The 71,436-nt window shown below is 47.5% G+C and overlaps 1 protein-coding gene across 1 annotated transcript; it reads left to right on the forward strand.

Moving 5' to 3' along the window:
* Positions 1-43,234: 43,234 nt before the first annotated feature.
* SOX14 (SRY-box transcription factor 14) lies at positions 43,235-45,462 on the forward strand. The gene has a single exon (XM_005019391.6). The coding sequence runs from the start codon at positions 43,728-43,730 to the stop codon at positions 44,448-44,450; it is 723 nt and encodes a 240-aa protein (XP_005019448.1). The 5' UTR covers positions 43,235-43,727; the 3' UTR covers positions 44,451-45,462.
* Positions 45,463-71,436: the final 25,974 nt, after the last annotated feature.

Below are 71,436 nucleotides of genomic sequence, written 5' to 3' on the forward strand. Positions count from 1 at the left end.
GTGGGAACTTATACTGGGAGCTGCAGAAGGGATGGAGAATTTTAATCCCCAAAGAAAACACAAGTTTTTAATTATTCCATGTGGGGAATAACTCCCTCCTGGGCTGATAATGCTCACGAGGATGGAAAAGCTCATGGGTCAAAATGAATGGAACACCACCTTCCTTGAATTTCTGAGTATTCCTTCTATTCTGTCCAGCTCCTTCATACCTCTTTAACATAGGCGAAGAGAAAAGCAGGTCCTGAGTGCCCAGAACACCTACTGACTAGTGTGGGCTGAGCCTTGAGAAGTAAGTGCAGCCCCAGCCCACTGGGGTTCCTCTCCCCATGCAATGGGGGAGACAGCACCAGCATTAGAAAATGGCCGAATCACTTATTTTTTTCTTCCTAGAAGCATCATTTCCATCTTGCCTGGCTTGAGTTTCAGCCAGCTGTTTTTCATCCAGGAGCTTATCTCTCGCATGCATGGTGACATTGTGTGACAGTGCCTGTTGTGTCTGCTGAGAAGACGTAAAGCTGGGGGCCAGCAGCTGACCCATAGCACAAGAGCCCCTGGTCTCCGTTATCTCCTCCCAGTGCTGAATTCTGTGCCTATGCTGCAAGATTAGCTGTTCTCCCATAACATGCTATTGTATGTGTGGGGAGTGCATTATTCCTTTTCTTCTAGAGCAGCTGTTTTCAGTTGCCAGGTAATGTTGCTGTCAGTTTCAAGTGTCTTTGTTTCTCAGAACAGCTGTCTCCTGTAGAGCCATCCACCAGGAAAAACCATCTCTGAACCAATGATGTGTTCAGCTACCTTCCACCATGACTAAAGTCTTCTGCAGGATGAACTTCTTCTCCTTGAAGCCAAGAAGTACCCCTGTCCCTGAGGCGTGGTGGCAGGCTCATTATCCTCTAACACAGATAAGTGTGTATAGAAACACAAAGAGCTCATGGGCCCAGTCGATCAGAGCCAGCAGCACCTGGTCTAGTCTTTTGGCTGCAACGCTGGGACATGTCACGGACCTAATGGATCCCATCATAACAGATCCCCATGTGGACATGCAAAACCACCTTTAGTTTAGCAAGATTCTTGAGCTGTAACATGAAAGTCATTACCATGTTGTTGTGCTCCAGGAAACAAGCAGTGCTCTGAGCAATGTGGGAGTGCTTTGGATGGAGGATCTCTGCTGGGCTTGAAGCCCTGTTAGTCCTTGGGCTCTCTCTGTGCAAGCTGGGCTGGGCTCTTTAGTTTCACAGGTTTTCGTATCCGGACAGAGCTTGTCGTGAGGGACATATCAGAGCTCACATTGGTGTTTTATTGACCTAATTCCTCTTAGTTACAGAAGAACAGCAGCTAGTGGAAAATTAATTTTGTAGCATACATTTACAAGTTAATTGCAGTTTCACTGGAAGGTGGGAAATAAGCACCTCATAAATAAAGCATGGAGGTACTACTACGTGCCTCCCCTGCCTGGCCTTAGCTCAGGGGCTCTTGTCTCACTACAGGTACCCTTCCTGCTAGAAAGTGGGTCAGGGTCTCACGGTGCTGAGCAGGAACATCCTAAGAGATGGGCACTGCCTCTACAAGGGCACAGTCTGGGTGCTGTCTTGACAAGGACAGAGCAGATTAGTTCACTCCTAGATGACTCCAGTTGGGATTTTTATTTTTGCTGGTGTCTTGATAGATTACATTGGTAGATATTTCAGACCGGCTTGAAGCATCCTTGGTGCTGAGAAAGGAAATCCTCAGATACTCTACTCTTCCTCTGAGAAATGCCTTTTCTTCAACGATACCTGCTTGCGCATTCACCTGCCTATTTTTTTTATTATTTTTATTTTTTTTTCCATTGAGTTGCTTCAGTTATGTTTTTCTTGATGGACTTCAATGTGATGGCTTTCAGATGCAATGAGGAATGAATGAGTTGAAAGCAGAAGATGTCATGCAATGGGTAAATGACAAGGGGAAGGAATTTAATACCCAGAATCACAGGAAATGAAAACTACCTCTATTCATCTGCAAACAACAAATAACTTGCACTCCAGCACGCAGTTTGTCTTGTATTCTAGTTCACACCTGCAGCAGGGGCAAGAAGGGAAAGTACTAAACCCCATTATCCTCAGAGTAAGAGATCAGAGGAAGGCAGAAATTAGACAATTTCCATATAGACGAAGCAGCGGAACACAATTTTGGCACGTTTCAACCACCTGCAAGAGACTTCAGAGCTCTGAAAAATGCTGTGAAAGCTGTCAGCTGGGCTATAAAATGCATAATCGAGTTAGCCAGTGAAGGTTATGAACAAAGGGATGGGAAAAAGTGTCAAAGGAGGAAGAAAAGCCCTTTGCTGGACAGGAGCTGCCATCCAACACAGCATGCTCCCAGCAAGGCAGAAACAAGGAGGTGAGAAGGAGCCCCATCAAGGGCATGGGTTCCAGGACAGGCACATGGCAGAGCTGTTCCCTGGTCTTTGGCAGGTTTCAAGGTCATGTCATCAGCAAGGCCTGGCTGAAGGCACTTGATTTATATAATCTGAACTGGTTTAATCTGTATAGGCTGTGTTCTGTTGCTGGCCCAAGCATCTTTCTTTGGGCTTTGGTTTAGATCTGTCTTGGTTTTCATGGAGCATGCATTTAAGCTTACAAACACATAACCTGCCTGACTTTGGGAAGGCCACAAACATAGGAAGTTGCCACCTGAAACCATTGCATGGCCAGGTCAGTGCTGTCTTCTGCTGTGCGCACATCATGTTTCTGAGCTGATTTAGTAACAACAGGAAGAGAAGTGCCAAAAGAATCATTCCAGCCTGATGTGCTGACATCCCAGAAGAGATGGTGTCAATCACTAGATAGTTTTTCAAACCTATTTTAAATGATAAGGAGCAGACCAGCCTCTCCCACAGTTTACATCATTTACCTTGGGCAAACCATTTAAACCTGCTACACCCCAGATCTTCTGTGAAGCAGGGTCTGCTCTCTCTCATCTTGACTATTTAGCACCTCAGGGCACAGTCGTGTTTTGCTTTTTCTATGCAGAGTACCTTCTGCCTCAATTACTGTCACGTAGTCAACAGAGTAAGACAGAGCCAGGCTCTGTGGGCATTTTGGTGTTTTCTCTTGGGGGTCGTGCCTTTTGAGCAGCCCCTCTTAATCCACCCGAGTCAGGTGAAGGCCCTCTGCCATGCACTTCATAACATTGCCCGAGCAAAGATAAAGCAAAAGAGGGAAGCAAAATAAAATAAAAAAAAATGTAACAAAACCCCTTTGACATTTTGCAGCAACGATATTAATATTCTTAGCTATTGTTCCAGATCTGCCAATAATGTAAAGTTTAAAGGCGAAAGGGGTGGGCAGTGGGGGCAGAGAAATCAAAGCAGACCATTAGGCTGAATGGTTATCTAGGCAGTTTGCTCTAGGCAAACAGTTAATCCAGACCTGGGAGAGAGCACTGGTAGTTAAAGCCCTTTAATGGCCTAAGTCCTATGATAATTAGTCCTGCCCTGGAGGTAGCTAAGTGAGCCACTCCAGCCTGAAATGGAGCTCATCCACTGCTGAGGCCGTAATCCTCTGTGCACAATGAAAGCTGAACTAATTCACTGAGTAAACACTTTCTCAGTTACTTACACGCTGTCTTCTTTCAGCCTGACACCAAATAGATTCACTTCCAAGAGCTGGAAAGAAAATCAACTTTTTTTTTTTTTCTTCTTCTTTCTTTTTTCGTTTTCTTTCTTTTTTTTTTCTTTCTTTTTAAAGCAACTGATTCTTTGGTTGAAATGCGTTTGGATTCAGTAGCCAGGGTATAACCTGGACAGATATCATCTCCTTTCTACTGGCATCACACAGCAGCTTCTTTATTTTAGTCTGCAACAATGGCAGAGAGAACAAAGGCATTTCCCCATCTATTTCCTTCTCTTTTCTCTTGTCTGTTTCTCTGAAAAGGCATTTGCCAGAGAAGAGCAGGAAGGGTTGTGGGAAGCTCACACAGAAATTTGTGGCTCTTTAAATCATTGACTTCTGTGCTCTCAGCCCACCGAAGGGCTCTAGGTGGGAAACATGGCATGGAGGAAGAGTAAGTTGAAGTAACAAGGAAGGAAACACCAGATGTCTTTGACTGTTGCTGATGATGTCAGCTTTTGCCACTTTTTCTTCTTCTTCCTTTTTTTTAGTTAAGAAATGGAGATGTATATGTCTTACCACATTGTCCTTTCTGTGTACCCTCTGTAGAGATGTGCCATGGGTGCCTGGTCTTCCCTGGGTGCACTTCACACTCATATCATCTTTCCAGCTTCCCTCAGTGCCATCCTGCTTTCGGACCCACCTGCAAGACCTAGCTCTCAGTGACCTCAGTGTCCCCCCAAAAGCCTGGGAAACGGAACTAGCAGGGAGCAGGGCTGGTGGTGACTCCGCATGCAGGGATGTACATTGTCCCTCCTGGTGAACCTCTCCCCGGGGTCTCCTAACCTGCAAGGACACATGGAGTGCTCCAGTGCTGCTGCCAGTGCTGCAAGTGTCTCAGTAATTGTCATCCCTGATGCCTGTAGCCCCAAGGGTTTGGGAAGAAGAGAGCTGATGACCTACAAGGGTAAGCAACCCCCTGGCTTGCCAAATGGCCATGATACCATGAGGTATGACCTGAGCACATGGGACAAGAGGGAAGGGGATTTCCATGACATGCTGAGCAGGAGTGGGACTCTGAAGTCCCTAGTGTTACTACCTCTTGTTCTTCTCTCAGCTTGCCCTAGCTCCCTTCAAGCCACAGGTCCTGGAGAGCCGTGAATATTCCAGACTCAGCATGATCTGAGAAGACCTGCCTGAAAACCTAAATCCCTACTAGTTTAAAGCCTAGGAGGCAAGTCAATTATATTTCAAATGTGGGGTTATTTCACTGCATGTAGAGGTGAGCTTGTTTACATCTGGATTCTTTGTTCAGGTTTGTGCTAGAGTCTAGGAAGAGAAATGTGGATTTCTGGTCTCTCTGGGCTGCGCTTGGACCCCTCCAGCTCAGCTAATGACACCCTCAGTATTCATAAGTAGGTGAGATAAATCCCACCCCAAAGCAGTGCTATTTAAATGCTCTCATCTCTTTAAAGCAAGTGACGTGGTTTGGGGTTTGATATGTGCCCGGCACCACCTCTCTGCAAGTTTTGGTCAGGACGTGGCTGTGAATGGCAGCCTTTGTTGCTCACTCCCCACCCTTCCAAATCTGCCCTTGGATGCTGTCTGGAGATCTTCCACCCCAGCAACCTGGATTCATCCAGCTCTCAGGAAATGGACTTCTTTTTTTTCTTGGGCCAAGCAAAAGTTCTTTTTTGTGTGCTTTCTCTTTACACAAGGACCTCCATATTTGTGTATGTCAGAGGGGTGTTTTGACCTTCAGGGCTGGAAAGGCTTTGTTCTTTTTTTTTTTTTTTTTTCTCCAGAAATCACTTTCTGCCCAAAAAAAGGGATTTCTTGTGGCCCTGGCTGTGGCATCTTTCTGGCCTTCAGAGGTACAGAGGAAAAGATAAAGGCATCTCTGTCTTGCCTTGATAAAAGAAGAAAGATCAAATCCTGCTCTAATTTAATACTTCCAAAAAGGGAAGACAGACATAAAAGGATCTGCCAAAGAGAAGAGAGTCTCATAATCAAAGGAGAAGAACAATAAGCTTTGTTTGTTTATTGGATATTCAAATGCACCAAAGTCATTATCAGCAAGAATCTGGCTCAGTAAAATAAATATCAGCAAAAATATAGTGAAGGCTTCGTGGGTGCTTTCTGTGGTCTGCCAGCAATACCAGTTTTATCAAGACCAAGTCATGGCCTACAAGGTCTGGTCATTCCCTGGGTGACCTAAGAGCAGCCATGGGGTCCTGCCCAGTGTTAGTAACATGCTGATGGGCAGAGAACAGAAAAATGCTCTTTGAACCTCTTGAATGGAGTGATGTGAGAGACAAGGCATGCAGGCCTGTTTTATGAATGCTCTCTTGGCTTAAAACTTGTTGGTGAGTGCTATTACTAGTGTTGCTTGGAGCTAGGAGAAAAAAAAATCGTTCTGGAGTGTATGTTCAGAGATATTTTTTCTTCTTATGCAGGGAAAATAGAAACAAAACGGGGGAAAAAGGAAAAAAAGAAAAAAGAAAAAAACCCTCTCTGCATCAGCTGCTGCTTCTGTCTCCAGGCTCTATGGCAATGATACCTCAACCCACCCATTCAGCAGTCCATTATCACTTCCCTACTTCCATTATTCCCCTTCAACCTTATCAGACGTAAGCATCGTCTCAGACGCTCCAACTGGAGCCTTGTAATTGTCCCTGGTTAGAGCTCGATAGCACCTTGAACCGCCAGAGTAATCTCTGCTTTAAAAAAAAAAGGTCTCGGCAAGGAGACTACGATGTTTGAATTTGCCTGTGGCTATGCGGGATCTTTAATAGCTAACTCTTTTCTCTCTCCCTCTCTCGTGCACACACATATGCTCATAGATAAATGGAAATTTCTTTTTTTTTATTATTATTATTATTATTTATCCTCAGCCTTTTTTGACTGCCTGTTAGGCAGTGATCACAATATTTATTATGGGGTTTGCAATATTATTATTAGCTCCTGAGGGTACATGGTGGAAGAGGTGGGTGGAGAAAGCATAATAATATTAGACAGATCTCTCGGGGGGGGGGGGGGAGGGAGGAGGGGGATGGAGAATGGAAATGGCATTTTCCTGGGCATCTTGGTATGAGGAAGAAAACCAGACCCCAAGGGATGCATCTGGGCAAGGTTTAGGCCAGGGCAACATAAGTGCCAAGTACTTCTTAATTAGGAAGAGAGCCATTATTTATTTTATGCCAGGAATGGAATGAGAGCAAAACATGCAAAGTCTAGTTCAAAGGGGGGGGGGGGGGGGTGAGAAGGTTCTTGCCATTGCTCTGCTGTTGAAGTCCCACCAGTGTCTGTAAGACAGCCTGAGCTCATTGCACAGACAGCACAAGAAGTGGTAGAAGAGACAAAAATCCACCCTTGAATTAAGCCCTGTCTTCAGGGAAGACCTGTCTCAGGGCGTTGAGAGGTGGAGGGGTTTTATTCCTTAAACCAATTGTTTTTTTTCTAATACACAAGACCAAGCTTTCTGGTGATGTTGGCCTCCTCCACTGACCTCCTCTAGATCCTCACTTTCTTGCCCAAAATTGACTCTCTAGATGCATTTTTCATCTTTCTGTTTATAAAATGTCATCTGAAAATTGCTGCCTGTCATTTAATTGTGGGCCTTACACTTAGGTCACCCATATCTCTGAGTTTCCATTAAATCTTCATTGTTATCTGGTCTTTTATTCCTCATGTTTACACCTGGTAGAAAAGTCTTGCTGCTTTTTCCTTTAAAGGTGATTGCAAAGAGGAAAATAAACTAGTGACAGACATTGCTTTATGATGTATATCTGGAAGACCAAAGAGTTAAAATAAATAAATAAATAAATAAATATATAAAAAGAGAAAGAAAGAAAGAAAGAATAAAAAGGAACAGTTGAATTACAAAGGTTCTTTTGCACGTTTTTACACCAGACATTGTGGACACGTTTTTTCCTCCAAGTCTCTCCAGAAATTAAGAAAGATGGAAGTTTACAGTATTGACAATAATTTGCAAGGGAAACTTAGCTGGTTTACAGGGTGTTGATTTGTTGGTACAGAGGACCACCACCTCAGAGATTTGTCAGGACGTTTTAAAGATGCTAGATAACACATTCCTCACAAGCAGAAATAAAATTTATTTTCTTTCCCCCTGAAGACAGGCCAATACAAGTCAGGCAGCCATGTGAGTTGTGATTTCCTTAGTACTGAGCCCATTCCTGAAGGTGGCATAGAGGAGTGCTGCAGCATGGAGAGGAAAGATGTGAATCACAGTCCTTCTGAGGTGCCACAACTCATCAGAGAGGGAAATGCACATTCCTAAAAAGTCCTCTCCTTGTGTAACCACCTGCATGTTATTTAACATCTTGACTTTACAAAGACTTCCACTGCAGCCTTTGCAATCATGTCCTTGTCTGGTTGGTGGTGTGCTCTCATGGGTAGCAGCAGTGGTCTTCCTGGGGTCATCTCTTGGCTGGAGGAGCTGGTGACCATGGTGGGTTCATGTTGTGTCCTACAGCCCAGCCACAAGTCAGGCTGGGCCAGAAACAGAGAAGCCGACAGAGATTTATAGATCTGAGTTTTGCATTTAAACGTGAAAGCTGGATCTATACAGCTGATCAGAAAGGTGACAGGACCTCGGAGTCTTGTGCCATAAATCATTCTCTTGTATTCCTAATGCAAAGAAAAGATTTGTAAATGAACACCTTATTTTTTTTTTTGGCTTAGAACTCATTGGCATGACTTGTGATTATGTTTTAGGATTTGTAAATCTGTTTTAGGATTTGTAAATCTATTTCCTGACTTCTAAGCCAATCGAATGCTTCAGAAGTCAGTCAGGGAGTTAAATCTGATGTGAAAAGTCATGGTTTGTAAATCAAACTGCGGTTCTTAGGTTAGCTGAGAGGATTTATGAATCCGGATGGAGATATCTAAATCTGCTTTATAAAAGCACTGATTCATAAATAAGAGACCAAAGAGCAGTCGGCTCCCAGCAGGTGACCAGAGGGTGCAAATGGCCATGACAAGGGCTTCCATGAGCAATCCCACTGCTGCTGTGGACTTACCCTTCACTAAAAGGAAAACCTTGAGGCCTTTGTATCACACCCAGTGTGATGGCAAAGCCTTGGGCTGCTGGTGATGGAGGGGAGTTGTTCTCCAGCAATTCTCCAGAGCCACCAGGGGATGATTCCCACCACTCCCCACCCAGCAGAGAACTCTAAAACCTCCTTGCTGGCCCCTTAGCACTGTGATTTCCACCAAGGCCAGGGCTGGCCTTTCCTGAAATGCTGCTTCAAAAGTTTCACCATATAAAAGTCTCTCTTATGTAAAAGAAAGAGAGCAAAAAAAAGGGAAAAAAATCAAATTTCTACAGTTCTAAAACTTTTTTTAAAGCATTTAAATTTTAAGCTGGGGATTTATAAATGGGCTATTAAAGTTTAAGAGTTTCATTATAGTTTTTTTTAAATCATAATTACTTTAGGTAGGGGAGGAGGGATAGATCTACTTTATTCCTAGTGGAAACTATACATATATATGAAGTATCTATATAAAAGCTGGAACTGAGCTTATATTAATACAGTTTAACTGATATTCAATAACTTCACCCTCCCTTTTTCCTATTGTCCATATTTAAATACTTCAAAAAGAATTCTAATCAAGTGGAAATTAATAGGGGAGGAAAGACTGGGGTAGCAGGAGAGGGCTCTAATCCCACTCTCTCTTAATATTTCAAAGTCTCTTTTATTTTCCTAATAAAAAAAAAAGAGAGAGAGAGAGAGAGAGAGGGAGAAAGTGGAATTAATCCAGAGCTCTGAACTGTCCTCTCGCCCGACTGATTTAAATAAGATCCAAGCACGCATCACGCCTGGCCACGTGCCAGGAGAGCCTTTCCCATCCCGGCCTCCCCTCCGGGCCTCCCCCAGGAGGCACTGTCCCTCCTGCTCCCCACTGGCCTGGGGACACCAAAAGCCAGCCTGTGGCAGAGGGATGGGGTCATTCGCCTGCCTGTGCCCCCTGGGGTGGTCCTCCCACCTCTCCTCACCCCCATGAAGGTTTGGGGGGACTCGGTGCACCCAAAGGTGTTATGCCAGTGGACACCTTCCACAGAGGACCTGGTGGTGTTGGTGGGGTCAGCCCAGCTCGAGGGGCAGCTGGAGGAGAGGGAACTCATGGTGGGCTTCGCCACAGGGAAGAAGCTGAACATTCAGCATCAGTTTGCCCTAATTTCTCCATTGCAGATGGAATAAACCTTGCACGGACACCAGCCTTCGTGGCTCCCCTGTGCAGCTCCAGTGCTCTCATGCCAGGCCTCCAGATGTACAACAGGCAGCCAGCCTGCTGTGCCCAGCCCAGGACAGTCACTGAAACATCAGGTACCGTGAAAAAACTGCAGGCAGCCTCTTTAAACCACGCAGAGCAGAATGTCTTAAACCAAGCAGCAAATAACTGCTTTATTAACCAAACAGTGCACACTAGATGGCATACCACTCCTTACCTACTGCTAGCCCTGCTGTGCTATATCACTATTATTATACTCGAGTTAAGACAACATCCAGATTTGCATGGTATTTCTCACACTTCTGTGGGTCCATGCCAGGCAAACACAGATGCAAAATCACCATTCAGCCTGCCAGAGGTGACAAATCTCTGCTGAATCAATGGGAGATGCGGCGTGTTGTCCTGAGCTCTATCTCCCCCCTTCTTGATGTCATGTAAGATGATCAAATCTCATCTGCAGAGAATCATTTTCTCCTTCCCTTGTTGTTTTAAAGGTGCAATTCTTGATGCAAAGCTGCTGGCAAAAAGGAGATGTCAGGACCAAGAGATAGCAGTTGTGGGAAGAGACGACAGGGCCCTGCTGTGGGAAGATGCCTTGCAATACTTTAATTTTAGCCGACCAATCTTGTTAGCTGACAGGCATTTAAACAAAACATTTCCCCAAACAGTTTATAGTGGATTTTTTTTTAATATTTTGGAAGCTTTTTGTTTAAAACAAACAAACAAACAAACAAAAAACAAAAAGCAGTCTTCTAGATTTTCCAATCTAATTATGCTGGAATAAACATGTATTATATACAATATTAAGCTTCATGGCTTAATGTACTATATACGATGATGACCATGCAGCCCTATTTTATTTTTTAAATTGTAGAACAATGAGTAATTTTATAAGAAAAATACAGATCTGGGCAAGTGTTTCATTTGACTGTTCCAGAATTTAACAGACAGGCTGAAGAGAATAAAAAGCTACGGTTTCAAATCATTTCAAGACAAATGAGAGCACCAAGAAACAGCCATATTACAGAGGATATGAATTAAGATGACAAGGATAAAAAATTTTCAGTACATTTCTAAGCCTTTAGTTTCTCAGAAATTCAATGAGCAAAACAAAAAAGAAAATGATACCTACTCCAAACCCACCAAGGTCAGGAAGTTTGAAATAATGTTATATTTCAATCTGTAATATCTTCTCGTGCCTGGCTGCAAATGCATGCTGCCTCTGCCCAGAGCTAATAATCAATTATTACCTACAGTGACCCAGCTGGGCACTCAGGGGAGGGAAATCGTACCCATGACGTTGGTCAGAAATATAAGCACTGGGCTGAAAATAATAGAAGAGATTCCAATTCATAAGGATTTTAGCTAACAGCACAGAAGAAAATTATCCCAGAACCTGTCTATTTTATGAGAGCGAGGAATAGTGGGCCACGATGCCGCAAGACACTGGTGGAGCTGAGGGTGGGCAGCCAATGCAAAGAGAAGTTCATAACTATGCTGAGATATCAGGCTGTGATGGGGACAGCACAGGATGACAAAAGTTTTATTTTATTTTATTTTATTTTATTTTATTTTATTTTATTTTATTTTATTTTATTTTATTTTATTTTATTTTATTTATTTTTATTTATTTTTATTTTATTTTATTTTATTTTATTTATTTATTTATTTTTATTTTATTTTATTTTATTTTATTTTATTTTTGTTTTATTTTTGTTTTATTTTGTGGAAGGCATCAAATTTTGTCTTAAATTCCTTATGGAAGACCTGCAGTTTGTACTTGGTAACCCTACTCTTCCCTGTTTGCCATCCTCCTAACCAGACTTGCAACCCCCAGTTAGGCATCAGGACCTCATCCCTACCTGCAGCAATACATTGTGAGGCAAGAGATCCCAAAGCCAAGAGCTGTTGACAAAACTCTGAAAAAAAAAAAAATAATCAGGAAACTCAGAAAATCCCAGGATTTCCCAAAGAACCAGAATCACAATTTTCAGTCACTTGTCATTGTCCCAAAGAGTTTTTGATGTGAATGAGAAAGAACGTCATCTCTGTTTTACAGGGACAGAGGTTGGGAGGAAATGAAGCAGAACAGAAAGATTCAGATTGCTGTGCGCCCTCTGTCTCACTCCCATCTGGTCTCTGAGCCTGTTTCTGAGCTCTAAAACTGAGGTGTGGGGGGCAGCACTCATTCCCTCTCATCCACACCTGGATGTGGCCAGATGTCCACCCTGGGCCACCTCTCTAGATGACCTGTGCAGCCAGAGGAGCAGTGGCAGCTGATGGTCCATTTGTGCTCACAAAAAAAATGGGTCCCCCTCCTCTTCTGAAGGAATTTGCTCCCCAGCCCAGTACTCAGTGTCAACATTACACAAGTTATGTAAAAGTCAGCCAGGAGAGCACTCCTGAGGCTTTCCTCAGTATGCAGGTAGATGTTAGGGGTGCTGGCTCTTTTGTGGTGATGCTCTTACAGGTAAAATCTGATGCAGCCAGCTACCCACCAGTAAATGAATAAAAGACTTTGTGAACAGAATTTTGACCTGGCACGGTCTATTTGCAGAAAGGCTTTGGATACAGCCTTCCCACGTTTGCATAATTCCTAGTCTCAGCAATTCTAGGACAAGTTTTGCCAGAGTATCTTTGCTCTGTTTAGTTGCTGTTCTGGGTGAAAAGGCTTATCGCCGCCGAAGCCAGAAGGTATAAGCAGTTCTCATACATAGCACTTAGTCAGGGTGGGCTGGGTCCTGTAATTGGAGTTGGAGACGTGCCTTTTCCATTTGCACCTGCACATATATGCACACTCATGCGTGTGCAAATGCCTGGACATCTCACATGCACACAAATATTCGTTTGCTAAAAGACTCGTCTCAACACAAACCAATTTGAACCTGGAGGAGAGGATGCTACATCGCTGTAGGAATGAAAGATAAAGTGGTGTGAATACAATAGCCCATAAAACTCAGCAAATCCTTGAGTTAGAATATAATATTACTGGAGAGAGGGGAAAAATAGCTTTTCTCTCAAAGAAAAGGTGGTTTAAAATTAAAATTCATTAAAGAAGGCTAGCTGACACATTTTTGTATTCTTTGAGGAAGTATATCTGTTTAATTTAATGCACTGTCCAATTAAAAAGAAGTGGTCCCTTATTACAGATATGATTTATTCTCTGATAAACCACTGATTTATGGCTCGCTGGGGTATATTTAATACTGTCAAAAATAATAAAAAAAAGGACACCCAAAACTGTCTGTAGTGCTATAGTGGCTCAGTCTGAAAAGGTTCTGAGGAAGCAAAGACCCCCAGGAGTTAAATGCAATCTTTGCCTGGGATAAAATCACAGAGAACTGATGGTAGTTACAAACAGATCCTTTGCCACCAACCTCACTATGCACACATACACACTCTTCCTCACCTCCTCCTCCTCTTGCATCCCAACCCTGCAGTTGATGAATCTCGCCTGCAGATTTTTAAGTGTTTTTCCAAATTGTTGGTCCCATGTGGCAGGTGGAGACCCAGGTGTCGAGGATAAGGAAAGTGTTTTGCTTCAGTCCCCAGTGTGGCTAGCAATGGCCTTAGGAAGGGGCAGTAGGATTTCTTCATAGGAGGTGACCAAGTTGTGGGCAAGTTTTTTTTTTTGTTTTTTTTTTCTGTCTTTGAGCTGCTTGATCCCATTCTGTGGTCACCAGATGAAGAGGAGATGAAGAGCAGTGTTCATCTCCTCACAGGGAAAGCACCTGAGGGAGTTTGGGAGCTTGCTTCTCTTCATCACTTCTAGGGGGATCCTCAGCTGAATCACCAAGTGGGGCCATCTACACCAGTGATCCATAAATTCCAGCAGATAAATCCCTCTCAAGGTATTTCAAATCTCAGCCCTGTCTCTGCACTCATAGTGGCGATAAAAATGAGTTTTCCACTGCTTTCTCCATTGTACAAGAAGAACACAATGTTGACCACATGCTGTGATTGCACCTCCTTGCTCAATTTGTACAAGTGATGTGTACAACCTTGTATGGGTGATCTGCCTGGATCACCATCACCTCCTCTCAGTGGGAGTGTGCTATGACAGAGTAGCAATAAGCCTAAACTTCCCACAAGCATTAGCTGGGGAACAGATATAAATTGATTGTTATTGAATTGATCAGTATTGGGGCTTTTGCCTCTTCAGGGCAAGCAGAGGCTCTGCTCATATGATATTTTTCCTTATCCCTATGAAAAGCAGCAAAGTGTTTTCAAGCAAAAGACAGCTGAGGTCATTCTAATTTTCCAGCCTCATAATTAATAGTAAACTGTGAACCTCTACCTCAGTAGGGACAAGTGCGGTGTCCATTCTTTGATGTATGTGTAAGGGAGGATTTGAGTGCAAACTCCACCTTTTTTTTTTTTTCTTTTTTTTTTTTTTTGGTGATGAGCAGAGATTGGACTGATGAGAAGTAAGGGAGAGAGCAACGTTTTCCTTTATTTCTCGCTTCTCCCCAGATATACCTATTCTAAACCTGAAAATCTCCAATAGCTCATAAGTAAGGGTCTGTAATATTTTCTTTAGCACAGCAAACCCAAACTCTCTATTTCCTTATAGCACATGAATTTGGATCAAGGATCACAAATGCAAGATAATGAACTGTCTTCTAAATAGAAAGAAAGCCTTAGGAGTGATTTGCCTCTATCTGCCTTTCATATGCTCCTGTAAAATCCAGCTTAAAAAAATAATAATAAAAAAAAGTGATGAAAAAATGATGGCATTTTAATTTTCTGGAAAATGTTTATCTGATGATCGCTTTCTTCACAGGTTGGGGAAAGTGAGGTCAAGACCAGGCAAAAAACCCATGCAGCACGATAATACCATACCTGGAGGCTTTTCTTCACTGAAAGCAGGGATGGGTGCGGATGATACCAGGCCTTGGGGCTGTAGAAACACCACGCAGGTATGGAACTGGTGCCGGCAATGGTGTAGTGGCCTCAGGTTCCTATAAGACAGCTACGTTTGGAGCTGGCTGATAAATACTGGCACATCTGGTGGCCCCTCTCAAGCTGTGGCAGTAAAAGGAGTCTTCTCCGACACATTGTCCCACCACCAGCCCCTCCTGTGATCTCCTGGGAGAACCAAGCTACCCTGAACTTAATCATGGCCTTCTGAAGGGCGATATTTTCAGCTGCCACCCTTCTCTCTCCCTGGAGCATGGAGGACAGGCTGTGGTGGCGTCTCCCAGAGCAATTCTCCGTAGGGAGCGTCCCACGTCCAGCTGGGAAGTGTTAACAGGATTTCCAGATACCATCAAATACATTTAAACAAGCCTGATGCTTGAATGCTTTTCGCATCGGGTGTGTTATACATAAAATATGTTGAGCCAGTGATACTGCCCTTATCTAAAGACAGAAGCCAACAAAATTTCATCCGGCATGCGTCGTCAGATGGTTCCCTGACACAGACGGCTGGCAGCTCGCTGTGATGACCAGGAGATGGCATTGGGCTCTGGGGTGCGGTGGTGTCAGCACCTCTCCTGCTGCTGTGTGTCCTCAGGGCTGGTGAAAGAGGGGGAGGGTGAGGAGTAAGACCACAGGGCAGGGGGCTCCGAGGTTGAGCAGTGTCTTGGCAAGAGGGGGACTCTACCGTTCTGCTCTGGGGACAGGGTGGGATGGAGCTTTGCGTCCCTATGGAGGAATTACAACCCTGGTCTCTTCTGCTCGGCCAGCAGGATGAGATAGCAGTGCATTCAGCTTTATCCACACAATTTAGAGACATTTAGCTCCGGGGATGGCATCCTACTCATTGCTGCAGCGTAGGCTGCATGGAGCTCTTGCACTCCTTCTCTCATGCTGCCTATGTGCATTGCCATGAAGACCTGGTCTTGGTCACCAGAGCTCCTGGCCTTCTCCAACCTCTGCTGGGCAGGAGTTGCTTCCCTTTTCTCCACCAATGTCCCCCACAAACAAACAGCCCCCTTTTTAGATAGGGTCTGCCCTAAATCCTGCCCAAGTGCCAAAAAACACAGTGGCTCCTCCAAAGGCATGGAGCCTTCACTTGCAAATTCACTTCTGGCCCTGCTTTCAGTTCATCCCTAAGGTTTTGCTGGACTTGAGCTGACTACCCCTGAGAGCAGAAGAGGAGATGGGGACATGGTAGACCCACACACTCTGACCTTGCCTTTTTTTATGGAGATGGAGTTTCTTTTTCTCCTCATCTGATCTGAGCATTGAAACAAAGGTTTTAGACATTAGTGTGTACCCTGGGGGTCATTTCCAGTCTACAACCGGTTTTGTGTGTGACCATGGCAAAGTCCTGTCAGCTCCCTGTCCCATCCCTTGGTTTCTCTGTGGTACCTGGGGAATAAGAGCACTGCCTGCCTCGGAGGGCTGCAGGAAAGATAAACACAGTGACGCATCCAGCAACGATGGGAAAGGAAGCAGATAAGCACCTGAGCTGGAGAATATAGGCACAAGAATTATCTGAAGGCAGAAAAGAGATTATCGCTTCGGAATGAGTTCGTCTCTACTGAGCAGGGGAATATTTCACACCATGAAAGACTCTCCTTGCTGCACCCTCGGCCCCACCACCAGCCTGTGCACAGCCCATGCATCCACCTGTCTGCCTGGGAACCTCTCACTGCTGTCTGCACCCCTCTGTTTCCAGACGAGTTTTGGCTAACTTGGGACCTTGGAAAAAAAAAACACCAGGTGAGCCCCCAGACACGCTGAGACTTCCCCAAGAGGAAATCCATCTCTAAGACTTCAGCTGTGGCTCAGTCATCACTCAGAGCTGCATCTGCAGCTTGCGCTTCCAGTGCCATTCACATCTAGCCAGCTGGGCAGCGTCTTCATTTAGTGGATTTCATGTGCACCTCTTAGATCCTGCTCACCTCACGCTGATGTAAAACCCGGGCACTGGAAGGGAGGGCAGCTCCATGTTCCCAGCCACTGCAAAGGTGTGTGTGTGAAACCAGGTACCTGAGCCACTCATCCTGGCAGCACCAAAACGAAGAACATAGAGAATGACCCCCTTGTTCTCCTCACCAGTGCACAGGAGGCTGAGGCTGGTGGTGTGAAGCAGGTAGCTTCCAGCAGCCGGCCACGAAAAGGGCTCACCTGCAGAGCAACACCTGACATAGAGCTCCCTTCCCTTGGGGAACGGGCAAGGTGCCACCCAAAAAAAGCCAACTGCTCTGCTTTTAACACCACGTAAGAAGCCTTGCTAAGAAACTCCATAAAGACCCAAGAACTTCCTCTTCATCTCCTCTCCCTCTCTCCCCCTCTCTCGTCTTCTCCCACCTCAGAAAGTAATCTCATCCTTTCGTCACATATTATTGAAATCCCAGCTCTTAAAAAAAAAACTCTCATTTTTGCCCAGACTGAGAGCATGTCATTCGGAAGTGATGTGCAAGGCAGGAGATAACCAGGTAGAACTCAGCGATTCGCCACAGAAAATGGCTCCATGTATGGTTGTAATGCTATCAGAGTCCGTCCCTCAATAGCTCTTTACCGCTCCCGAGCTCAGAATCTGCTGATTCAAGAACTTTGCCTGCACGGGCAGAGGCGGAGGGAATGGGGCTGGGGGGAGATGGGGAGGTATATAAAAATAGAGCATTTGCAGCCCGGACAGAACACATCATAATGCAAAGGCTCTGCTTTCTTCCTTTTTATTTTTTATTTATTTTTATTTATTTATTTTTGGTGGGGCGGCAGGAGCAGAGCATGGTCTCTCCTGCTCTCTCTCTCGTTCTCTGTTCTCATTTCATGCTTTAGTTGTGCTGATTGGGAGGGCTGAATCCCCTCGGCTAACTGCTTAGTGCCAAACAGTTGCACTCCCGACTGAAATGGAGAGAGGTTAGAGGCTAACTCTGTGCAGACAGGGGATTCTGCAGAGGCAAATGGGGTCTCCGAGGGGGTTCCGCTGCCTGAGCCCTTGGACTGGGAGGTTTCCCATCACTGAGGACTTTGAGCAGAAATGTCCCATAGTTTTCCCTGACAGTTCTCATTTAACCAGAAATATTATGTCTGCATGTGTGAAGCAGGATTTCTTTCAGACGTGGTGGTGCACAAGCCTTTTGGCATACACAGAGAAGAAAATAACCCCCAGCTTAAGGCAGCCAGGCAGGTAAGAGGTGGGGCAGAGATCTACGTGCCCACCCAGTTGTGGCCCCACCAATGTCTCTGACATCTTCCTTATTTAACTTTGGATGTGAGTTAACACCTCCAAAACATTTCAGATGGCTTCATAAATCATCAGAATTTAAATCATTAGATTTTTTTTTTATTTTTTTTTTGTAGTCCTGGGGACTTGTGACACAGGAAACCTGGTGCACTTGCACAGCCCCTGTTTGGCAACAGTAGATGTGATACAGCCACCTTCCTTCCAAGCAGATCATTTTTGCAAGGAGCTATTGCTTTACACCACAAAGCCAAAGAAATACATCACAGGCTTCTCCTGTCCAGTTCCTGTGTGTGGCTCGGTCCGGATGGAGCAGCAACACCGGCCAACCACCTCAGCAGCCTGCCAGCCTCCCATCCCAGCTCCCATGCGTGTTATCAGGCTATTGGTAACTCGTTTCTGACCACCGTGTGAACCAACACAACAATCTCTTGCTTGAAGAGAGATCCGATGATCTTTCTCTGATCAGAGAAACCTTTTCTCCCTCTGACAGATCCTGTGCTGGGTGATTTTTAATGAAGGACATGACTGCAGGGTCAGGCAAATGGTTGCTCCTTCCTTTGCTGCCTTCTGCATCACATCGTCATCTGGGTGTAGCTGGGGGATCTCACCCCCAGTCTTCCTTCTCCTCTGAGGCAAACTGGCAGTCAGACTGGGCCTTAAGTTTCCTGCAAGTTTTCTAGCCCTCATAAATTTAGGAGCCGTCAGCAAAGTAAAGGAGGATCACAATACCATACATGGAGAACTGCATAATCTTGGAGACGAGAGTAAAGGAAATGGGATGAAATTTAAGACTACTAAATGCAAGGTCATGCACTTGGGGATTAACAAGAAATTCTGCTCTAAACTGGGAGCTCATCAGTCAGAAATGAGAGAGGAGCAGAAAGATGTGAGTGTGTAAGTTAACCAGAGGATATCTGTGAGCCACCACTGAGATATACCGTGAAAAAGCCAGGTTCCTACGCCCTGTCAACTGAAGCACTCCCAGTTCAGACCAGTGACACTGCAGGGGTGTCCTATATGGACAAAAGCAAGATTTCACATGGGTCATTGTCCAAACCACAGAGAAGGTGTGGAAAAAGAGGCGGAGGAACAGAGAGGATCTCAGCAGCAGGTTTGTTTAACAGACAGATTTTTGAACTGGCTTTTCCTTAGAGGCAGACAGAAGGACTAAAAGACACTGTTGGCATCAGTGTAAATGTACCTAGCATGAATCAGTGTATTTTGGAAATTACAAGTTTATTTCTAGTATCAAGGCAGGGAAATTGTGGAGCAGGGAAAATAAAGACCAAAGCTCTTTTCCCTTCTGACCTTTTTCAATGCTTTTTCTCCCAATGCACACATCCCTTTTGGTATCTCCCAGGCCAGTTCAAAACCTTACGAGGTCTTTCCTACACTACTGTGATGAGTTTTAACCAGTTTCCTCACTGTGGCGAATGGTGAGCCTTGTTCTGCAACATCTCCACTTATAAGCAAGGAGGCAAGGAAGGAGTCATAGCCTCTTCAGGGAGCCTGAAGAAAAGTCCAGTAAGGACACAGGAAGAGCAATGCTAGACCTGGAACAAGGTCTGTGAAGTCAAAGAAGCCAAGCCATGACTCGTGGGCTGTGTTCCACCAGGATGGAGCAGCAGTGTCCAAGCCCAAACCACACACATGCTCCTTTGTGCCTGCTATAGGGTTCCCCAGGCCAGAACATCCACATCCCAAATTGAGGTCAAAGAGCTGCCCATGATCAATCTGAAGCTCAAAATGAAGGCTTTCTGAGCTCTTTCTCCAGAAACATTTTGGTGCCCTCTTAAGTGACTTCAGTGAGTCCTCTCCCTTATTTCACAGCCAAAAATGTCCTGCCAAGAAGAAAGTCTTCAGGGTCTGCTCACATTCCAGCAACACTCTGGCCTCCAGAAGTCCTTTTCACAGTACACAATATGGCATTGTGATTAGATATAAACTGAAAGTGTATTTCCTGCCCTTCAGTAATTACACTGGCTTATGGGAGCTTTATTCAGCATGAAGCCTTATTATTCTGCAGAATGAAATTCTGTATAATTTTCCTCTCCTCCAATGCGCAGATGAAAAATCATATTTTGGTCCGAGTTGGGAAGAAAGGCTCAGTTATCACTTGAGAGCGTGGTGTTATTTTCCCCCGGAATTAAAAAATCCATCTGGGTGTACGACCCCGTTCACCCTCCTGCCTCTCCATTCAGTCTTTTGTATGCATATGAACCTTATCAATTTCCACTGCTGCAGAAAGGTGAACCAAAACAGTGTGCCTCCCCCAGTCATCCTCACTCTAATGGAAATGTGCAAGCCAGAGCAATAAATGGATGTAAAACCCTCCTGCTCCACTAAGAAGAGGAGGAAGGTACAGATGGAAAGCCTGGTTTATGGTTGTTGCCCATCAGCAAGGGTACCAGCATCAATGCAATCCCATTGTCAGTACAGTCAGAGATGTCAGGACAGCCTTGATTTATACATCACTGTGACTTCAAGCAAGACTTGACTCTGAAAACAACAAAAAACACTTAAAACAGCTTCATACAGCCTTATTTGCTGAGCTCTTGGCTGCTGAAGCTGGGAGACCCTCATGCAGGCACAGCCCAGCTCTCATCTCCTATCAAACTGCAGGACATGGTGGACACTTTCCTCCTGGCACCTCTTCCTTCAAGAGAGGACTTGGAAAGGCAAACTCCTTTCCTTCCTTCCTTCCTTCCTTCCTTCCTTCCTTCCTTCCTTCCTTCCTTCCTTCCTTCCTTCCTTCCTTCCTTCCTTCCTTCCTTCCTTCCTTCCTTCCTTCCTTCCTTCCTTCCTTCCTTCCTTCCTTCCTTCCTTCCTTCCTTCCTTCCTTCCTTCCTTCCTTCCTTCCTTCCTTCCTTCCTTCCTTCCTTCCTTCCTTCCTTCCTTCCTTCCTTCCTTCCTTCCTTCCTTCCTTCCTTCCTTCCTTCCTTCCTTCCTTCCTTCCTTCCTTCCTTCCTTCCTTCCTTCCTTCCTTCCTTCCTTCCTTCCTTCCTTCCTTCCTTCCTTCCTTCCTTCCTTCCTTCCTTCCTTCCTTCCTTCCATGGAGATAGTTTACAAGCAATTGGCTCCACTGCCACAGCTGTCAGTTGATGTTAGCTGCCAGGCTGTGCACATCTATGGGTGGGTTGATCTATGGGGTCCCATGGCCACACACTCCTGTGTCTGCCTTTATGAAACAGGAGTTATTCTCTGTACCCTGGGTGCTCAGCGATGGTGCTGGTACTGCTCCCTTTGTTATTTTTAGCTATAACGATGGGCGATGCTTCCTCCAACAGCAAGAGCTTTAACCATGTTAGCTCCCGTAAAAAAAAACTAAGCAGGGAACAAAATCCTTCTGGCTAAGTTTTGCTGCCTAAATTAGGAATCTACACTAAGCAAGTGATGTGGGATGAATCACTTTGTACTCATCTCAGAATAGCTTAAATCCTTGAGCATTTCCTTGCTGACTTTTCTTTGCCAATTGTTGAGAATTTCCTGCTGCAAATTGCAAGCAAAGACTGGCAAAGACAGTTATGACATTAAAAGGACATTCTGGAGCTGGAAAAGTAATGGCACAATATAAAACATTGGTGGCGTATTAGGAATGCTTGATGGGAGTCCTACGTTGGCACAGTGTTCCCTGGAATCTGGGTTGGCGGTGGGGTCACTCAGAAATCAGGTCTGAAATATCAAGGAAGCTGCTTCCCAGCCCCTGGGTCTATGCTACATGTGCAAGAGCAGTCATGAGATCCTTTGTTCAGGGGTCTTGTGTATCAGTCATGGCCCAAAGAAGAGTAGGAGAAAGTCCCTTCCCTGTATCTTCTCCATGTCCAAATTAAATATTGACTCACAGCTGGCATTAAAGCTCTCCAGCCTCCAACATGCCTACACAGCTGCTCCATCCATTCTGTATGAATCATCTTCATGGTCCCCAATAGCCACCAGCTGTGATCCCAGACAGCCTCCTGTCCCATTCACATTTCTGTTGCTTTTAAATATCTACTTCGCAACTATTTGTAAATGGCTACTCATTCTAGACATCCAGTTGGCGTGCCTCCCTCTGAAGCCAAATGAAAAAGACTTGGAGAAGGCTATGGGTAAACACTTCCAATTTACTACCTTTCTCTGACCCCAATTTACCATGGCAAATTACTCATGACTGTGGGTATGTCTAGTCTTCCTGCATTTTCCCTTGAGAAGTTTAGATATGCGCCCCTTGTACTGGTCTTACTGGTTGCAGCTGTGTTGATGACTGATGTATTTATATGCTGTGATGCTAAGTGCCAAGAAGGCAGGTTCAGTTTGGGAGGTCTTGGAGGCATGCATAAGCTTTGAATTAGATTTACACTGCCTCCAAGAGATAAAGATACTTCCTTTGCTAAGAATTTGATGAACACAAGTCCATCAATACTGAAGGAAGACCTACACAACCAGAGCATCACCAACTGTGCCAAGAAATGCTGGAGTGGGTGTGGGAGGGCAAGCATTTCAAGATAACTACCATGAATATTTATGTATAGGGCCCACAGTTGTCAATGGATATGCATTGATTAAGATGAAAAAAAAAACGAGGAGAGAGGATGGCGCAAAGAGGTCTCCAGTTTTGTTTGCTGCCTTCTGCTCCATTAAATGAGTAGGGGGGAGGGAAGGGCAGCCCATTTAGCAGGTCAGCGGCAAGCACTGCTATCAGATGGCATGCCAAACTAATTCCTAATTGGGGCAGTGTTTGTCAACACTGTCAGAGCCTTAATACACTGTAATCGCTGGAGCCACAAGCTCTGATAGAGATCTTAATCTCTCTGCTCCGTCCCTTTCACACCACAACGAGCATGTCTGCTCCTTCCCCTGGCCCTCAGCACTCAGTAAATGGGCTCTATGCACCCAGAGGTTTTTAAAATAGCCCCATCGTTTTCTTATGAACCAAGTAAAGGTGAGGAGGCAAGAGGAAACTGATGTGGGACTAAAAAAAAAAACAACACAGCATTGTGCTGCTTGGGGAATTCTTCAGACTTGACATCTGAAACAGGCAGCAAGCACTGTCTGCTCACCAGGCTGGATGTCTTCTGCCTACAAAATCAGATACAGGATCACCAGCTGGATCACTTTTGTTCCTTGTAAGATCCTTCCTGCTCTCCAAGACAAACTTCCTGGAAGAGCTTCTGTCCATCTCTCAGGAGCTGTCTTCTTATGAAAACTTAAGGAGACAATTTTACAGAGTGACTCAAGCGTGGAGCAAAAAGGAGCTTTGACATAGGTCAAGGTCTGTGACTGAATCAAGTCTGCCAACTTCAGGAGTCTTTCCTGACTCAGGAGGTGAGCATACCCACCAAAGGCTGCATTTTTACCCACAAACTGTGATGAAGGGTTTTGCCCTCTGTCAGGAGCAAGGAGCAATAAAACAGATACATATCCTGCTTCTGCTGGGGCAAGCCTGAAGTGCCGTCCGCTGTCTCTTGGTTCCCCAGAGTTATTTCATGATGTGTGGAAAGATCTCTCCATTTTATCAGTAAAAATCTGTATGTTTTTCTTCTTAAATAAATGTAAACTGGCCTTTGCAGGGTGTCATTAAGTTGAGTAAGATGCCTACTTTGGACTCAGTAAGAGGAAAATAAACAGCTCTTCAGCTTCATGTTGTGAATCTTCCTTTTAGCTCAGCTAAAGCATATTCAGATTCTAGGATACTGGCAAAATCCTTCCATCTTGCAGAGTATCATCTCTTCCTTCTATTAGAAAGGGGCTGGTGGATACAAGGCTATCTTTAATCAATAAAGAGTTTCATGTAAGTCCAAGAGAAAAACAACAGAATTATTCTAAATTCAGGCATCTTTGAAGGAGGAGGATCCCAAAGGCTCCTTCCAGATGGCTCTGACTCAAAAACCACCCTGGCTTGTCTCATCCCTTTAAGTATGGCTTGCTCTTGATGGGGACATCATGCTTAGCAAATGTGCTGCAGAGCTGGAGAAGTCTCACTTAGGTTCTCCTCATACATTATCCTGGGCTGCTATTTGGTACCTGCTGTGCTCTCCATCCTCCTGGCAGGATGTAGAAGAAAAAAAAAAAAAAAAGAAGAAAAAAAAAAAAGAAAAAAAAAAAAGACACTCAGGTATCTCTGACTTGCATAGATTTATGACGAGGTAAGGAAATGCATTTCCAATGTCTATGAATTCTCTCCGTGACCATGTGAGTCCACGGCTGTCCTTGTGCATAAACAACACGGCGAGGTGAGTTATTACCAAACTGAGAGACTACAGCTCCATGCCGGAGGGTGCTTTTGTCTTTCCTTTCATGCCAGCTCCAGGAGCCTCTCAGCCAAGCCTCCTCATGGCATGTGCTATGCTTACCTGTGATTTATTGATGATAATCATGGGGCAAGCCATTTGTAATCAAACGTACAACAAAGACATTCTCGTGCTGAGAGGGAGTGATAACGCACCATTTAGTAATTTTTGTGCAGTCAGTAATTTGGAGAATGAATGATAATTTCCTGAAGTGAAAATCTGCAATGACAACCCTTAATGCTATTCACCTCGTGAATAAAGATACCTTCCTCTCCATGTCTTGTGATAAATTCCTTTTATTAGGACCACTTATGTGGGACTTTATCTTAATCGTCTTAAGTATGGGGCAGTCTCTGTGGTGAGGTTGGGTCGTTTTTCATTACAACCTCAAACATGCTCTATGAAGTAAATAAATACCAGTCAGTGATATGAAAACAGTCATTTAAATGAAATGGGCTTTGCTAACACAATATCCTCACCCACTGTGTACAGCACATCTGCACGGCAGGACACGCTGGCGAACAGGGGGCTGTCTGGAACATCCACCTCAGCAGGATGGCCCATACAACAATTTTTGACCATCCTAGCTGTAGAAACATCGAGCAATATCAGTGTTATATCACGCACATTCCCAATTCCTGCACTAGTATTTAGGCCAGCAAAGCAACCCAGCTTATGTGGCTTTGGGTTTTCAAGCAGAAACACTGCATGAAAAGCTTAAGTGGCTTTTGTAGTGAGCCAGGAACTTTGCTGGGTGGCCCTCATGCTGTCATGACTTCCTGAGTCTGTTCAAAATAAGGCACTGGGGTGCTGGAGGTGGTTGGGTTTAAGATAAACTGATGTTCCTCTCCAGATAGTTGTTGCAAATCCAGGCTGGGAGCTGCCATGCAACAGCAAGATGAGTGGCTTTGTTCTCCATCTCCAAGAGCTGGTGCTTTCACCTCTTGGACATGATTATCAGAGCTGGCCTGGTGGCTGGCTGGGTCTGGAGTCTAGGTGTGTCTCTCCTCTGCACTACCCCCCAAAGATGATTTACACAAAGTCTCCATGGCTGGATAAAACTGCACCTGCTGCTGAACACACTGGTACTGCTGGCTTCCCAGTACCCTGGAAAATGCCTCATATTGCAGAAAATTGCCATCACGGACAGGGATTGGGTTTCTGTGTCACTGATAGCATCTCCATAACAAGCTATAGCAACTACCAAGCTGGTGGGGGGAATAAACAGCATGAAAGGTGAGGGCATGACACTGACTGCCACCCACTGTCTGTAGTAGCTTGGATTTTGGTCACCTGCAGGAGGCCAGGCATGGGCTGTTCAGTGAAATTGTTGGCAGCAGCATTTGGTGACATGATCTCCTCGTCTGGCCACAAGCACACACCTCCCCGTTCCTCTCTTTCCTCTCCTCATTGCAGCTGTGATTTAATTCCAGGCAGGCAGCAAAGTTTGGAAACATGCAGATCATTCCTGTTCTATCTTAATCATCCTCACCGGGGGAAATAGAAGAGGAGAGCTTTTTAAAACACTTGGATAAAATGAACTAAAATGATGAAGTGCATTAAGAACAGGAAAATCTAAATGAGGTGGAAATAACATCTTAATTGGGAGGACATATTTTAATCTTCTCTCTCTCCTGTACTTATATGAACACACACACATGATGCTAACACAGAAGAATAAAGCATAAAGTGGGAGAGTGTCTTGGCCAGCTGATCAGCCTCCCCTCGGTCTTGGCCAGCCTTACCTGCCACACTATTCACTGCTGAGGTCTCAAATCCAATGGCCATTGCTGCAGAAACTGCCCACCAACAAGATGCTGCGACAGGCTGCTCGCTTTGTGCTGCTCAGGCAGATGGGAAGTGCTCATCTCACAAAGCTGACTGGAGACAACACCTCTGACCAGCCGAGTTATGCACCTCCGTTACCATTACGGGACATGTTGTCAGCAATTGGTGGCGTCCAGAAAGCCGTTCAGCTGAGCAGCAGGAGGTGTCAACCTCGAGGTGCACTGACCTGTGAGTATGTGACCCCAATGAGTGGCAGAGCTCAGATGAACCCTTTGGTGAAAGCCAGAGATGAAGCATAGCCTCCTGCTGTAGCCTGCTGGGATGGTTGTACAACGAGGATGTAAGAAATGGATTTGGGTTGCCTGTGCCACTTAATCAAAAGCAAGGGTCTTCCCACACCCTGACTGAGATCTCTCTCTCCATGCAGAAAAAAAAAGAAAAAAAAAAAAAGAGGAATTAAGAAGGATTTTATTTTAATGTTAAGTGATAAAGGAAATGTTTGCAAAGCAGAAAAATACTCAGAAATCACTTATGAATGAGGTATTTATACTGATATAAGCTAATGCCAAAGCCTGCTCTGACCACTAGCCTGCACAACAGCCATCGTCTTTTTCTCCTTATGGGCCCAGTTTTGGCAATACCGCACTTAATTTGGGTAGAACAACTCCATATCCTCCCTCCTTTACACAGCTCCAAGGACAGGTCCCTCATTTTCTGCAGGCAAACTTCAGCTCGTTCCCCATTTAACCATCAGTACACACTTGCAGGTAGGACTTTCTTGCCACCCTTACCCAACCTTTTCTTTAAAAGCACAACATGAGGAACAATGGCCCAGGGGTTAGGGCAATTGTAGGGCAATTGACAACTGAGAGAAGCTCCTCTGAAGTCCTGAAATGTCTGCATGATCTGGGGGAAATCATTGCATCAGCCCCAACCCTATCTGTCACAGTCATCACCTAGTGCCAGGGGACTACCACCCTCAGCGGTCCACCAAGGGAGGAGTGAGCAGAATAAGATGCTGTCAATGAACCAGGCCACCCTTGCTCACCCATTTGGCAACAGAATGAGTGGGTGGCTTACTTCTGATGCTCTGTTGCTCAAGCCTGTGATACAGCAGCATTTTCCTCTCCAGTCTTATTCATTATAGAGCAAAACGCAGTTTCTAAATGGTGAATTCTTGACACTGCCAAATAGGTCCCAATTATCATCTGCCAGGAGGGCTGGGCTTTTTGACCTGATCAGAAAAGGGATCCTTAACACAGAAAAGATATCAAAGATGATGTGTGACTCTCTCCATTGATCTGAAAAGAGGCAGGTCACTGGGTGAATTTGGGATTTTAATTTTATGAATCATCTTTTGAACTATGCTCATTGTAGCGGTTGATAGAGTCTGTTTCTCTCTTGATCTCTGCTGATTATATATTTTCTTCTAAATGGTATCTCTCATTTCTAATATGCTACTATTATTCAAAGTGACTAATTGAAGTCTTTGGTCAGATCTGTATCTGGATATCAGCTTTAACCATACGTGTGCCACACTGAACTCACATCCTTTATCTGTACTTCCATGGGCACAGGGCACCATCAGATATTTTAGAGCCTCGGATGATGATATTACCACAACAGAGAGTACAATAAGAGACAAACCCAACCAGATGCAATGCCACTCTTGGAGATCAATCACAACATTTTGGACTCAATGTCACTCCTAATGCTGTTTTCTGACCCAGAGCCTTCCCATTCACTGCTGCCCAGCCCAGTGCTTGTCTGGGATGATCATCCCAACTTTTTTCTAGATCTGCCTCGGGACACATTGGGGAAGAAGTTGCACAAGAGTTGTTTGTAGACTTATGGGGAGAAGGCATCTGGAAGGAAGCTTTTTAGTTGTTATGTCTTCATTTAGTTTAGGTTAGGTTGTGGGGGAGGGTGAATAAATACAGGTGATACAAAAAAATCAAGTGAATGTGGTGGATAAGAAAAGTGTCAGTGATGGGCTTGTCAGACCTGGAGGAGGACAGCACCATGAGGGATAAAAGCATCTTCTGGTTTCCTAGGTCAGGAGGGGTTGACCCCAAACCTCCCCTCTGGTGGGCACTGGCTGCTCAGACTGATGAACTCTCTTCAAGTACAAGAAACTCCCAAGTGAATCATAAATAAAAAAATAAAAAGGAAAGAAAAGAAAAAAAATATTGCAGGTCCAGTTTGCTCCCCTTTGATCCTTGGGAATGCAGATACGATAGCTCCACTTGCAGGGCAGGAGCCAGCTGGGTATCCCTTTTCTAGCAGAACTGATGGGGGACGCTGTGGCATCAGGGACTAGTGATAACATCGGCATGACCTCAAAGAAGGTGACAGGGACCTGCAGCCCATACTATAGCACTGTGGCAGCCAGGGGCTGGGTGCTGTCCCCGTCTCCATCCTGTGATCTGCTGTCCAGGCAGGGAGATGTTGCTGGAGCCTAGGCTCACTCACAGCTTGCTGGCCACAGCACAAGGACCTTCCTTCCATTAGTGCTCTGGAAAACGTCAACATCTCCTTCCATGCCCAGCCTGGACAGGGTTATTGCCCCAACCTCCATCCCCTCTGGGAGAAGCACGCCAGAGATGTCCTGGGTCCCCTTTGCTGCTCAGCCACAATCAGCCCCTGCACAGACCGGGAGCCTCCAGCCAAGCAGCCTGGGCCATTCCGGGGCTCAAATTGCAATTAAAGCAATTGCAATTAAATCGTGGTGCAGCGCGAGAGGAGGGCTGGCCGAGGCGGCAGGATGCCTGAGCCGTCCTCCGTCGGCAAAGTGCTGAGACAACAAACTTAACCTCTCTGTCCACAGCGCGCCTATCAGCCATGGTTATTAAATCCCACAAAAGGAAGAAGAGGAGAAGTGAATAGGGTTGAAAGAAAAAGCACTTTCCCCATTTGGATTACCTCCTACAGAACAGGACCTGCCAGTGAAAGGCGGAGAGTGTAATTGCTGGCCTGAAAGAGGAAAAGAAAAAAAAAAAAAAGGAAAAACTATAAAAGGAAAGAAAGAAAGAAAGAAGGAAGGGGGAAAAAATTGATAATGAACAATTTATCCTCTGAGCTAACGGTTAATTAATTCTGAAAATATCTGTCAGGCTAATGTGGGGGGGTGGGGGGCGAAGGAAGGGAGGGCTGTGCCACAGAACACAATTAGTAAAATAATAATAACAAAAAAGGGGAGAAAAGAAGAAGAAAAAAGATTTTTTTAAGGTGTTGCTATCTTCTTAGAGACCAGGCCCTTGGCTTCCCAATGTCATTCTCAACACAATTTTTTTCTTCTCTCCCTTCGTCTCTTTTCAGAAATTGTTCTCATGAATGATTTATATATGTCTAGTTATCTGGAGTGATTTCTATGGACCCGGGCGCATTGCTGCATAATTGTTAATTTTAATGCCATAATAGCTTCAGATGGAGGAAGAGATTAGGCGTTTATTGCACAATTAAATGAAACATACTTGAGAATCACAAAAGGTTCCGTAATTATTTCAGACCATTAATAAAATGGGCATTAAATTATATGGGACACAAAAGGGAAAGGAAATAGATTTTCATTACAGCAATAGAAGCTGAGAGTAGTAATAGATCCTTGTTGAATTCTCTTTCTCTCTCTCTCTCTCTGAAATTAATTGTTGCCCGGCTTATTTCAAAGCAAAATAAAAGAGAAATAAAGTGTGTTAAAGAACCTCTGATGAAAGGGCTTTGTTTGATAAGGACAATAGCCAGTGATACACTCTGGGAAAAAAAAATAAAAAAAGGGAAGATGTGATTTTGGCTTCCTGCCCTCAGTCCCGACGGCAGTAACGGGGGCTCCGTGCACTCATACGAGGACCTCTCCTCCTGCTGCCAACACCAGGGGGCTGGGAGGAGCACAGGGAGAAGGGGAGACCTGGATAGTTCCCCCGTCCCCATCCCGCTGCCACCAGCCATGGGGACAGCTGTGGGATTTAGGGGAGAAGGTGCCGCAAGCTGGTAGAAATGCCTGCAGTGTCCCTGCAGAGGGGCTTCAGGCTGCTTCTAGAGAAAGCCCCACGGGATTGATTTTTCTTGGGTAGAAGATCCAGTGCATGGAGGAGAGAGCTACAGGTGGAGTCTGCCTGATGTTCAAAGCTTGATATTGAGCGCCACCAGCACCTGGAGAGCTTCTCCTCTGCCACAGCCCCTGGGGACACTACAGAGACGAGGACAGCAGTGCCCCCAGAACTCCTCCTGCACATGGCAAAGACAGCCCAGAGGAGTCTGGACCTGAATGCCATCCACACCTCACCTTGTGGGCTGGGAAGGTCCAGGCACCTTCCTGAAAAGTACGTGACCTCCCGTGACACGAAAGCCAGGCGTCAGCACAGGCAGCACTCGCTCAAAGCTCCCATCTGCAGCTCCTTATTTCCAAGAGCAGTGATTTCCAATGGCAATGATTTCCAATGGCCATAAGCAACACGTCAGGGTGAACTTCAAGAGCTGAAATGCATTCCTCCTGAAAAGGCAGGACATCCAAAAAATACAATGAAAATGAGGGAGAATGGAGTCAGCAGCTTTCTGGGGCAAGTTTTATGGAGAATTCAGGATTTCTGGAAGTAAAAAGCAGCACCTCTTAAGAGTTTCAGAAGTCCATGGATCTGGATTATTTAGGTAGTTTGGAAAATCTGTGCTCCTAAAAGTAGCTGTAAATGTGCCCTTGGTGCTAGCAGAGTTTGTGCTGCTCTGAGTGAGCAGCAGTACAATTAAGAGTGTAGGCAATGGAAAGAGGGTCACGGAGCTAGTGTAGGGCTCGTCTGCATGACTGCCAGCCTGACTTGTCTGTCCTTGCACCCCTCTCAAGAGCCCGAATCAGAAAAACTTCTAAACCATCACTTGCTGCCTGTCCAAGGGGCAGTGTGATGACCAGTTCTTTGCAGGGAAATGAAATGAAACAAAACGAAGCATAACAAAACAAAACAAAATGAACTATTGACAAAGCAAAATTAGCCAAAGGATGTTATATCTGAGGAAACCTGGATCACCTCCTACATCACCGTCTCCGGTGAATCTGCCCAGCAGGCAGCTAGGGATGCAGGAATCATGGAGGGATCTGAAACCAGCAGCATCCAAAGGCAGGAGTCGACAAACAGCCAAGCCAGGGTGGCTCTTCCCCAGAGCACAATGGCACTTGACAATTTAGCTCAGATGACGCAGACCAGACGTAGGGCAGCTATTTTTAGGGTCCGTGCAGCATTTTACTTAGCAGCTGCACTTCCCACCCGCCCTGACGATGCGATCCCTGGGCGCAAGGGAAGCGCCTTTGGGTGCAGCAGCAGGAGGGGGGTGGCAGAGCTGCTCCCCAGAACATGAGGGTTTGGGCACAGAGAGGGCAAGGGCCCAGCTCTTGCCTTCTTCAGGAGGACAGGTGCCTCACCAGCCACCTCCATGCTGCTCTCACCATAGGAAACCAGCACAGGCAGGACGATTTTCTGTTGGTGCTGCACCCAGGTGGGACTCCCCATGGCTCCCTATGGTGGCCAGGGGCAGGGAACCCCCCTGCTGTCCCCTGTCCCATGCACTAGGGGGGTCCAGCACTGTGCCGCGCACCTGAAGCTCTGGGGATGGGATCAGGCCTGGAAAGGGGACCAGCAGCAAATGAGATGGAGAAAAAAAAATGGAGGAAAAAAAATAGAGGAAAATATTTTGGGGGAAAAAATAAGTAAAGGGGAGGGGGAAAGGACAATGCTCATCCTCGGGGAGGAGCAAAAAAAGAAGAAAAATTAAAAAAAAAAATAGACGGCAATAAGATGCGCTGGGCTGCTGCGCCAGTGCCCTCTCCTGGGCAGAGGCTCGCTGCACAAGGCAGCGGAGGCGCCGGGGAGAGGAGCGCTAGCAGGAAATAAAGATTAAATAGAAATGAACAATATAAAGTGTTAAGGAATCTCTAAAAAGGATGTGGAGAGCAGACTTAAGTGCAGCAGGACATCAGCCATGTCACCCAGCTGGAAATAAAGCAGAAGAGGACTCATGATGCAGGGTGAGCTGGGTTTTGGGGTGAGAGAAGTTCTTCTCCCAGACCTGCTCTTGCAGGGCTGGCTCCCAGCACACAGCACCTGCCCACCTCAGGGTCGTGGGGTCTGGTCCTCCCCAGGATGGAGCTGTGGATCACTCTGCTGAGTACTCTGCATTGTCCTGTCCACCTCTGTCTTTTGTAGGTCTCCGGAGGACCATGTGCAACTCACACGTCCAGCTTTGGCAGCGGTGCTGCTGTGTTCTATGGAAGTGACAGCCAAGGGAAGGAGCTGGAAGCCAGGAACCTGATGGAGCAGTGGGATAAAAGGGAAGCAGCTTAACTCCAGTGGCCACCTTGATGAAAAGGGGGGGAAGGAGGAGGCTCAAGGCCAGCAGGGGCTGGGGCTCATGCAAGAGGAGCAGGGAAAGAGGAGCTTTCATCCTTGCAAGAGGAGCAGGGAACGAACAGCCCTGTGAATGCACCAGGGCAGGAGAAGACACTGGAGACATCCCAGCACAATGGGACATCCCTGCTTGACAGTCTTAATGCACAGACTTGGACTGTCTCTTGGGATGCTCACCCCAATAATGCTTTGGAGAGCCTGTCCTAGCTATTCCAGACCAGTTGCCAGCACAGGGAGCTTGGAAAGCATAGTTGATTATGCAGATATAAGTAAAAAAAAAAGAAAAAAGAAAACACAGAAAACAGCAAAAACCTCCTGGTTCAAGGGGGCAGCTGTTCTGTTTCCAGCAGGAGTCAGCCACACTTAAATGAAAAGACTGAATTTGGAAAAAAAAAATGGGGAAAGAAAACCAACGCCCAGCCTTGTGGTGAAGCCAGCAAGGCAGGATTAGAGTCCCCTAGATGGGGGTCAGAGGGGGGAGAGCTTTTAGCAGTGATTTGCACTCTCTGAATGAAAGCTTTGGGATTTCGCTCAACTTCAAAGAAAAGATGCCCAGCCCTGGTGCAGCCCCCTCTCCTCGTGTTAGCACTGCTCACATGTAAGCAGAGGGAGCAGAGGGCTTTCGCCTTGCCTCCTGCACCACCGAGAACTAACAGGGGAGATTTCACAGATTTATCTTCCATCAGATGGCAGTCCGCGGGCTAAATTCCCAGGCAGAACATCCCAAACTCTCTCCCTCTATAGGGCCAGGAGTTTCTTTGCAGGCTGCCCATCCCTCATGGCTGGGATCGGCTGGGATCAGGTGCAGGCTGCAATCTGGTCCATTCACTCCAGTGGCACTGAGATATTTTGGAGCAGCCGGGACCTGCCCGTGCTGCTCGTGGCGTTTCACTTGCCCCCATGGGAGCAGGGTTGCTCATGCTGTCAGCCCTGCAGAGTTTGTAGCATTCCTGTTTTCCTTTCCTCCTTTTCCTAAGGCATGGATTTGTTTTAGATTCCAAAAGTTTTTTTTTTTTTTTAATGGAAAATTTCCAGAGGAGAAACATTCCTGTTTTGCAAGGGAAATAGAAAATACATTTGCATCCTTGAAATTTTCTGCATTAGAATAAAAAGCCCTTCCAAGGGAATAGGGCTTGAAACACAAATATTGTGTGACAGAAACAGAAAAAATGGAAGGGGCAGCATTTTTGCAAACAGCTTTCTGTTCTCTTGCCTTAGAAATCAAGCAAGTTTTCAAGGAAAAACAAACTAACAGAAATCAGGATACAATTGTAGTATCTATCCAGGGCTACAAAAATCAACCCCAGGTTTTAAAGGAAGAACAAGTGCATTGAAAGCCACTCTGCCCAGCTTTACTATGCCTAAAGAGACTGTAAGCCTTCGAGCTGCAGCCGCCAGGTCGACCTGCCCACAAGCCCTTTCATTTCACACAGGCTCTGCTTGTCCTCTCAGTTAGTTCAGAGGGATCAGCACTTGGGAGCAAAAAAATGGGGTCAGGAGATTGAATTCCCTGAAATTCTCTTCCCATCCCACTTAGTTTCTGGTCCTGATCCTGCCTGTGGCCCAGGCGCCCAGGCACATACCTCGCGGGTAACAATTAAAGGCATCGCGTGAGTCAGAGAAAGGCTTTGAGCTGCAATTTCAGTCGGCGAGAGATTAAGTGCACAACCAGTACTGATTAATTGGAAAAGAATCCCAGTCTGTAAACTGACAAAAAACACTGCACTCACCACACGTGTCAGGGCAGCGATGGGGATCAGGCTTGGCATGGCCAGGACTCGAGCATGCCTCCAGGCCCGGGGGGAGCCACAAGCAAAGCCAGCAGCCAGTGAGAAGAGGCCACAAAAGAGTGAAAATTTCCTTCTCCATTTTCTTTTTTCATATTTGGAGTCAGTCTTAGGGACATGGCTCTGAAGAGCATCATATATGCAGAAATAAAACGTCTCTCCATTTCAGCAGTGCTGTTCTAGCAGAAACACCTTGTCATCCCACAGGGGAAGACCCCGGTGTTAACAGGAGAGTAGTAGCAGAGAAAGGGGTTAAGCGATTTATTTCTTGTGCTTTGATTCATTTTGGGGGCTATCTCTCGCTGCGTCGCTGACTGACGACAGCTTGAGATGCCGAGGTCTGTTAATTGTTATGAATCCCCGGAGTGTTGTTTTGAGCCATGTGAAAACACAGAGGGGAGCAATAACCACCTGTGGTCCCGGTGAGCGAGCTAATCCTAGAAAATGGGGAGATTCATCACTGTGGGGAGCGTGTGGGGCCCCAAGACTCATCCGCAGCGGATGTCCTCTGTGCCGAGAGGCTGGATGCTGAGGGCTGAGCCAGGACCTGTCCTTCTGCTGCCACGGCTGACTTAGGGAGTCCGGGGCTGGGGAAATGAGTGATCCCAGCAGAGACACAGCAGAACGAGCCCCCAGCTGAGGATGTGATGTGTCCTTACACAGTTGCTTGTACAACTGCAGCCTCAAGGGAGACACTCAGCACATGTGGTGCCAAGTTATCTTTATCCTTGTAATGGTGTGCAACAATTGCTCCTTTGGGCTAAAAACCTGACCTTTGGGGTTGGATCAGATGACATGCGCAGGTCCTTTCCAGCCTAAACCATTCTGTGGTCCTGTGATCTCCTCCAGGCAGAGCTACCCATGTGAAAAACAGGGCTGGGGGGCAAGAGGCCCGGTTGGTTTGTTACCACAGCAGAGTGGCCTCCCCGGCCCACGTTTGTAGGTCTGGGAGTCAGCTTGACCATCATGAGCCATCAGATCACAACAGAACCAGAGCACCAGAGGGAAATGAAGGTGTTTCTGTTGGACGTGTGCCCTGGGCTGTGTCTAGCAGCCTGATCCCAAGCAGTCCTTCCTGGGGGAGGTGGTGGCAGGGCTATCAGGGGGGTTATCGGGGAGCCCATGTTGGAGGAAGCGCGAAAAGTCAGTGCCATGCACAATGCACTCATTCTTCCTGCTCGCCCTGCAAATTTGTCGCTGCTGATTAAATCCCTTTTCAGAGCAGAGCATTTCAAGGCCCCTGCACGCTTTCCCCGGCGCAGACCTCTCTGCTCCTTCTGTGTTTTCATTCTCGCGTCGGCCTCTGCCCACTGAATAATGACAGTAATTGGACGTGTTTGAATAGCGCTGCTCATTATTGTTTGGCCAGTAATCAGACAAGTCTCCTGGCCCCTGCAACCTGACCGCGGGAGGAAGGCCAGGCGCAGAGCATCCTCCTCCTCCTCCTCTCCTCCCACCCACGTCCCCTTGCCTCGCCGCCCTGCCTGGCTCTGTTTTTGGTGCCTCAAGTCGTGGTGGTGGGCAGGTGGCACAGGTGGGCTGCTCAGAGACCTCAGCTGCTGGACTTGTATGTGGGCACCGGTGCTCTTGGGCCTGCCTGCTGCATTTGGGGTCATTTGGGAACAGCCTCGGTGAGGGGGATTCCTGTGGGGTACAGTAGGCTTGTGCTCGGCACCTCCACGGTCCTCCCTCTTTGCTAAAAAAAAGATGAAAAAAGAGCCCCATCACCAATCTGGGCTCAGAAGCAGCAGCAAATGACCTGGATCACCAGTCAGATGCAGGTTCCAGACCCATAATAACTCTTTGCCCACAGCCCATTGGCCACATGCGTTTGCATGAGCTGTGCCACGTCCCCTTATTATGACTAATAGACACACTTGTAGAAATCAGAATCTATTTCCAAGTGATTCATGAGCATGTAGGAAAAGAAAGGGGGGGGAGGGAGGGGGGAGAACAACAGACTGAATACACCTGGTAATTTATTTGCTATGAATAATTTGAGCAGCCCCAAGTGACGGAGATATCTTAGTTATTTATCCTGGGGGTGAAATTTGCAGGTGCTGCAGACTGGGTGTGCTCCAGAGCAGGCCCTCCCTTTCACGTTTGCCTCCCCCACCTCGGTATAAACCTCTACGGCCGTATCTGGAACAAGATATAAGGCATGCTGCATCCAAGGCTTTCATTAATTGCAGTTTCTGGAATCTCCTGCCGGCAAAATTATTCCCCGCAAAATCCCTGTCTGGAGGGTTAGGAAAGGGTTAGCGAGCGTGCCTTCCCATTTGGGGCCGGGTGGGTGGAAATACCGTTTGCTTTCATCTCCCAGCCTCGTAAAGAGCAAGCTGCTGCTGGAGAGATGGGCTCCGTGTAAATCACCGCCATAAATAAATAAGGACCGGGCGCACCACGCGTGGTGGGTGTGCGGGGTCCCAGCCCCACGGACGGGCCCTACAGGAGCCCCCTTCTTGCCCTGCAGAGGGTGGTTGCCCTCACGTGGCTAATAGTTTCCTGGGGAACATCTGCTGCAGTATGGGGCCAAGGTTGTTTGAGTTTTTTTTTCCTTGTTGGTAGCAGGAGAATAATTTTCTGGAGCCCAGCATGGCTGCATTAGTCGGCAGAATATCTAAATGCAAGCGGTGGCTCCTCCGTATCTCACGTTTTGTGTCACCATATTGTAACGGTAGGGTTTTGTCTGCTGGCACCACAGGACTCTGATGCATTTCATTATTTTAAGTGTTAAAATTCAGAGAGATTTTTCCATCAAATATCTTTGTATTTGTTTCCAGAAACAAATGATTAGCATTAGTATTCATTAGTATTCGTGTTAACAATTGATAAAGGGCCCACTACTGTAGTATCTGAGCACAGCACACAAAATTCAATTAAAAATATAATAATTTCCTCAAGCCATGATCATATAATCTGTGCCCTCCCCCCAGATCACTTCTTGAGACTTCCCCCAAAGTTGGGCTGGCTGCAGGGGGCTGTGTTCATAGTGGGCATCCAGGCCCCTATGGAGTGGTGTTTGGAGGGAAGCTGCCTGGGTGGCCACGTTTTTTGTGGCTTTCCTGCAGCCAGTTTGCTCTCTGAGGTCAGTGGCAGGCTTGAATTTACAGTAAATGACAGAAATTACAGGCTTTTTAGGCTTTGCATCACCACTACAGCCTAAAGCTGTATTTGCCTATGAAGGACCTTGGGTTTGAAGCAGAAGATATCTCTTTCAACTGATCATTTCTTACCTACTGTGGTCACCTCCAGCAATTCGAGACCCAAACAACACATTTAAATCCTCCCTGCCTGCTCTGGAGGTTATCCAGATTATTTTGGATGATGTAGTGGATGGCTTCTACAGGGATCTGGTAGCCAGAGTTTGGCCATTGATGTCCTATCTTTATACTGGGAAATGTTATGGATAAGAAATGGTCTTCAGTGCTTAAAACATCCCAAGAAACACCTGCAGCTTCACCTGGAGATGCTGAGAACAGTCGTGTGAGTGGGGAGAAGAGGTCTGGAGCCCTTGCAGCAAGATAAATTGGCTGCTCTTTGGATTCTTGATGGGTCTCAAGTGCTACCTTCTCACAGTCTTTGTATTTCTGGTGAATATATTTAACTGAAGTGCCACATCCGTGCATGTGAGAAGAGCAGGGAGGAAATTATATGGTTCTTGTTTGATTTGGTTCTTACAGGTGGGAAGCTATGCTTGAGCTTAACTGTGCTGTGGGTCTGGCTAAGTTTATGGGGCAGAACTCTAGCAAGAGTGAGCACATCGACCAAAACAGGCAGTTCTGAAAAAAAAAAAAAAAAAAAAAAAAAAGAACAAAAAAAAAGAACAAAAAAAAAAAAAGAAAAAGAAAAAAAGTCTGAAAAGTCTGATTCCATGCTATCGGTATGTGTGATACTGACATATCCTAAATAAATGGAGTGGACATGAATTGAACGACCCTTCACTAAAATAACAGATGCTCCTGAATGTCGGAGCGCTGCAGCCTGCAGGGACCTCTGCAGTGACTGCCTTTGAGCACCATCCGTCTCACTCAGATACCCACATGCAAAATGCCACCTGCAGGGACAAGACAGAGATTTCAGAGAACCATGAACAGGTGATGGGATCACTCACCTCAACAGGAGTGTTTTCCTCTGTCTTTGCATCATGACCAGAACTCCAATTTTCCTGTTATTTATCTGTATCAGCAAAATAGCAGGAAAATAACACTTTGGAGCGTTTGTTGCAGAACACAGCAGTCGGTCATGTTTGTCTGAGCATCTCTTGCTTTCCACGTGTGGCTTTGACTCGTGCATGTAACCCAGCAGGTCTGTTGCAGAGCCCACCCAAAATGCCAAGCCCTGGAGGTGGGTTCCCTCCCCACCACAAGCTTTTCATCCTGCCTTTACAGACTCCTGTGTTTCTCCATGCCTAGCGTGTCGGCAGGAATAATCTCGCCTCTGTGCTTCATCCTGCACCAGGGAGGACGGCTGTATTACAGCCGACAAAGCCGTCAGGCTCCCCAGAAGCGGAGGTGGGTAAGGACCTGAGATAAACAGTTCAGCCTTGGCGCTGTTCTTGCAAGTTGCTGCTTCTATTCTGGAGCTCATGTGCCTGAAAGCCTGTCTGTTTTTTTTCTGACTGTATCAGTTGGTCTAATAAAAGATACTACCTTCCCTTACGAGCCTGCTCTGCACTTTTGAGCTTAGGTCGTTTATCCTTTGCTTCCTGCTGCTGACAAAGACTGAGGCTCCCCAGCCATGCAGTACCTGGGAAGTCAGTTTGGTGCCAAGCCTTGGTTTACATGCACGGCCACAGTGAACATCCTCATTGACTGGAGAGGCCCGTCAGCTCTCCTACCTGCTGCTTTCGGCACAGGTAGAGCAAAGGGGGACCTCCACAGACACTACCTTGGGGGCATGGGCTGCTGCACCAGCTCCTCTGCAGGGGTCTATACACCACGGAGGTGTCCTGCTGGCTTTCTACGGGTCATTTCTCACCCTGGAAAGGACAAGCCACACTAAATAGCAGCTGAAGCTGCTGACCAAAGGCCAGGAGGTGGGAGCATGGCTGGGCATGCTGAACCGCTGCAGTGCTTCAGCTCTGGGCGTTGCGATGACTAGGCATGGACACATCCCAGCCCCAGCGGTCATTTTCAGGGCTCGTGCCCCCTGTGGAGCCCTGGCTGACACCAGCTGGTGTCTGAGGCCCTGTGGGCAGTTTTGGTTCTCTCTGCCCCAGCATCACGCACTTCACAGCAAACCAACCCCAGCAGGCTCTGACCCGGCTGTGGTCAGTGCTGCTCAGAGCATCACACCCACACTAGCACAGGCAGCGAGCTGGGCTTGGTTTTAGCACTGGGAAGGCTGCTATAACTCAGGGCACAAAGTCATGCTGCAAGGCAGCCCCATTGGCTCACTAATTGGGATCTTGCCCCCTCTGCCCCCTGTCAGGAGACCTGTGATGAAAACATACGCTGCTCCTGCCCACGGTGTTGGTTTGTCCCAGTGGTGACAGGTTTCCCAGTACCAGAGGTTCCCTGGCCCACAGGGAACCCCCCCCCCGACCGAAAATGTAAGTCGCCTGCCTCATTAACAGTGGACTGCAGGAAGCAAATGCTGCAGGAACATAATGAGTAAATCACCTGCGAAAGAGGAGTTCAGCAAATGCATACAGCATCATGATAAAGGAGGGGGCATTTACGAGAGATCAGTCAGCATCACTCGTTGATTAAATGAGCAGAATGAAAATGAAGTTTGGAAAGGTCTGTAAACTCTTCAGCTTCAAGGCATAAACCAAGTCCCAGTTATTGGGGGCTGAGAGGAACCTTTATTTTTGTAGCAGGTTATTCAACAGCTGCCTCCCGCAGTGCGTGCTGCCTTCCCAGGAAGCATCTCTTGTTGGGCGGTGTGAGAAAACAGATCATGGGCTGATCCAGTCTGCCACATCCATCACTGTTACCCTCTTCTGTCATGTGCAGGCAGGGTAGTGACCTGCCCCATTAAATCCGTCCATGCAGAGGGCTAGAGCTGTGTAACTTTTGGTAGCTCTCTTTCCATCAGTGTTTTTCTCAGGGTCGGGGGGAGAGGAGGAGGGGGATTCACTCAGCAAGAAACACTGTAAACGTGCACAGAGAATAACCTCTAAGTATGTATTCTGTTTTGCACAGCATCTGTGAATGCAACGGTGCTTGTATGAGTGTGTGTGCATATATTTTACATACAAATATTGAAAAAATATTAGCTGATGACGTGATTAAATGGGTCTGTCTTAATATGTGGCACATGCGTGAAGAAATGTGTGTATGCATTTGCATGTAAAATAACCGAATAGGAAGGAAAAAAAATCTTTCAATATTCAGCCCAGGCACTGAGCGAATTCCATCTATTTGCAAAAAGCACTGCTGCCAGTGGGAATGTCACCGGGCAGCTGTGACACGGGGGAAGGCACCTGCAGCCACGTGGAGCAGCCGGGAGGACCACTGCCCTCAGTGCCTGCCAACAGCACGTACCTGAAAGGCTTTCCCAAACCTGCTCCCTTCAATTAAACGTCCCCTCCTTTTCCTAATGCCCGGAGCGTTAATAAATAGATAAATAAATCAAGGTCCTTAAAGGTTCATTGTACCCCAGCGAGCAAATTTTGGGTCAGGGACATTTTCAGGTTGCAGGTGCTGAGCTCTTCGCCTGTCCCTTTTGGCAATCCCGGCACTGCAAAGCCCGACCGTGGTTCCCGGGGGGGAGGAGGAAGATGAAGGCAAAACCATAGCTCCGTTTATGCTGATATTAAATTGCAAGCTCCATGATCTCATGCAATTTAAAGTTATTCCAAATGAACTATCTCCAAGAACACAATTTTAATGTTTCCGTATCAGCCCATTCTTATCTTTCTGCATTACCGTGATGTCATTCAGGAATAATAATTGCACTATTACTTTTGGTGTCTAAACAATCCGGCGAGGAGAAACGCGTTTCAGGCACCGCCCTGGGAACCGCTGCTGCCTAAAAATCGGGTGCGAAGTTTCTAAACCCCCCCCGCGTCCCTCCCCGGGGGTGCAACAGGTGTCTTGCCCGGACAGGCGGCTTCTGCTGGAAATGGAAGCGTGTGGGGACGGAGGCATTGGCATCTCGAAGGAAATGTTTCTTTTCCTGTCTCTCTTTCCTTTTTTTAATTTATTATTATTATTATTTTTAACTTCTATAGGATGCAAATGAACAAAACGCAGCCCGAAATGCCCCGATCTCTGATCGGAGCGTGTGTGTGATGCGGCAAGGCAAAGGTGCCAGCCAATGAAAGCGGGGCTGCCTATTTTTTTTTTTTTTTCATCATTAGTATTGCGAAGCAACATTAACTGGTTGGAAAGACTTTTCGGGAGCAGGCAGAGCCTGCGAGCCATCACTCCCTTCCAAACGATTTGTCTTGCTATCCGGATTTTTGAAACCGACGCCAGGTTTCCCTCGCTTAATCTCCGCGCGGGATGACAAATGATATGTATATTTCCACCCCCCTCGAAGAATCGGAGAATAAGCAAGGAAAACAAAGGCGGTTTTGTATTTTAAACCTAGATATACACGGGGGTGAGGGGTGTCGGGGAAGCGGCACCAGCGCGGGTTTACGTGCCTACAGGCGGCTTTTAAGCTCCTGGCCGCGGGGCAGCGCACGGGCAGCCGAAGCCGCTGGCATCGCTGTTCCCACGGGTGGGGGTCCTAAAAAATAAGTTTTCCACGCGTGTCGCCCGGCCAAGCCCGCAGGCAGAGGGCAGCGCTCGGGCATCCTCCGCCGACGGGGTCACGCGTGGTGCGGATGTCCCCGAGGGGGTTAACGCTGCAGGCACCCGTAAAGGGGTGGGGGGCAGCAGAGGTGGAAGGGGCCGGCCGCAGCTCCCTTTTTTGTGAAGGGTCCCGCATTCACTGAGATGTTGCTGGGGAGTGGGGGGAGAACCCCTTGGGAAGGGTTTTGGGGGGGTTCCCGCCGCCGTCCCGGGGGTGGGTGGGGGGGCGCCCGGCCCGCAGCTTTGGGCAGGGGGGGAGCGGGGCTGAGAAACGCGCGGCGCGGTTGTGGACGCAACGAAAAAAGCCGCTGGGACGGCGCTGGAGGCAGCAGAGGCAAAGCCCCCGGCAGTGCCGGCCCCGTCCAGGTGAGCGGAATCTAAATGGTGTCCCCCTTCTTCCTCCTCCTCCTCCTCCTCCTCCTCCGCGCCTCCGCACGCAGACAGGGAAATTAAAGTCATTTATTGAGAGCGAAAAAAAAATAAGGAAAGGGGGGGGAAAGCAGGAAATAATACCGAGGGTAGTTTATCCTATTATTATTATTATTATTGTTGGGGGGGAGGTAACGGCTGACGGCAGCACCCCCCACGAAGCCGTCCCCGGCGGCAGCTCCCCGCCGGCCGGGGGCCGAAGTCGCCGTCGGGGCCGCGGGGGGATCCCCAAGGGAGCGGGGCTGCCGCCCCCCCCGGCCGGCCCGGGGAGCGCCCCCAGACCGACATCTCGTTTCTCTCCCCGGGAGCTGCTGCACGGCGCAAAAAGCCCCGAGCCGGGGTGAGAAGCGTCCCGGTGGGGGCTTTTCGGAGCGCGTTTGTTACCCCAGCAGGTGCTAAAAACCAATAAGCCTCGAACAAGCGCGGCCCCCGCCGGGACCAGGGACAATTGTTTCCATTTAATAAATATTTCCCCCGCGGGCCTTTGGCGGGAGGCAGGCAATTATTCAAAGCGAGCCGGGACGCGGGCCGGCTCCCGGGGTTAAGCGGGGCTGCGGAGCGGGGGAATTGGGAGCGGGGCAGCGGCCCCGCAGCCGGCGGAGCGCGGCGCTCGCAGCCCCGACGGCGGCCGCGGAGAGCCCGGAGGGCGCCGGGCCCGGTGCGCTCCGCTACCGGCACACCGGGGGGGTCCCGAGCGGCTCGGAGTCCCCCCCCCCATCACTCCGCTCGCCTCCCCCGCAGCTGTTAGTGCGGCAACTCACAAAAGCCTTCCCTTTAATCCGTGCGCTCGCCGGTGGAGGGGGGGGGGGGGGGTCCTCCTTTCCCCTCCTTTCTTCCTCCTCCTCCCTCCCCTGTCCCCTCCCCTCCTCTTCCTCTCGCCCTTCCTCTCGGCCTCTCTTTTTAAGCTGGTCCCCCTCCGCGCTGATTGGGCGGCCGGCCGCGCTGTGAACGCCCTGCCACTATGTCAGCCTGCGCGCCGCAGCCCCTCGCCTTTGAACTGCCCCGCGCCGCTCCGCGTCCCCACCGCCGGCTCGCCGCCCGCCCCGCCGCCCGCCGGCCTCCGCGGGCCTCCGCGCCCCTCCGCGCCCCTCCGCGCCCCGCCCCGGCACGGCTCCCGCCGGGGACGGCGTTGGCGGAGGACCTGTGATGATCAGCTGAGCCCGCGCCTCCCGCTCCTCCGGCTGCCCCGGCCGCCTCCTCCTCCTCCTCCTCCTCCTCCTCCTCCTCCTCCGCCTCTTCCTCCCGCCGCCGCCCGGTGCCGCCGCCCGGTGCCCCCCAGCGCGCCCCGCACCGTGCCCCGCCGAGCCGAGCCGCCCGCCCGGCCGAAGCATGTCCAAGCCCAGCGACCACATCAAGCGCCCCATGAACGCCTTCATGGTGTGGTCCCGCGGCCAGCGGCGCAAGATGGCCCAGGAGAACCCCAAAATGCACAACTCGGAGATTAGCAAGCGGCTGGGCGCGGAGTGGAAGCTGCTCTCCGAGGCGGAGAAGCGCCCCTACATCGACGAGGCCAAGCGGCTGCGGGCGCAGCACATGAAGGAGCATCCCGACTACAAGTACAGACCCCGGCGCAAGCCCAAGAACCTGCTGAAAAAGGACAGGTATGTCTTCCCTTTGCCTTACCTCGGGGAAACCGATCCCTTAAAGGCCGCCGGGCTTCCCGTGGGGGCCACTGACTCTCTGCTGAGCTCCCCGGAGAAGGCCAGGGCTTTCCTGCCTCCCACCTCAGCACCTTACTCCTTACTTGACCCCAGCCAGTTCAGCTCCAGCGCCATTCAGAAGATGACTGAGGTTCCTCACACCTTAGCCACCAGCACCCTACCCTACGCCTCCACCTTGGGATACCAGAACGGGGCGTTCGGCAGCTTGAGCTGCCCCAGCCAACACACCCACACTCACCCCTCGCCAACTAACCCTGGCTATGTCGTGCCATGTAACTGTACAGCTTGGTCGGCTTCCAGTTTGCAGCCTCCAGTTGCCTACATATTATTCCCGGGCATGACCAAGACTGGGATAGACCCCTATTCTTCAGCACATGCGACTGCTATGTAACACCCACCCACACCCCCACAGGCGTCCCCCCGCCCCGAGCGAGGCTTGGGTTGCAGCCGGAACTGGGATTCATTCATGTGCATGTACATAAAACCCGCAGAAGCAAAAGGCCACCCGAACACAGGACTCTGCCGCCCGCCGCCGCGCCGGGACAGCCGCGGACGCTGCCTCGGGGATGCTCCCGGAGATGCTCTCGCCCAAACCCGGCCCTCGCCCCTAGAGCTGTCCCCAGGCTCGGGGGGGGATCTACAGCCGCGGGGGCGGATGGCAGCCCGGCGCTTGTAAGAGTTGTAAATGTCTTTAAAAAAATCCCGGAAAAAAAAAAAAGGAAAAAAAAAAAAAAAGCGAAAGAAAAGCGGACCTTGAACTGCCCCTTTGGGACAAAGCGGGGAAATATAAGAGAGAGAGAGGCGGTTTCGATTTTTATTTATTCTTTTAATGTCTATGAGTTCTCCAGGGTCTCATGTCACTTGGACTTGACTTTGGGAAGTCCCGGTGTTACTATGATTTTTTTTTGTTTTGTTTTCCTTTTGCACATTGAAAGATGAGATCAGCTGTGTTATATATATAAATATATATATATTTTGCCACCACGCACTACTAGGTAAAAATTGCTTTTCATGTCAGAAAAAGGCTCTTCAAAGTTAAAAGAACAAAAAAAAAAAAAAAAAAGAGGGGGAGAAACATTTATATTTAAAACATATGATAGTGTTTGCTTAATTTAAAACAGATAGTCCTTAAATTTGTGTGATCCAGTGAGACTAGATCTAAGTTTACTTTAGACAGAGCGTCAGGTATGAAGTCAGGCAGTAGAATTGTAAAAAAATTAATACTACTACTACTAATAATAATAACGAAAAACCGAATAAAAAGCGACGGTCATTTAAATATGTTTTCGCGATGTCTTGGGAAGATAAAAGAAAACGTGTATCCGGCAGGATTTTACCTCGTTAAACCTTTTCATTTGTTGAACAAAGCCGTTTTGAATAAAGACAATCTGTCGTTAAACGAGGCCACTGCGTGGTGTGAGTGCGGCGCCCCGTCGGAAGAGCCCCGCGCCCCTCACCGGGGCCGCCGGCCAAAGCCCCGGCACTCGCCGCTCTCCCCGACGGGGCGCACCGGCTCCGGCCCTGGGCCGGCGTCGCCCCGCAGCCGGCTCGGGCTCCGAGCGGAGCCCGTCGGGGAAAAGCGACGGCTGCGGGGCGAGCGGGGCTGCCGGTGGAGGAGGGAGCCCGCGGGAAGGGCCGGGGGGAGCCCACCCCCGCTCCGTCCCGGCCCCCCGCCCCGTCGGGCTTGGCAAAGTTGCCTCGGCGGCGTCGAAGTTTTAGCGGAGGTTGTTGTTTCTTTCTTTCGGTTTTTAATTCTTGTCGGAAGTAGCGGAGGAGGGGGGGGGGGGTTGCGGAGAATTAACATCTCGTCGGGAACAATTAGCGGTGTTTGGGGCGCTGTCCGTCGGGGCCTCTTTGTGAAGGGAGGGGAGAGGTGGGCAGGGGGAAGGAGCAAGGCGCAAGGTCCGTCTGGAGGAGCTGAATAGCCGGGCTGCTGCGTGTTTGGATGTGCTTTGCTCATTAAGTGCTCTTTGGAGACCGCTGTTAGAATTAAACGGCATAACACAATTAACATACATGGGGCTTGAATGGGAGGGTAAGCAGAGGAAGAATAGATAGATAAATAAATGAGAGATCAGGCGAAGGTAAACAAAAGGCGAGAGGAGAAAAGAGCTGAAAGGAGAGGTTAGAATGGCTGCTCCAGCCTTGTTTAGCATGACAAAACGGCTCTTACAAATGAGGACAATTAAAGGAGCTGGCTGAGGGAGGGCCTGGGAGCAGCGGGCCGATCCGCTGGGACACGCGGGGCTCAATGCGCCCGGCGTGGGGCAGGGAGGCGCGGAGCGGCGCCGGGAGCGCCGGGCGCTGATTTAACCCCAGCTGACAGTTGCTGTCAGTCTCGGTGATAACACCGATAGCTCAGTGTCCTTTAACATCTACCCAGATTAGTTTGACAATGGGCGGAGGTAGAGCCGGGGGGAAGCGCCTGCCCGCGCCCGCCGGGCCCCGCAGCAGCAGCCGGGGGGGGCCCTGCGTCAGCCCCCGCTCCCACGGCGGCCGGGGGTCGCTGCCGACCTCGGCTCGGCCGCCCGGGACCCTCCGTGCCCCGGCAGGGCCGGGCCGGGCCGGGGCGAGCAGAGCCGAGGGGCGCCCGTCGGGGCCGCGCTCCCCGGGGTGGCCCCGGCGAGAAACGGACCCGGGGCCGGGGTGCTGGGGGCAGAGCCGGGGCGGGGGGACGGGGGGGTGGAGGGGGTGGGGGGTGAACACGAAGTGGCAGGGCTGGGAACTTCAGCGGGACCTTCCTTCCGACTTTCTCCCTTCTTTACTATACACTCCCTTCTTTAATATACACTTCTTTTCTCCCTTCTTTCAATTTCTCTTTCTTTCTTTCTTTCTTTCTTTCTTTCTTTCTTTCTTTCTTTCTTTCTTTCTTTCTTTCTTTCTTTCTTTCTTTCTTTCTTTCTTTCTTTCTTTCTTTCTTTCTTTCTTTCTTTCTTTCTTTCTTTCTTTCTTTCTTTCTTTCTTTCTTTCTTTCTTTCTTTCTTTCTTTCTTTCTTTCTTTTCTCTCTCTCTGTCTTTCTTTCTTTCTTTCTTTCTTTCTTTTCTCTCTCTCTGTCTTTCTTTCTCCCATTTTCACTCTCCTCTTTTCTTACTCTTTCTGTTCTCCCTCTTTCTTCCTTTCTTTCTCCCTGCCCGTCTCTCTCCTTCTCTCTTCCTGCTTGTCCCTCTCCTGTCCTCGCCCACCGCCCGGTGGCCCCGCCGGACTCCCCTCCCCTCCCCGGCCGCCGCTCCCCGTGTGCTCCGCTTCCATTCCCCAAGCCGCGTTATTCCTCCAACGCGCTCGCCCGCCTGCAGGTGTGTAGCTATTTAACTCGTGGAGATAAATAAATTAAATAATGATCTTGACACTGCAGTGAACCGATTACTGACTTTGATGTCAAAGGGAAACCAAAAAAAAAAAAAAAACCACCCAAAAAAAAAACAACCAAGGGAGAGAAAAAAAAAGCTATTCCCTCGAGGGGGAAATGCAGCTCCCTGTCAAACCTGTTTCCCCACAACTGTCTCCTTCTTTCAATAAAATCATTACACAAAGGCCGCGGGGTTGTGCGCACCACGCCTTGGGTGCGCGGCCGGGCGCTGTCCCGGGCCGGGCTGCGCCGCGGGGCCTCGCCCGCCCCCCCCTCGGACCCCCCCGCGCAGCCCCGCGACGGAGCGGCCCTGCCCCGCCGCTGCCTGCCGCCGGGCCCGCATCCCGGCATGGATCCCCCTCTCCGCTCCCTTGCTCCTCCTTTTTCTTCTCTTCTCTTCTCTTCTCTTCTCTTCTCTTCTCTTCTCTTCTCTTCTCTTCTCTTCTCTTCTCTTCTCTTCTCTTCTCTTCTCTTCTCTTCTCTTCTCTTCTCTTCTCTTCTCTTCTCTTCTCTTCTCTTCTCTTCTCTTCTCTTCTCTTCTCTTCTCTTCTCTTCTCTTCTCTTCTCTTCTCTTCTCTTCTCTTCTCTTCTCTTCTCTTCTCTTCTCTTCTCTTCTCTTCTCTTCTCTTCTCTTCTCTTCTCTTCTCTTCTCTTCTCTCTTCTCTTCTCTTCTCTCTTCTCTTCTCTTCCCCTCTTCTCTCTCTTCCTCGTCTCCTTTCTCCTCTCCTCTCCTCTCCTCTCCTCTCCTCTCCTCTCCTCTCCTCTCCTCTCCTCTCCTCTCCTCTCCTCTCCTCTCCTCTCCTCTCCTCTCCTCTCCTCTCCTCTCCTCTCCTCTCCTCTCCTCTCCTCTCCTCTCCTCTCCTCTCCTCTCCTCTCCTCTCCTCTCCTCTCCTCTCCTCTCCTCTCCTCTCCTCTCCTCTCCTCTCCGTTTCCTCTTCCCCTCACCTTCCCTGGGGAAGTGGTTCCGTTACGGCTGGATGCTGCCCGCAGGACCACCTAGGCAGTTAAAAGCATCCAGCCCGGCCTTCCTTTAACCAAAATAACAAATAAGAGAGGAAGAGGAAAGACGGCGGGGGCAGGAGGAAACGGGAGAGCCCGAGCTGGCGCCCAGGTGTAACCGTGCAATCGCCACGGAGCTGCTGCAGGAGAGACAAAGACAGAGGGGGAATTACGTGATGTTAAAAACTTTATTTTAAAGGACACATTAAGCTCGTAGAAGTCTCTGAGAGATATTACTTATTTCTGCTTATTAGTGATAATAGCCCAGTAAATTTGCTATTGAGTGTATCAAAGGCATTCAAAGAGACTTTGAAACATCAAAAAGATTGCGATTCTGATTTTACGGTTTTATTCCAGGCCCGACCTCCTGGCTACGTTCCTTGATTGTAGTGTTTTAAAGTGAGCGGTGATCAGAAAGGCGTCCTCCTCCTCCTCCTCCTCCTCCTCCGCTGCTCGCAGCCCCGACCGGCCGGCCCGGCCCGGGCCCCACGCGGGGCACGGAGGATGCGGCTCCAAAGGGCCGCCGTGGGGGCGAGCAGGCGAGGACACGTCCCACGCTGCGTGGGCAGGGCGCTCCGCCAGCTCGCCCTTCTCCGTTAAAAGGAAAACACAACCCAAAGTGCTGCGAAATTGGAAAAAACGAGCTGCAGCCCGTGGGCTTAGCAGGGCTCTCCCCCGGCGCGGTGCCCCCACGGGAGGCGTGGGGCAGGAGCCACGGGGTGGCCGCGGTCGCGGGGGGGAGAAGCGGGATTCGTTTTGTGCGCTGCGGCCGCCGCGGGAGCCGGGCATCCTCTGCCACCGCCGGGCTTTTGATGTGTAATTTACCCGTTTTCCTTCAGTCCTTAATTTTGCCTCCCCGTCTCCTCTTTTCTCCCTTCACACGCCTCTGTTCCAGTTGGGGTGTTTTAGACGAACACCAAAGGGACAATCCAGCCTACCCCCCCCCCTTTTTTTTTCTTCCCGTTTTTTATTAGGGCAAATAGCGAAATGTTTCATTATTACCGAGCGCGCTGCTTTTGTAAAGCTACACAAGAAATAACGCGCGGGGTCTGTACAGGTCCGCACGGCAACAAGCAAACATGTGTACGCGTAAAAGCCCAGAAATTAAATACCGGTTGATCCCAATTTAAAAAGGAGAGCGAGGGAGAGGGAAGCGGCTCTTTGAGTGTGTGAGAGAAAGAGGGGAAGAGATGAGTAGCTGGTAATTATTGAAATATAAGGATGAGATTAATTCAAAGGAAACAAACTATGAAAACAATTGGAGCCGAGTGAAAAGCAAAACCCAGATTAGAATTTGCTTGTGGTTTGTTGTCTGTCTGCTTTCTTTCCTCCTCCCCACCCATTGTCACAGTGCAAGGCAATGGGATTTGCACACTTGAGGTGTAATAGCATTACTGCATTAATTAAAATTTTCATTTCACGTCCAGATTGTTTACTTATCTGCTGGAAACATATGTCGGGAGAAGTTGAGATTCTGGATTCTGCTCCGCTGCCCAAGGTGCAGCGCAGTACAGGGGGGGAGAGGATGGCTTCAGATTTTTTTTTTCATTGCATCCTCCAGCCTTATCTCGGTGCTGTAAATTATAAGGAGACTCCATTGAACTGAATATGAAGATTATATTTGCGAGCGGCGCGTCCTGGAGCGGCCCCGGTCCCACTTGGAAATGAAACAAGCCGCATGGCCGGCCCCGCGCCCCCCGCCCGCTCCGCCACGCCGCAGCCCCCCGGGGCCGGTGGGGGACGAATCGTGCCCCAGCCCAGCCAGAGGATGTCCCCCGCTTGTCCCCGCTCCCTCCCGGGGACAGCACTCCAGAACCACGACCCACCCCCCCCAAAAAAAAAAAAAAAGCAAACCCCACGCGAGTCCCCGGTGCGCCCCGTCGGGGCGGGCGCTGCGTCGGAGCCGGGTCACCGGCTACCTGCAGCGGTTCCGTGCCCCATGTGGGAGCCGTCGCTTTAGTTGCTCTTCCCCCCCCCCCCCCTTTTTTTGTTTATTTTTTTTAATTATTTTTTTTTTGCCTTTTTTATTTTTATTTTTTTTAAGAGACCCCTGAGAAGGCGGCGAGGTGCCGTCCTCTCCGCCGGGTCTATCTGTAATTGAATCTAGGTCAGTTATTCTAAAGCATGGGAGAGGCTGATTCCCTCTTTCCGACATCAGCCCGGAATTTGGGGGGAGGAGAGGGGGGTCTTGCAATTTCATTTAAAATGTAATGGTGGATGAACCGATAAGCAAATAGGGGGAAAAAAGGCTCTGCTTAAAAGAAAAAAAAAATGGCATGCTTTTAATATGCTTCCAGATGGGGGGAAAATGATTTACATGGGAGTTTATTTCCTCTTTGCTGATATGAAAGAATTACAGATACAAAACCCACTGATCTATAGAATAAAAAAAAAGAAAAGAAATGTTATTTTCCTGTAAAGGTATCAGTTCATTTATATTCATTTAACCATCCATCCATCAATTCACTTTCTCACTCCCTGCACATTCTCTCTGCCTCTGGTAAACCTACCCCACCAATATACTTTTCTAGAATATACAATGAAGTTTCCTTAAAAAAAGAAATAATAAGAAATTCAGCCGAAGTAGGCAAAGAGAAGTTCCCCTTTCCCCCGACCCCCAGCTCCCATTTTATGTTGCAGACTTTGAGTAAATTAGCAATATGAAAAACTATGTTTCAGTTTGGAAAAAAAATAATCTGTGTATATCTATAAATAATATATGAACTATAGATGTTATATATGCGTCTACGTGTGTATATATTGTGTATATATAGCGGAGCTCATATGCTCAACATGTATGTACTGTGTCTTTACGCTTATGTTATACAAATAGTTCAGTCTCTCTCTATATGCGTGCCTATAAAATAAAATATACACATATTGTACAGATATTTACAGCATTCATATATCGTTAAGTGCATGGACATAGATTGAAACATACATACAACCTACGTATGCTGTATATATGCACAATATATATGATGCGCACACTGTGCACGTACAAAGACAGCATCTCTGTGACCCAGAGCAGAATGTTTGTATTTAAATTTAAAATAGTTCTTAAATTCCTAACACATGTCCTTTATGAGTGTTGAGGCAAAGCCGACTGTACAGGGTAGGTGCTCACGCTTATGTCCGCACGCTGATGCACACTCCTCTGCGCACATAGAGAGAGAGCGGGCTACAGAAAAGCAAGAATCAGCCAGGTGGCCTCAGACCTTCCAAATCTAAGGGCCATGTCTGTATTTTTTCGCATTTAGGACTGCACCTGGACCTGAGATGCAATTCCCTTTACAGGAATAGGGACGAAAGAGCAAACCCCTCTCTCTGTCAGAAATATGTTCGAGCATTAAAACAAATCCACCCAAGGCGAGCTCTTCCCAGGGGCTGCTGCCTGCTGTGTGTTTGGTGGGAAGCAGCTGGAGGCAGCTTCTTTCTCCCTGTGATCTGGATGTGAGAGAATAGTTATGGAGAGGATGAGGCTGTGCGCCCAAAGTCAGAGGCTGTTAAACCATCATCTGTTTCCCGGAGGTCTTCACAGAGGCTGGAAGTGGAAGGATGTAGAATAACTTGCCTTTGTGGTCTAAATGTAGCAGCAAAAGCTGTGTAAGAAGTTGGCTGTTTACTGAGAAAAATAGGTAAATAGAGAGACAGCTAGATATGGAAATACCTATGTAGACAGATAAAAATACATATCTTTATCTTCAGCCAGATATTGATATAGATCCGCATATAATTTTTCCTGTGGCTGCTTGTTAAAAGAGCCTCAGCCGGCACTCGGGGGGTCCTCGCCACTCTTCTAAAAAACCCGTGTACAAATAAAGCAACCAGCCAATCACCCCGAGATCAAACAACCTGGCGACAGTGTAGATATGAGCTACCTCGTGGAAGCCTGCCCTGCACACATCCCCTATAAAAACGCGAACCAGATCAAAGGCTGGAGTTACCAGGCTCCATATTGTAAGTGACGCCTGCAAATGTTAGTCCAGCTTCGCGTTTCGAACCCGTACCTGAATAAATACATAATCATATCACATAGCATAATTAATAAGAGTATCACCATGAAGGACTCTTAAAGGAAAGGCTGTTGAAAGAGAGTTCCTGAAGATAATCCTTTTAAAAGGTTTCCTTAAAATGCAACCACTAGTGGGAATAAGGCAGGTTTAGTTCCAACATCTTAATACCTCTGGGTAGCACAGGTTTAGATCTTGTAATGTCTCTCCTTTAGCATTCTCTTGACTTTTGATTTGGGACTTGCACTTTTTGGAGGATCTTGTTGCTGCAGTGGTACTCACTGGAGAAGGTCCCCAGAGGAGGCCCAGCCTGGCTCCATCGACCCGTCAGGACGCACAACCTCGTTTCAGCTGGAAATCAAACGTCCTCCCTGCTTGTAATAACCTTTCCAACCTCACTCTTCTGGAGAAAGTGCTGGTGTCCTGAACTTTTGTCTAATGACACATTCAAGTAATTTTCAGGGTGCTGTTTCATTTGTTTTTCACTTATCCTGGATGGTACAACAATTCCTGGCCATCGAAATGGTGTTCAGCTGCTCCAAGCTCTTTGCTTAGCGGTGGTCACCCAAGTCTCCTCCATCGTGCTCAGGGAAGGTCCGTGTGGCATCACCTGCCAGGGTTGGTAAGTAAATGACTTTTCTTTGCTTTAACTAATTATGTCAATGTAAATGATGCAGAACCACACGGAAAATCGCAGAGCTAGGGGTTAAATTGGAAACAGTGGGCTCTGTTCGATGTTACCCTGAACCTTTCTTCCTCAGCCTCCCATCCCGTGAGCTATTTCTCTGGGAGACCCTGAAGCACCAAGGTCCTGCCTCGTGCTGTCACTGCTTATCCAGCATGTCAGCGTGGCAGCCTTCCTGCTCATACAAACCACTTCCAGCAGGAAAAGTTGGCATTTGTGAAAAGTGTCACCAAACTGGGAAATGGAAATTAGCAAGGGCTTTTGGAGTAAGAGATGATGGACACATCTTCCAGACAACAATAATTAAAAAAATGCAAAATAAAACTGAAACTCAATTAAATCACTTGTATTAGTTTGTTTCTTTAACCTGTGACTGTGGACAACCCTTTGAACTATCCCCATCCAAATTTATCAGTCAGTGTCAGCTTTAGTGTCCCATCTCTCTTACCCCACACGGAATTTTTTGGCCTCTGGAAAACCAGGTATCTTCATTCCCAGTGACGGGTGCTGTATTGTGGCAGTGTGTGTGTAGGGGTTTGAAGGCAATGTCAATTGCAATTGCAAAAATGCAAAAATGTCAATTGCAATTGCAAAATGCAACTGAGGGTTTTGGAGCTGCTCTAGTGGTTGTCCTCTTTCTTGGAGGCTGGGACCAGTGTACTTTGCCTGGAGAGGTTGGACATGCTTTGACACCACAGCCTAGAGCGTCCCTGTGAAGGTTAATAGTGAAACTTTTCAGGCCTCCTGGGAGAGCAGGATCAAGTCTCTGCCGGTTCACATGCTTTCAGCTCCTTTAGTTTTGAAACAAATACACAAATCAGAAATAGGTGCCAGAGGGTTCAGGGGCAGGGAGGCAGAAAGGGAGGCCAGAGAAGCTCAAGGAAGTCTGGTTTCTCTGGGGACACCCAGTGGCAAGGGGCTGTGTCCATCATTGGTGGTGGTGGTGACCTCCTGGCCATGGTAGGCTGAGCTGGGCCTTCTTGTCCCATTGGTGATGTCCTCTGTGGTGGTGGGCTCATGGATCACCATTCCCTGCCCCAGCACTGTTCCCCAGCAAAGCTTTATAAGTCAAACCCCTCATGTATGAAGACGGACTGTAATGGATACACTGCCTACCTGCCTGAGTTCTATTTTTCCAGTCTTTATTTATTTATTTATTATTTTTTAGTAAGGTCGGAGACCTCTGATTTAGAGTGGATATTTAATTGCTTATAATTTCTTCAAATTCCCATGCGGGCATTTTTAATGTTCACCTCCTTCCTTCCTGTGAGCCATCAGCATGAGTCATTTTGATTCCTGGCACAGACAAAGGTTCCCTCTTGCTTCTTCTTCTCCATCCAGCCCTACTTACATGGGAACTCCCTCATCAGGCAGTGAAAAGAGAAAGGGAATTAGATCTTTATCAGAGACTTTCTTTCACCCACATTTTCCCTAGATTGGTAAGTTAAGTATGACACTGACATACCAGTGTCAGTCCTCCGTGATATGATTTTGCTTGTTCTCTCTGTAGCTATAGAGTTCCAGGGAAGACAAGAACTGAATTTCTAGCAGATCTCTCTCCTCTCTCTCTCTCTCTCTCTTTTTTTTTTTCTTTTTTTCTTTTCTTTTAAGAAAAAAAAAAGAAAATAAAATCCCTGAGTTGCTTCAAATCCCTGCCAACTTTTTGGGCCTTCGTAGCTAAGCCAAAAATAAGGGCACAAGACATTTTTTCTTCATTTGCAGGTCACCTTGAAGGTAGATGTGTAGCTCTTTTGATAGTGTTTCTTCTTTCAAGAGGATTTCACTGAGCTACGTAGCAATGACCAAAATGCCCTATTTCCTTATGGGTCCTCAGATGTGTCTTCAGGATATGCAAACATCTGGACTACTCCCCATTACGGATTTTCACTTCATTGCAGTGACACAGTCCAATTTGAGGTACTATGGAGGTTTGGCTTGAACATGCTTTAACATAATTTTGTAAGCACCTTTCAGCACTACAGCCCACGCATGCATTTTTGTATAGCAGTAGAGCTGGAGGAGATGCCTACATCTGTCTAAAACTGGGGAGGCACCCGCCTTCCACCTAAATGCAGCCACTCTATTTAGCATGAGATGTCTGTGAAGAGCACCTCCGTGCCAAGCAGCCACTGATTAAAAGCACTACAAAGGAAGAGCAAAACAGCAAGAGCACCCCAATGGAGTGGGAGCACTAGCAAGGAATGAAAGCATAGGAGTGGAGGTGCCCCTATGATCTCTCCCCCTGGGGATGGGGCAATGGCTAGATGCTCATAGGCATCTGAGTGCTTCTCTCTGCTCCCTGCCTGTCGTCCTGCGTGGAGCTGTTTGTCCCTTCCAGCACGGGGCCACGTGGGGACAAGACCCCATGGGTCACCTCCTTTGCTGGCATGTTGGGAGCAGCTGCTGCCTGGAGAGAAACCATCCAGAAGGTCAAGCTGTACACGTGCTTTAGTTTAGTCAAAGTGGTTTTCCCAGCCCTAATTGATAACTGATGAGAAAACCTTCTGCTCTACACATATCTATGCATATGTATAGATGTGCACACAGACACACATGTGTGTATATAAATAGATCTCTTTAAATTTAAATAGATTTATGCCCAAGGACAGGAAGGTGGATAAAAGGTCGTTACAAAGAAAGAAGATCTAACATCTGTATGCTCTTTTGTGAGCATTAAATCTGTAGTTGGTTGCATTCAGTGCTAATACTCCTATTAATTTCTATTTTTCATTGTTGTTTTCCCACTTGTCAAGCTTGAATGAAGGGATAATGAAGTAAACGGATGTTAACTATAAATTAATCATCCCTGTCTTGATAGCATAACAGAAGTTACTATTCACTTACCTTCATTACTTAGAAATAGTAACACACTTTCCATAACCATACCAGCAAAACCTGGAAAAAAAAAAGGAAAAAAAAAAAAAGGAAAAGAAAAAAAAAATAGAGAAAGAAAAAGAAACAGAAAGAAAATACATTTTTCCCAAGAAAGTACAAATATTGAAAGTGTTGGTAATCAGCTGAGTTTGAACAGCAAGAAAGAGCCAGAGAAGTAGTTGAAGGTGTACTAGTGTTGCAAGGTCTTGAAAGGTTAGATGTTTTGAGGGTCTTTTCTATTAACTGGAGTCAGTTTCTTCTCATTGCGTAGAAGGAATGGATGTATCTACAAATGTAGAGCATTTTTTTGCAAACCTCCTTGCTTTGCTTTGGAACTCAGTGTCTGTGAGCCTGGTCTTGCTGTGGCACCAGGTGACTGGGGAGGCTCCTTCGTACCAGTGCAAATGGGAACTGGCTTGCTGAGCCTCCTACCAGAGACCAGAGAGGGACGGAGGTAGGGGGGAGAGGGGGCACCAGCCCTGGTGTTTGTCTTCTCAGGGGTACATCGGCATCTGCTGAAGGCTTTGGAGCACCTGCAAGTGCACCTCGAGCAGCTACTCCTGAAGACAAGTTACATGGGCTTTGAGCACCCACTATTTTTTCAGTTTGGACTTTGAAACAAGCAACCGGGGGTATTTCTGCTCAGGTGTTTTACTCCTGATGGAGTGTTGTTATGCTTTATGCAGACAGGAGAGCTGGGTTTAACCACCTGGCCTCATTTTGTGCTCACAATAAGAAACAAGTGTAGATTTCTGTTTTGTCACTGGGCAATCACGAATCGCTCCTCATTACAGGGATCACTTGGTGCAACACTGCAGCATCTTCTGTTGCTCTTCCCTGTGCTGCCGGCTGCTGTAGAACTTTAGAGCCCCATCCACCCCCCTGTGACACCCTGGGGAGTCACCAGCACCCTGTGACAGCAGAGCCTGGCAGCCACATGGCTCCTAGTGCCTGGGCCTAGGCCTCAGGCCTCAGGCCTAAGTGTGGTGCCATGCCCAGCTCCACAGACTCAATGTCGCCTTCCACAGACCTCTTTATTACCTCTGATAATCATTATCAGAGAAGGAAATGTTAGGCCAGATTGAGAATATCATGTAACACATTTATGTAGCTGTACCCATTCTGATACTTCTCAAGGTGTACTCTCAGGTCTCCTCCAGATTCAGGTCTGACCTATACATACGGAAGACTGTTTATGTGGTCTTAAAGACCATTTCCCAGGGGAAGTGGCCACTGTGGGTTCATCTCTAAGATGACCAGGGAATGGTCAACTTCAAGGTTTGCAGGTATCACTGCCTTTCTGCATTGTATACTGTTTTGATGTTTCTCAAAGGGATTCTTCCCAAACTTTGTCACTTCCTTTTTATCGTGTTCCTCTTGCCAGTCCTTGGTATGGTCCTTCCCCCTCTTTTATTCATCTCTTGAGACTTATTTTGACTCAGAAATTTTACACATCTGTCCCAACATAATCTTTTGTCTTCCCAACCTAAATTTATCATTGCTCCTTCCTTTATGAAATGCCAGGATTTCACAGTAAAGTGCTCACACCTCTCCAGGATATTGCCTGGAGGCTATGAGCGACATCTTCCTGCATAACTATCACTCACCTGCTGTCCTGGAAAAGCAGACAAACCTCCACATCTGCCTGCCTCATCCTGTCTACCCTGCATTTGGGTCAGGACAGGCAGAAGACCTCTGCTCAGAGGTCCATTCTGCATACCCAGCTCATCTAGATTAAAACCAGAACTTTCCCACCATCTCTCCTCCCCTCCTCTCTTCACATTCCCACTTTATTTTATTATTACTTTTTTTCTCATCTCTTTTCCCTCCTGACAGGTGCTGGCAAATCTATAGTTCTGTTGGTTTTCAAAGGCCTGGATTTCACTCGTCACCCACCATCTCTGCTACACGCTCTCCAAGCTGAAACATCTCAGTTTGTTTTGTAGGCCCTGGAAAAAACAAAGCAGTGGAGAGGGACATAAGTATGCCAGAATCCAGTACTCTGACAGCGCAGTTAACTAACATTGACCTGTGGCTACTTCTGTGGCTGCTGCATAACGCTTTAAACTGAGTGTTTCTTTTGTTTTGTCTCCAGCCCAAGAATTCATTTTCTAATAAGAAAACTCAGAAGTGTCTCTGAAGGATATGGGCTCATGAGCGTCACTGCCGCGTTGCAGATGTGCAAGCTTTCACTCACTCACGTGGTCCCCATGGTCTCCAGCTACTTGGATTAACGAGGGTCCAGTGTAGTCCTTGCCTTCGCCTCTTGCAAGACGCATGCAATAGAGCCTTGGAGCTGCCTTTGCCTCTTCAGGCATCTTCTCCATGCCATCACGTGTGCACGGCTGCTACTTGGAGAGCCTCAGAAAAGGGGAGGAAAGGCTCTCAATGTGTTAAGCAAGCATCTGGTTTCCTTTCCTCTCTGCTGTATGTTTGTCCTCATGTCTGTGGATCCCCTGTGTCACCAAACTGCTTCTTACCCTTCCCCTTTTTGCCCCTCTTGACCAGTTCTCGCACAGGTGGTTTTTCCAGTTCCTGGGCCCTAGTTCCTGCCCCATGTTTTCTACATAGGTTGCCTCCCCTCTTCTCTGTTGCCTGTAACTTTTTCCATTATTTTGGACCAAAGGAGAATCCACATTTCCTTGCACAGATTGGCTCTGTCTTTGGTTGCTAATGAGGAGCTGAAAAGGAATTCACTTCACCTACGTACAAGGGCTAAGGTATGGTGAGTGCTTTTCCCAGCAAGGTCATTTGCTCTCCCAGGATTGTGGGAAATGTGCTGGGATTCTGCTTCTCACACAACCCAGATCCCAACCCTGTTGTGAGTAAAGACTTGTGAACCAAGCCATCTCATTGCTCTTGTACTACATGCTGCCCTGTGCTTGGCTTGCTTATTGGGGGGCTGAGTTGAGGCTTCTCTGGCTACCTGTGGGCACTACTAAAAGCACCTTTATTTCGGTTTGATCAGTGCAAAGTCAACAGTGCTTCCTTAGAGAAGGGGTCTTAGGGCTGCAGTTGCAGTACTAGTCCAATAGCTTATTGTGCTTGGCTGAGTTTTGTCTCCTTCAACCCTGTGATGTCTTCTCCCATGATGGCATCATTTTTTGAATGACTACAACACTGGTAAGGAGCAAAGACAAAGGTCTTCCAAAGTTTATCCAGTTCATCAAGACCCACATCCCTGTGGTCTTTCCCAGATTGTCCACCCAAAGTGGCAGGAACCTGGGAATGGGATTTGAACATGGTGGGTGCTGCTTTCAGAGCTGTGCAAGCCAGCCCTTTGAAAAGACTTTGGGATCCTAAATCACACAGGCTTATCAAAAAATAAAATCCAGGCTCTCAAGTGTCTCAAACAGTTTAGCTCATTTTATGGGGAGATGTGAGATATTTCTAAATGGAGTCAGGAATGGAAGAAGCAGCTGGGTACATTTTAATTCTAATTTTTCATATATACCAAGCGTTAAATTAACAAGCAAGGGAGAACACTACTGAGGAGCTATCTGCTGTTTAGACAGGCATATCAGGATAAAATTACTCTGTGCTTGCCTGTGGTTTGTCTGGATACTCCTGGAACTGCACCAGTAAAGAGTATAATTGCACTGCTATTTGAGGCTTCAGATTTGGTGCTGCGAATCCTCCCCTCTGTCTGACTGTGCAAGGTTTGCTTGATGACGTTAGGTAACTATTCCCCGTAGGTGATTTCTACTCAGGCAGGGCACAAAGCTCCTCAGAGGATGTGTCATCAAGAGAAAAGGAGAAGGGCATGGGCAAAGGATTAATATTTTCAGCTGTAAAGACAGTTGGCTCAAATGTTTTTTGGAGAGAGCTTTCCCTTGCAGTGTTTCAGTACAGGGGTCTAATTGGTGCAGGAAAGATTTTTGTAGTCAAGAGGAAGATTTCTGCTTCTGAACAGTTGGTGTAATGCACAGACTCAGACTATTTCAATATCATCTTATAGATGTATTTTTTTTTTCTGATAGTGATAATAAAAATCACTGTTGTTGTTTTCAGCTTGGAGTAATGGAGTTTAAAATCAGAATCCTCTCCAACATCTTTTATTTGCCATGTGATATTGGGCACGGAGGCCTTTGGATTAGTTAACATCTGTATACATCAACTCCATGAAGCACCACAGGCACAGCTGGCTTGTACCACATAGGTGCACTTTGAGTACTCGTGTTTCTAGTAAATGGTTCCTATTGACTTTCCCTGAAGCTCGGATATAAAATGCTTCAGTGCACTGAATGTGATTTTTTTTTTTCTCGATCCGAGTCCCAGGAGAACTCACTCCAAGCATTCCCACTCAATGAAATATTGTCTCTGCAGACAAGGAAAGCAATCTCTTGAGAACAGACTTGTACATAGAGAAATGGGTCATTTCTCAGCAACCTTTTGATACTGTCAAGCCTTCAATCTTTTGGGGATTTTTGGACTTTGCTAGTACATACAACCAGCTGTGGACACTAAATGCTTCATTTTCACCAAAGTTATTATTATTCCCTTTGAACGTCTCAAATCATTTAGTTGTGCAGGTAGCATTGTTGTTCCCATTTTGTAGACAGGAGTGTAGTGTTGCATAGAGATGCTGAAAATCCTGAAAAGTGGATACAAGTCTATTCCGGATTGTTAAGTTCCTCTTGCAATGCCAGGATGGCTCAAGTATGCATGTGTATGTGTGTTCTGGTGTTTGTTGTCCAGACTGGTAAATTTATCACTTCTTTTCTTTCTTTCTAAGGTCTTCTGGTTTCCTGAGTGTGAACGTTTCCATAGTTGACCTTGCTCACCCGTGGAGCAGAGATGGGAAGAAGTGGGAAGAAGCTTCCCTTTTGCAAGTCCCTGTGTTTTTACCACAGTGATGGAGCCTGAGGCCGTGGAAATCCTTTAAGGAGTGTGTGTTTGCAGGTGTTGTTTACAGTAGCAAAATCTGCATACCCAGCCCAACTATGCACTGCTTGAGCATGGGAGATGCTGTCCTCAGACCCCTCTGAGCCAGCCACTTCAGCAGGCTGGTAATAGTACGTATACATGTGCATGGGGTGGTGAGGGGACAGAGCAGTCCGAGCAAACAGGGTCCAGACCAGACTGCGAGCTGACAGGAGACGAGTGGAGATGTGGGTAGAGATCTCCACCCTCTGCAGGTAACATGCTAAAAAAGAAAATGCTGTCTGCTGATGGACCCACAGCTCTCCGCCTTGCTCCAGCACAGTGGCTGGTACTTACCAGGGCCATGGTGGTCCTTAAGCCAGGGGCATCTAGGGCTGCCTCTAAGCTTGTAGGTAAAGATCAATATAGCTGTTAACTTCCTTACACACAGACAAAGAAAGTCAGGATTGGTTGAAATTCCTGGCTTGCTCCTTATGAGGTTACAAGCTCATTTAACGTCACCATCAAACTCTGAGTAGCCACGTGCACCTGGAGTTCGTGAAATCGTCCTTTCCACTCAATCCACCAGATCATCCTTGAACTCACTCATTCTCTGCTCACAGTTGCAATATCACATAGGAAAACACGAACATTTTCAGAGAAAAAGCCCAGGTTTTCATATAACAAACTTGAATTTTAATTAAAAACCTTGACTTCTGCAAATTTCCATCAGTTCAGAAGAATCGTGACAATGCCAGCACTGCCTGTTCTTCATGAAGAGATGGGTTGGGGTTGCCCTCTGCTCTCACTCAGAAAGATTTCTCCTTTGAGGGGAAAGAAGCTGTGAAGTCCACATTTTCCCATAGTCATCAACATTTTATGAATGAATTAGAAGCTGAAACTCAAACTAAGAACGAATCCACAAGTAAGATATTTTAGGCGCAGTTCTGCAGCAGGCAAGGTTTGCCTTTGAAAGTTTACTGTTTCAAGCCTGCTTCTGATTTTTTTTTTCCCCAGCCCATTCCTCCTAAATCCAACACTCTGTATTGTATCCCACCAGTCCTGCTTGTCCCTTTTCTTCCCAGTATAATTCCACATGCAATAGATACTCAAAGAAGGCAGCAGCAGGACGCTAAGACTTCACTCCCACTCTTTTCTAGCTATAACGTCAATGCCCTGCTAGCGGAGATTAAACAACAGTGCCCCGGTATTTGCTGCAATGCTGGGGAAATAACAGCAGAAATTATAAGGCTCCTGGTGAGGACATTACAGTTTCTGATCAAAGTTGCCAACCAATTTCTTCCATGTCAGCTGCCCTCCCTGAAGCTGCAACTGTGAATATTTAACTTGTCCTTGGTATCTTCACTGACATCGTGGTTACCAGCATTTTGGTGAGGTTTATGGATGGGAATGAGAATGTATCTTTAGTGTCTTCCATATTTTTACAGGTCCCCAAGGCACCAGCTGCTACTGGAGAAGACAGGGCTGGAGATGCTGCTGAAAAAGCCATGATGCAAACATCATCCTCTTATTGGGCTTTGGGAACTGCTCATGTTTCCACTGGATTTGTGCTGTTCAAGCATTTTCTGCTTAAAAGGAAACTTAAGTGCCATATTGCTCATGGTTTGACCTCTTGGGAGCCACCGAGGTGTAAGCTGGTTCCCCTTGTTGCTGCACAGTTGCCTGTGTTTCCATGCAAGCTTCATGGGTGCATCCGCATGACTTTATATGCCAGAGATGTATCAGTATAATACATGAAATGGTTTCTTTTTCCCACCCCCACATTTGCAGTCTCCAGGAGACTGCCAGAGCTCCCATTTGGACTCCAGAGTCCCATTGAGATCATGACAGCAATGTTTATGTGCTATTCTAATGCTGTTTTTTGCAGCATAAGTGCTTTTTAATGCATAGCATTACAGCAGGTGCATCCTATTCTCTCCCTTACCAAATGGCTGTCTGGAGGGATGTAATTCCAGCTTCTGCTTCAGCACACTGTTATTTACAAGTGCGGTTGCATGTCTACATGCTTTGTGCCACCTCTGAGCTTAATTTAGTTAATTTGGCATTTGGCACGTGAGAACCACCTTTATAGAATAAACATTGTGATCCCCAGCTGGCTCAGGGATCCCATAACAGCATCCCAGAAGTGGCAGGACTTCAGAAGAGCATTCAGGGAGTGATGGGCAGTGGTGTCACCCAAGGCGATCATCATGAGGTCCCACCATTCCTACTTATAAAAATACAGCAGGACGCATGCAGTGTGTAGCGTGGGGTGGCCAGGTCTGTGGTAGCCCCTTGACCACTGATGAAGACTTGTTTGCTGACTGTATCCACACAGACTTCTGGCTGTGGGTTTGCAGATACATTTGTAGCATTGTCCAGGGCTGGTGGACCTATTAATTAAAAGAAGCACCATAAATGCAGCCCCCTCATACTGGGCTTGTTCCTACAGCTTTTGGCTGTTCCAGCGTGAAACTCTGGTGGGGAAGAGAGATCAGCCTGAAGCCAAAGGTGTTCTGTGCCGATATTTCAGAGGCAATAATCTGTTCTCATGGTGTTTTATTGAATGTGTGCATTTATTGCTCTTGGAGGTGACTGTTTTTTGAGCAACCAGAAGTGTTTTTCTTTGGAAAAGCAAAAGTCTGCAGAGCTGGTGCACTGTGTGTGAGGCTGGGGATTCATTCACTCTGCTCCAGGGGGCTTGTGGAGGGGAGACTGCATGCAATATTGTAAGAGCAATACCGTGGTCTTAAAACAAATGCAGTCCTTGTGTCTCTGTTACAAAGTATAGGTGAGAAACCCCACGTCTCATGAGATGTATGAGGGCTCTGACCCACTTTCATTACTGTCTCTATCTGTATAAAGTGAATAATTGCAGTGAAGTGCTGGTTATGCACCCGTTGTGCTGTGAATACTCCAGGAGAGGTTCAATTAGGAGGCAGAAGCTGATGGGCTGCAGTATGGGGAACCTCAGAGAACCCTTCCCAGATTACTCGTGAGAGACAGCCCTTGTACCACGCTTGTCATCTGCACAAGTCAAAGTGCTCCATAAAGTGCTGCTTGTGGCACTTCCCTTGCACAGGCTGGGGTCATGAGTAGAGAGTCATCAGTACATTCATCATCTCTCTTGGAAGCTGGCCACCCTTTTGCCTTCACCCAGGGGCAGTTTGCCCTGTGAACATTCTCGTCTTAGAATTGCCTGCTGCTACTTTCACTGCAGTGAGGGACTGCAGCCATTTCCAGCAGCCATTTCCAGACCTCCTACCGGTCACCAGTACCGTGCTTACTAGGAGGTATTCAGCAGCCCGTCTAGATCTCCTGGAGAGGAGAAACCCAGCCTCCCACTTAATGGGACCACCTGCCCAGGTCCTCCTCCCTTTCAGAGGGTACTGAAAGTTCAGCTGATGTCTTCCAGGGGGTTCCCTTGAGGTCCTGGCTCTCACATGATCTCCCTGGGATGGCTCAGGGCAAACAGAATTTACCCTCTTTGCCAAGGTCACTAGTTTCTGGGTGAGTTGGTGGTCCTAGACCACCTTGTCCAGATGGCAAGCAGGAATTTGACTGCTACATGCAACAGCTGGAAGATACAAAAAACAAAGGTGTGAATAAGCATGTAAGGTTGATAGTTTAAAAGAGCAGGATTTGTGTTTCAATGTAAAGAAATCCTACTGACTGCATTTCTCTATCTGTCTACTATAACAATTTCATATATCTATATTTTTCTGTACCTGCCATGTTGCTGCAGAAGTTCCAGTTTGCCCTGAAGTCCACAAGAAAATGAATTTCAAAGGCTGTTCCTGGGGATACTCCTGCAGGCAGCGAGGAGGCCAGAGGGGATACGAGAGATGCTGAATGCCACAAAAGCAGTGAAGAAGCAAAACATCTCCTTCGGGCTCCTGTGGCTGTGTTCATCTGATCTGATGGCCCACGTCCCATGTCTTCTGATGGTTAAATTCTCCCAGCTTGAACATGCAATGACCAGAAGTTGCTCCGGTCCTGTGGTCAGCAAAAGGGCTATGGGAGAGGCCTGGTAGCTGGATGCTTTCTGCACAGCGGGCAGGCAGGGCAATGATGTTCATGGTTTTATTTGAGGCTTCTTCTGTTTTGTGAAGATGAGAGGATGTTCAAAACTCCTGCTTGCTCTGTCAGCCTGCAGCATGGGGGGATGGCAGATGAGGGAAAACCGACGAGAAAGTATTTACTGGCCTAACTACTGAGATCTCTCTAATGGAGAATTTAATCTCCAGGACATTGTTCTCTCTCAGGTTTTCTGTATCTTAGGTACTCAATAAATGATTGCTAAAGTAATTCAGCGTTCTCCTCTCAATCAGAAAACACAGCACCATGCCAGCTAACCAATCACACACTAATTCAGTAAACAAAGCCCAGGCAGGGTGAGAAAACTCTGAAAGCAGGTCTAAAACATGGATTTGGGGCTGCTGAGCTTCAAATGGTGATAGAAACACTCCATGGCCAGAGACGGTAGCAATTAGGGAAACGAGAGCTGTGGGAAGACATCCATGGGAGAACGGCATTGGAATGAGTTAGAGGCTGCAGCCAGGTGCTGCAGTGTTCATCTGTTCCTTAGAAACATCTGCCTTGCTCCCTACCACTGAACAAAGTGTGGGTTTTGTCTCTGTGCCCTGGGGTTCTTCCTCATGTCCTGCACTCTCCCTGGAGGAGCGGGGAGCCCCAACATTCACAGAGATGCCTTCCTTAGCTGATGACACCCAGCATGGCAGCCTGCATTGAGGCACACGTAGCTCCCTGTTGTCACCATCCCACCCGTTCCTGGGGTGGACCTACAGGACACCCTTTCAATTTGCCCTCTCCAGCTGTGCGTGTCCCTTATCCAGGCACCATTCCCACTCCTTCCAGCCCCGCATGCCATCTGCGTGGATCTGTGCCCCCTCTCTGGTGGGTGCAGCCCTATATAATGAATGATGCCCACTTAAGAGTTTTTCCAGATGTGTTGTATCTCAGGTGGGTGAGTTTGAGCAGTGGGATTGGCTGTCTTGGGTTCAGCCAGGGCTGCTGCCATTGTGGTCCCTTGGGGTCCAAATGCAGCTGTGTACTTCTCATCCCTGTGAGAAGTAATTCATCCCCATGTACCACAGAGCATTTCCATTCTGCTTCTTCGGGCCTGGGTCAGGTTTAATACAGTCTGTGAGAAAGGCTTAAAACAGCATGGTATGAGATTGAATTATGGTCTAATCTGCCACTAATAGAACCTGACCAGATCCATTATTCAATGTCAAATCACTGCACTTGCTATTAAAACACAGTGTGAACTTCCCTAATTTCTGTTGGGCTAGGACCATATCCATCATTCTTGCCTGAACCAGCACCAGGGCAGTGCAGATAACACAGACAAATTTAATATGGTAAATTCACCTTAGGAAGCTTGCTTTAGCAGCACTGTTAAGGGAGGGGCTGGGCAGTCCTAGGAGGAAAAGGATGGATGATAGCGGGCTGCAGTTTGACATTGCAGGGGGTAATGAATTTACACAGCACTCTTTAGGCTGGGAAGGTCTAACTGGCTCTGACCATCTGACTCAACATGCTGCTCAGAGGGGAGGTGACAGGGTAGGGCCCGGTCCCACATTCTGGTGCAGAAGAAAGGGGGTGGAGACACCTAACCACAACGTCTAGAAGTGCTGGTAACACCACCCTTACTGCAGCCATCCCATTATAAGGTTGGTGCATCTCTTTCACGTGCTGTGACCATGTTAGAAACCACCTCCTGCTTTCTCTCCAGTGATGCCACCCCTGGAAAAGCAGAGGTGTCACATCAAATTCTTTGCTCACTGGTTGGATGCTGCTGCTATGCTGTGTGGGTAGATGTGCTGGGGGAAAAGAAAAATTGAACTGCTTCTTTGCAGCATCCTGATTTGACCCAGAAAGTCAGCAGATATCCCAAGAGTTAAATGTAGACCTCCTAAGCTGCTTCAGCTGTGACTCACATCAGCTCTTAACAGCAGAGGTGGAAAGCAAGGACACCAACTTGCTGGAGCACCAAGCTATCTTTGGCAGGAAACCCTTCTTTGTCTTGTCCTTTTCTGTCTTTCTTCTATATCTGTACTAATTCTAGAAATACAAAAACGTGAAAGTAAATCTCTACCATGTTGACTAAAAAAAAAAGACAAATACAGAGAGAAGAGCCCCGAGGCACACCAGGAATGCTTTAAACCATAATAACCATTTTCAAGGGTAAACAGACTCTGACCACAATGGAGATTAACAGAATTCATTAGGGAAAAATAGAACTTGTCATTACTAGGTCTAATGAGTTGACACTAGTGAAGAGGGACTTGTCACCATGGAAACGACAAATATTAGGAAAGAAAGATAAACAATTCTGGCTTTATATGGCCACTCTTTTCTCATTGCTGGTATGAGTCCAGCCGGCAGGACTGCCTTTGGAGATGTGTCTGTGTCACATCTTTGCCTTGAGCACATCTCCTTTGTTGTAAGGACCAGGGAGGCCTTGAGGACTTGGTTAGCCTTCAGAAATTACTCGACAGACCTACACCACAGCCAGCACGTGCAACAGTAATTGTGTGAATACGTGAGGTTTTCTCCTTCCAAAGGTGGATACCCCAGGAGTGCTGAAGGCTGTCTGTGTGAGCCCAGTGTTATAGATCCTTCTCAGCTGGTAAAGCTTCCTCTCTCTTCATCACATCTTCTCTGTGAGGAGCCAACATTGGGAAAGCTTCATCCCTCTTCTTGCTTGCATTCAGGATTTGTACACTAGTCAGGGTAACATCAGTCTCCAGATCTCCCAAGGCTTCTGTCTGGGCCAAGTGTCCATGGGCAAGAAGAAGGAGCCTTTTGGCTTCCATCAGTAATTTCTTCTTCCTTGTTGTTGGTCCTTTCACAGTTTCCATTTATGCATTCATCAGCTGGGCACCAAAATATAATTTTGGGGGAATTTATCACGTTCACATTCCAGAGCAACACTTCCACTTTGCTTGTACGACCCTCTGAAGACCTACCAGAGGATTTGGGGGAGACTGTGTACACCAGCACCAGGCTTCCACATGCTGATGGGCTTCATAGACGCTCACTGAGGGGCAGGTAATGAAAGGAGTAGAAACAAGGGAATGGTGGGGTCATTCCCTGCAAAGGACAGTCAGGTGGGGCCAGTCCTAGAAGCTTAGTTAAGGAATGAAGAAACCATATTCTCACAGCACTGAAGATACTGTCATGGGTGTGTTCCTGCCGTACTAAGGAACATGGCAGGAGCTTGTAGGTCTCTGGGAACAGGTGGCCAGCAAGGAAATTAGACACATCAGCTGCAAAGCAACAGCACTGTCTGTGCAGCTTTATCAACGTGGTGATGGTATATGGTGGTACTGGTAGAGCTTCTTCTTCTTGCTTAACCTGCCGGAGCAAGGCTAGCCCTGCCACCCAGGAGTTTGTGCTAGAGCTGGGCCTGCCTGTGCACCCTAAGGAAAGTGCTGGCCATGAGTGACCAAAAGGAAGCAAGGAGACAAGGAAAAGCTGCTGTGGCGTGGGGAATGCTGTAAATGTGCATGATCCATGCTCACACATACAACTTCAAATCCCACCAGCGCATACCTGAGGCTGTCTGAAAGGAAAAGCTATAGGGGTAGGGATAGCACAGGGTCAGGTCTACTCCCAAGCCCATCTGTAAAGTGGTGACATTGATCTAGAACAAACAGAGCTGTGATGCTTCATAAAGACACAACATTCTTGACACCTCCAGCTAAATATTTGTGATGGGTTTGTTCAGGCATAGCTGTTGCAATTATTAGGATAAGGAAGTCAGCCAAACCCCAAAGCCTAGTACCAGAGCATTGGGAGTCTATAAATTGTGAAGGTTTGTGCATGTATAGAAGCGATGCCCACTGCTGCCCCAATGCCCAGTGCAACATGCGCCACTGAGATCACCAGGGACATCCACCATCACTGCCATCAGCTGGTGGGTCAACTGATGATTTCTTCCCACTCTTCAGGAGAACAAGGAAGGTCACAGGTGAAATGCCATCAATTAGGAGCCCTGTGGAGAACCATGTTAGAAATGTGCTCAGACAAGTTGGTGAAAAATACCCACACCCATTTTGTCAGCTCAAAGGCTGAGCAGGGTGGCAGGCAGTCCCTGGTGGGAGACAACAGAGTATTGTGGCAAATTGCATGGGACAGGAGCTCAGCAAGGCTTCTCTTTTTTCCAGACTTCATCCAATTTGCCTTTTCTGCGTCCTCCTCATTTGATTTTGCCTAGGGCTGACTTTCTGCTCTGGCAGGGCACTTCTGAGTGGACAGGATTGCACCCAAGGGAACGAGTTCCTGCCAGGAGACTAAGTCAGCACTGCATGGTGATGAATCTTCACTGGGGGAAAAAAGGACCAAGGTCACAATCTTGCAATCGGATCTGTGAAGAGGGTTCTGACTATGAGGGTCTCTTTAGAGGGAACTAACTGGTTTCTTCCCAGATTGTGCTGGTAGCTTGGTATCTGGGAGCTTTGCTGTTGCCTCTACCATCCCTGTGCACTTGTGAATGCCAGCAGATGTGCCACAGCCAATGGATTTGTTGCTGTGTATAATTTTGTTGACAGAATTACACTGGCTGCACATGATCCCAGGCACATCACGAGGCGTGATGAGATGAGCAGTGCTCATTGCCCCTTGCCTCCCATCCTCTATACATCTCAATTAAAAGGTGCTATTGAAGAGGGTTTTGTAAAGTGAGCCATCGAGTCTGAGCAGCACAGTGTGCGGGACAGGGAACGCTGCAATGTCTGCGCGCTGCTCAATTATTCATTTCCTATTTCTGAATATACAAAAGGTTAATCCATGAGGCGTCTGCCACACAGGGAAAGCAGCTCTTTGGAGACAGCTCCATATTAGTTTTTTTTTTTTTTCCTTTTTTTTTTTTTTTTTTTTTCTAGTGGTTTTTCAAGCATTATCTCTCCTCTGTTTCTTCTCCTGCGGGGTGGGGAGGGAGGGAGCATGTAGGATAATGAAGAGCTTCCTCTTCCCAGACAGACAGCTGGAGAGGAAGCTCGGCATGGCTGGTGTAGGCAGAGTGGGTGGCAGGTTATTCACATGCTGGGATGCTTTAACAAGAGAGTCCCTCACCTCTCTAGTCCTCAACTTCCCCAAACTTTATGTCCTAGGGGAAAAATGTCATCACTGCAGCTTGTACCTCCCTTTTGTCACACTTCTGGGGAGGGGAGGCTGCTGCTGAAGCCCACAAATGCCCCCATGTTGAGGAGCTGTTGAGTAGATTTGCAGGTGAGCAGGGGCCCAGGGTAGAGGCTGCTCCCAGTGTCAGAGCTGGGAAGGGCTGTGCTGGCTCAAGCTTCCCCCTGTGCTGTCCTTCAGAGCAACAGGGAGCCCAGGGGACATGGCCTCGGCCATCCACGGCCAGACCTTCCTCAAGATGGCCGGTGGGGACACTTAGGTAACCCTCGGCCTCTTCCATTATTCATCCAGGTCTCACGGCGGTGGTTGGAAAGGTCGGCTCAGTATTAACGTGCTGAATGGGAAGATGCTATAGGCTGGAAATTGAGCCTGTCACACCAGACTGATTCTCATTGATGGTGTTTATTTGCCATTAATATTAATTGTAGTTTTTGAGGGACACTCAGTGCCACAAGTTAAGAGTCTTAGACACCAGCATTTGCTGCTGGAGGAGCATAAAGGCCATCCAGGAGTTGTTCTCAAAGGCAGAACTTCCTCCTGCAATGAAGCACAGATCCGAGTGAAGAAGAGGTGCCTGGGAGACCTAAGGGCAGCAGGTGAAATGGAGCCTGTAAGATATACCACCTTTCATTCACAAGCCATCCCAAAGCTCCTGGGATGGCAAAAGAAAGGAAAGCAGGAATCTCCTGAAATCCATCAGGACATGAATGGGATACACAGAAGAGTCCAACCACCTCTGCATGGATGCCTGATTTCCAGGGTGCTTTTCTGCTTCTTCATCAAGGCTGGAAGCCACATACACTCTTGGGATGCAGCAGTGGGATGTCATTGCTCAGAGGAATGGGGATGGATTTGTAGCATCTGTGGGTTGGCTGATGAAGAAGGAAGGGGAGCCTGGTGTTTTGAGGTGAATTACACCACAAAGGGATGCCACTGAAAAGTAAAGCACAACACTGGTTTTCTAGGCTCCTTCCATACTCCATGGAAGGTGAGCAACAGCTCCACATTCTTAGGCACTGGGTTTTAGAGAGAATGAACCATCCTTTGGTCAGTCAGTTTGTCCTGCTGCTCAAGGAAGAAGTGCAGATGATGAGGCTGAATGAAGCACTTTGTTTTAAAATGGCCTCAAGTAGTAAAGTGTTACCTCTTGTTGGTCATTTGGTTGACCAGAAATACCCATAAACTTTCACTATTTTTTCTGCAGAAGTCAGGGGATAACACCCAGAAAGATTAAATGTTTCTTTTTGGTCTTTTCAGAATGAAAAGTTTCACATTTACATTTCAAACACCAGCTCAGGATCAAGTGTAACCTAAATGGTATTACCAAACAGAAGGAAAGAAAACTTGTCTCTGCTAATGGAATGTTTCACCAACATTTTGGGCAAGCAGGCTTAATTTCTACAAGAACATGAAACTTTTCCAATCCAG

Source organism: Anas platyrhynchos, chromosome 9, assembly GCF_047663525.1.
Source record: "Anas platyrhynchos isolate ZD024472 breed Pekin duck chromosome 9, IASCAAS_PekinDuck_T2T, whole genome shotgun sequence".
NCBI classification, from domain to species: Eukaryota; Metazoa; Chordata; class Aves; order Anseriformes; family Anatidae; genus Anas; species Anas platyrhynchos.

Excerpts from the sequence above, each read along its gene's own strand:
- SOX14 (XM_005019391.6), top strand. The coding sequence starts at position 43,728 with ATGTCCAAGCCCAGCGACCACATCAAGCGCCCCATGAACGCCTTCATG.